Raw genomic sequence first — 72,089 nt, forward strand, 5'->3', positions numbered from 1 at the left:
ATAAATAATTATGTACATGACGAAAATAAGAAAATATAATTGAATAATCAATTAATAATTAATCTATATTGAGTGAAATTCAAGTTTATCATAAAAGTGAATAAATAAATATATTCATATACCATAATCTGAATCAGGCAAATACACTGACTGACAGAGCAAATGCAACACCAAGAAGGAGTGGTTCGAAAGGGATGAAAGTTGGGGAAAAAGCAGAGACGGCACGGACGAATAATTGATGTTTATTTCAAACCGATATGCAGGTTACACAATGCGCACGGCATCGACTCAGTAGGATGTAGGACCACCGCGAGCGGCGATGCACGCAGAAACACGTCGAGGTACAGAGTCAATAAGAGTGCGGATGGTGTCCTGAGGGATGGTTCTCCATTCTCTGTCAACCATTTGCCACAGTTGTTCGTCCGTACGAGGCTGGGGCAGAGTTAGCAAACGGCGTCCAATGAGATCCCACACGTGTTCGATTGGTGAGAGATCCGGAGAGTACGCTGGCCACGGAAGCATCTGTACACCTCGTAGAGCCTGTTGGGAGATGCGAGCAGTGTGTGGGCGGGCATTATCCTGCTGAAACAGAGCATTGAGCAGCCCCTGAAGGTACGGGAGTGCCACCGGCCGCAGCACATGCTGCACGTAGCGGTGGGCATTTAACGTGCCTTGAATACGCACTAGAGGTGACGTGGAATCATACGCAATAGCGCCCCAAACCATGATGCCGCGTTGTCTAGCGGTAGGGCGCTCCACAGTTACTGCCGGATTTGACCTTTCTCCACGCCGACGCCACACTCGTCTGCGGTGACTATCACTGACAGAACAGAAGCGTGACTCATCGGAGAACACGACGTTCCGCCATTCCCTCATCCAAGTCGCTCTAGCCCGGCACCATGCCAGGCGTGCACGTCTATGCTGTGGAGTCAATGGTAGTCTTCTGAGCGGAAGCCGGGAGTGCAGGCCTCCTTCAACCAATCGACGGGAAATTGTTCTGGTCGATATTGGAACAGCCAGGGTGTCTTGCACATGCTGAAGAATGGCGGTTGACGTGGCGTGCGGGGCTGCCACCGCTTGGCGGCGGATGCGCCGATCCTCGCGTGCTGACGTCACTCGGGCTGCGCCTGGACCCCTCGCACGTGCCACATGTCCCTGCGCCAACCATCTTCGCCACAGGCGCTGCACCGTGGACACAACCCTATGGGTATCGGCTGCGATTTGACGGAGCGACCAACCTGCCCTTCTCAGCCTGATCACCATACCCCTCGTAAAGTCGTCTGTCTGCTGGAAATGCCTCCGTTGACGGTGGCCTGGCATTCTTAGCTATACACGTGTCCTGTGGCACACGACAACACGTTCTACAATGACTGTCGGCTGAGAAATCACGGTACGAAGTGGGCCATTCGCCAACGCCGTGTCCCATTTATCGTTCGCTACGTGCGCAGCACAGCGGCGCATTTCACATCATGAGCATACCTCAGTGACGTCAGTCTACCCTGCAATTGGCGTAAAGTTCTGACCACTCCTTCTTGGTGTTGCATTTGCTCTGTCAGTCAGTGTACTTTCAAGTATGAGATATACTGACCTTCATACACTGACATAAACTTGATCGCATCAATAATTTATCTTTCTTTCAAGGTATCAACAACCATGTCAGAGAAAATATATTTTTGCCCATGTAATCTATACCAAACAATATGTTCTGGGGTCTCGCAACTTATTCATAGGATTATGAATTGACATTCTCAAACAAATTAATCTATACTATTATGGAAAAAAGATAGTGAAAATTTCTCTTCTCCAGTCAAAGTTGCATTTACTCTTTTGATATTCCTCTTTGTGCAAAAATAGATAATCGTATAAACTTAATTAAGTGAACTGAGAATAAAATAAAATATCATTCATAATTTTGAAGGAGATTCAGCATATTAGTATCAATCTTCGAAGAAACTTGTCATCGCATGGAAGAAAAAATGTAGGCAATTCGTTGATTGTCATCAGTGACAAAAAGGAGAAAGTAGAAACCAGCGTTGCACATCTACTCTTAAGAAATTATTCCAACATATTAACGTGAGAAGAGACCATTCGTAACATCTTCCCAAATAATACTCCAACACGACAAGCATAAAGTTCAAATATGGTTGAATATCAATCAAAAGTTTTTTTTTTTTTTTTTTTTTTGCTAGGGGCTTTACGTCGCACCGACACAGATAGGTCTTATGGCGACGATGGGATAGGAAAGGCCTAGGAGTTGGAAGGAAGCGGCCGTGGCCTTAATTAAGGTACAGCCCCAGCATTTGCCTGGTGTGAAAATGGGAAACCACGGAAAACCATCTTCAGGGCTGCCGATAGTGGGATTCGAACCTACTATCTCCCGGATGCAAGCTCACAGCCGCGCGCCTCTACGCGCACGGCCAACTCGCCCGGTATCAATCAAAAGAGAAAGCTAACTACCACAACTAATTTACAGACGTAATACACTACCTAACACTACATTATTGAAAATGTCATCTGTAATTCATTTCACAGGTCACTTTATTTCATTAAAAGTAATTCATGGTTCTTAAATTTATGGGAAAGAAAACACGCAAAATAATTCTGTAAACTACTCTGAAACATATTCGGTATTACACGTGAAATTCTAATGTTGAGATTTCCATTTTCTAATATAAAATCGATGTTTTCATAACACTATATGGCATATTCCACTTAATGCATTGAAAACAGACCTCGTCTTCAGCCAGCAACTCCTACTGAAATCTTTCCGATAATTATCTACATCCAAAATATATCTGTGCACAACATCAGTATTAAAATTAAAATTCACGTGTCTACACTCAAAACAATGATTCTCGTAATTATAAATGTATAATGACATCATAATTCTTGATACCATGAATACTATTTATCACCTACTGTGCATTTTTCTTTTCGAAGTGAACAGTGCTTCTGAATATTATGGATATATATATATATATATATATATATATATATATATAGATGACCCTCGCATTGTATCATACATGCTTTTCCTTTACAGATTAGTCTCCAAAAACAATTGGACTTCATCAAAATGTAAGTAAGTCAATCCTAACCAGCTGAAAGAAAGAAAGAAAGATAAGTTACTAGATTTAATTCACTATATTTCATACTGACGGTTTACATTATGGTGCATCTCCTTTAAATTTATTTAGAAATTTCGGATCAGAGGAAATATTCCAATACTACAAAAGAAAAGAAAAGAAAAGGAAATGAAATGAAATGAAATGAAATGAAATGAAAAGAAAAGAAAAGAAAAAAAAGAAAAGAAGGGGTAAGCGTAAGTACACAAGTCAGTATTCATCTGGACGGCGATAGCTTCTCACATTGGAGTAACACCGTTATTTATCCGCTATCCATTGCTGGCATATTTGGGCAGTTTTATGGGACGGAATCACTTATCTCCTTAACTGGTCATTTATGCTTTATATTGGCCAGCATTCTCAAACCCTCAGAAGCTATTTGAAACAACTTTAAACATATTAGCTTATACATCATATTATTATACAATGATTACACATAATTAACAAAATCCTTCACAGTCAAATACGTACCTTCACTTCCCTATCATCACAAAATCACGGTACAACTAATTGACTTGCATTATCCTCACAACCTCATGTATAGTTACGTCTCTGATAATTGCTGTGTATTCCCTAACCTCCTTATCATTAACCAATTACTCGATGAGTTATAACTACATTTTCTCCAACGTATATTATCCTCAATGTATACTTTCTTCAAATTTTATGTGTATTACTTATTTTTGGTTCCTCTCTTCTTTTTTGATAATATGTGTTCTTTTTGATATTTTTGTTGACCTATAACAACGAATATGTAATCTCCGTTTATCTAGTACCTATCCACAGAGAGAGATAGAAATGCATTTATTTCTGAATCTCCTATTTGGAGGATGACAAAAAGACAAAGCTCACACGAAAAGTTGATTAATAACTACAATTATCGTATAAAAGTCTATAAATGATTTGTATGCCATATTAAAGCCTTCTTATTACCTAGTAAAAATCGTATCAGACAATAATTTTGATATCCATGAGGAATTCCTTATAGGACAAAGATATAACTAAGAGTATAAATAACTTTTTACTATTGTTAACGATCCCTTCAGGGCTGCTAGCCCAATGTCCTTAATACATTGGTTATCCAACAAAAGTTGTGAAATGTGTGAGTAATTGTGCCTTTTGCTCCTATCATCAGTCCTAAAACATTTATGAAGTCCATATATTGCTCAACGTAATATGGAATTGTAAGTTCATATATATCACATTTCTCCTTGCGTACATCATGTGCTTGAGTGGATGATGCCTCGGTTCTAATTGTGGGGTCTATTATGAACCCTTTACTTGAGCCCAGTGGAATAGCTATCATGTCAATCCGCCGGCTTGACCCAGCCTGAGACAGTCCATGTACCTCCTCGTAGACTGTATAATGCTTTCGTCTTAGGGCTTCAGCAATCATAGATCTTGTACGATGATGTGAATTCCGTAGGGTGTCATCAAATGGATGACGTCACCGAGTGTTTCAGTCTCACTGCGGTGACGTGCACAAGAACAGATTTACAAAATGGCGTCACAGTGAGTCCTCTCGTCCCTACACAAGAACAGATTTACAAAATGGCGTCACAGTGAGTCCTCTCGTCCCTACACAAGAACAGATTTACAAAATGGCGTCACAGTGAGTCCTCTCGTCCCTACACAAGAACAGATTTACAAAATGGCGTCACAGTGAGTCCTCTCGTCCCTATGGCGCAGTATCAAATGTATTGTGATTATACATACATGCTCAGATATATAACATGCCACAATATTGATACTCAAAGGAGTTAATAAAAAGTCACATCACGAAATAAGTCAACCAAAATAAACTCAATGGTCAAATACACCTTAAAAATTCACCTTTCTTCATTCTGCTTACATTAATAAATCTGCATTCAGTGAAGCACAACATTTCAGACTCCATTAGAATGATATAATTCATTCGCTAATACTCATTAAACTCATTACTCATTAAACAGAACCCAAAATAGTTACACAACAGTCTAAAGTAAAATAATAATAATAATAATAATAATAATAATAATAATAATAATAATAATTACCTCAGCGACCACACGACCCTAACAGACTTCCCCTCCATAGCCGCAGTCGCTTAAGTGCAGCCACTATATAGTATTCGGGAGATAATGGGTTCGAATCCCACTGTCGGCAGCCTTGAAGATGGTTTTCCATGGTTTTCCATTTTCACACCAGGCAAATGCTGGAGCTGTTGCTTAACTAAGGCCACGACCGCTTCCTTCCACCTCCTAGCCCTTTTATCTCCCATCGTCGCCATAAGACCTATATGCGTCGGTGCGACGTAAAGCCAATAGCAAAAGACTTCCCAATTGGGAACATGCATGATCCGAGGTTTTAATTAAAAATATGCTAATCTGATTCAAAATTTCATGCAGAATTCAAAAATGTGATCAGAATGCACAAATAATAACTCCAAACGTGATAAAAATCTACGAAAATGTCACGTCACGCAAGCACGCGATCTCATTGGTCTGACGTCATCGCACTGGTTGACTGAATTAGCAGACGAAGTAACACATAGTGTGCTGTGAGAAGCAGGATACACTTCGCGTATTTCTACTTTACGTTAGTGTCTAGTATGGTTAAATTCGAGGTCTATACATTGGATAATAATCATAGTGGTATATTTTAGACTTAAAATGAATCCTCCGCAGACAGTGAGGCAGAAAACTTATAAATGGTGTAGAGTTCCGATGTGCAATAGCACATCGCATACCATACCAAACAAATTGTTTATAAATGTTCCAAAGACGCTAAAACTAGGGAGAAATGGATTTTGGCGAGCCGGAGAAATGCTGGTGATATATCGGAAAAGTCTACAGTTTATTTTTTTTGAAGATTTTAACGTAAGATGAATTTGTTTGAATTTTCAAATCACTTTTCCATGTCAGCTGTTCTAGTGGTAAAACTTTAAATTTTAATGTATGATGCTTTATTTAAATGCTTCAATTACATCTTGGAATATGAAAGTAAAAAACAGTGCATTAAATAATGCTGATTATTAAAGTATTCTCCAAACCTAACCTATGTTTTGGGTGATCCATGTCAAGATAATAAATCAAAGGGGTTATGAACCATTTTGACAGCTCTAATTCTACCAATATATCTTGGCATGGGACAGTTATGTATGTCTTTATTGAAGAGCTTAATTGGTAAAGAAATTTAGGCTATATCTAAATACTCTATAATGTAACAAAGAATAGGCGTGTACATCATGAAAGGAAACAACGTGAATTTAACAAATGTATAACTCTACACAAAACCAATGCTTGTCTGTTGGGGTCTTATAAGTTAACAATGCTCAATTATAATAATTATCATAATATTAATGAAATAAATAACATAATTGCACACAGGTGAAAATAGTGATGTAGGTGTTTAAAATATTATCCAACTTAGCCTAAGTTTTAGGTTATACAAGCCAAGTCAATAAACCGAAGGGTAAAAATACCGCGCGAGTTGGCCGTGCGGTTAGGAGCGCGCAGCTGTGAGCCCGCATCCGGGAGATAGTGGGTTTTGTACCCCACTGCCGGCAGCCCTGAAGATGGTTTCCCGTGGTTTCCCATTTTCACACCAGGCAAGTGCTGAGGCTGTACCTAAGGCCACGGCCGCTTTGTTCCCATTCCTAGGCCTTTCCTGTCCCATCGTCGCCATAAGACCTATATGTGACGGTGTGACGCAAAAAAAAAAAAGTGAAAGTCACAGCACCCAAAGACATTCCTGTATTGAGCGACTAAAATGTCACCGGGACACTTTTCTTTCCTGATATGCTCAGCTTGTTAAAAGCCAAATGTAATTAATGTTATTGGCTTCACGCCCCGCTAACTACTTCTACGATTTTCGGAGACGCCGATGTGCAGGAATTTAGTCCTGCAGGAGTTCTTTTACGTGCCAGTAAATCTACCGACACGAGGCTGACGTATTTGAGCACCTTCAACTACCACCGGACTGAACCAGGATCGAACCTGCCAAATTGGGGTCAGAAGGCCAGCACCTCAACAGTCTGAACCACTCAGCCCGACTTGTGAAAACTAGATTAAGTCATATTTATCTTTATAATGTTTAACTTTTTCCCTCCACAAAGATATTTAACTCTCTTTCATGGGCCCTGGAAGTGGGTAGGCCAGTTGTCCCAACCATAAATATATATTTTTTGGGGAATGATAGATTATAGCCCTATAGTACTATGATTTTTTTTCCTTCTTTCTTTCTTTCTTTCTTTCTTAATCAGTGTATCCTTCAGGGTTAGTTTTCTCTCGGACTCAGCGAGGGATTTCACCTCTACCACTTCAAGGGCAGTGTCCTGGAACGTGAGACTTTGAGTATGGGATGAAACTGGTGAGGAGGGCCATTGCCTCACCCAGGCGGCCTCACCTGTTATGCTCAACAGAGGCCTTGTTGGAGGATGGGAGGATCGGAAGGGATAGACAAGGAAGAGGGAAAGAAACGGCCGTGGCCTTAGGTGCCTGGAGGAGAAGTAGGAAAATACGAAAAACCACTTCGAGGATGGCTGAGGTGGTATTCGAAACCCTTCTACTCAGTTGACCTCCCGAGGCTGAGTAGACCCCGTTCCAGTCCTCGTACTATTTGTTTTCAACTTTCATGGCAGAGCCGGGAATCGAAACCGGGCCTCCGGGAGTGGCACACATTAACCACTACACCACAGAAGCGGACTAGTACTATAATGCTACCGATATGTTTATGTTAGTGCTGAAATCCGATTTCTTACTTTACTCATGCTGAAAGCCCGAAAATGTAATGTTCTTCTTTAATAGGGGAATCAGTCTAGAAGGAAATGTTGAAAGTGATGTGATGTCTATCCAGGTTCGTTGTTATCCTAATACTATGGGTTACAGTACATTGCACGTATATAAAAGACGCCACTTACAAACTTGCTTGTTATCCGCGAATTTCTGCGGCCACAAAAGTCACATTTTTCAAGAATGATGACATCTACACATGGTAGATTGTCTGACTGTGCTGTTTCGAACCTTTCTTCTGTCATTTCGAAGTTATTCGCGATCGTGAATAATAAACAATCGGCTTTTAGCAACGGCTGATGCACAACGGCTGATAGAGCTCCATGCGGTACTGGATCGTGACGTCACAGCGCGCCGCTTACGTCAGAGGCCGTTTCACTCGCCTTGCGGAAAGGCACTATTAAATACTTTTTTAATGGTAGAAAACAAGGCAACATACCACAATGTTATACGTTTACGTACTATTTCATTGGTGTACTTTTCAAAAAAAATACTTTTGAAAATGATGCATGTTCCCAATTGTTACTATATGAATTAAATCACGTATCAAGGAAGCACAACAACTCAAAAGCCATTAAAGTAATTATTTAATTCTCTGACACTCGTGAAACATCCTATAAACCATTCAAAATAATTTAATATACGATAATAATAATAATAATAATAATAATAATAATAATAATAATAATAATAATTATAATTGTTACGGATATATCCGTGGTAGGTAGAGGTGAAAGAAGGTGCGGGTGTGAATGGGTTTCAAGCTACGAAATTAACGTGCAAGGTAAAATTAATTTAAAATTTAACTAGGTTATATTTTCTTTTCAAAAACAAGAGATAACAATCATAACAGGTACAGAGTAGCAAAAATGTAGGTACAATATTACTGGGTTCGGGCTCAGTGCCCTTACTTCATAACTCTTGGGCAATCAGCCCCGCCTTACTCCCAAAGAAAATTTTAGCCAAGGGGCAGAAAACCCCATTCATTCCCAGGAGCACTGGCTCCAACCATTACACATAAAGCCTGCACGAGGCATACAGAAACAAATTTCAAAGCGCGATCCGCTCTCAAAATTGTAAGCCTATCACAAGGCCACACCAAACTCTACCTTCAAGCTGTCCTCTAAGGACGTATTTACAGGGGTAAAATACCCAAACTACGGAGGTCTATTACATGAAAAGAAGGTTGATTACATGACCTCTAAAATAACAATTTGAGAGGAGGCGAACTTGCACTCCTAATACACTTTGTTTTTTAAAACCTAACCTGGCTCTGGGCCACTAACGCAAGGGCTAATCCCATACTACAGAGGTGACTTAGAGAAGAACACTTTACATTACATAAACGAAGAATAGCTTGAGAAAATAAGTTCACCTCGAAACAAATGTGAGTGGGAGCTCGAGAGGGTTAGCACTCTCTATCCCAATATGTAGCTTTACAAGAAAAAGATGAAAAGAGTAATTACATTTTAGGAAAAGGTTACATGATGGAAATGCTTCGAACCCGCCGCGAGTGTTAAACTGCCGACCTAGCAAGAAAAGAAGTTATTAATAGGCCATTACCTGGTGTTGAACGGCTGAAGAAGAAAGAGGCGCTTCCCGCCTCCTGCTATGTACTTAATACACTGAAAGATGGAACAGAAGTGGCCCGGAGACCCCAAAATCAGCAATTTATATACTCTCGCGGAAGTTTCTAGGCGTTAGGGGAAAGAAAACACCCTCCCACAAAATCTTTATTGGCTAGGGAAAAGAAACCCCTACATAGAGGAAAAAGAAACACATTATTGGTGGAAAATTAATTAAAGAAATTCGGGATTGGCTAGATCCAAACTAAGGGGAAAAAGAGGGGTATACAGCCAACTTAAACAATGACAGAAGAAAATTTAACAAAGAACAAACTCTTGAAATAAAAATTTCTCCAACAAAATAGTTCTTTGACTCCGCACTAGGTCGCACTATTGTTGATCTTCAGTAGTGTCCTCTAGAAGAGAAAGTTCACACTTCTTACTTCAAGCGAAACAAAAACACATCAAAAGTGACACAGTTCAAAAACTCAAAATTTTCCACGTGGTGACATCTTCTGAGAAAGTAGAGAATTAATAGAATAGATAAAGTTCAACCTTCCTCCAGAAGAGGAGTTTCAACTGGCGCAACTTTTAAATAAACGGTGTAGAGGTGTACCGCCCGGTACAGACCTCCCCCCCCCCAAAAGTTCCTCCAAGGGGTAACACAGAAGAACATAAGCTTTGTTTCCAAAATAAGGTCCAAGTTTTGATGTTGATATTAAGATTAATTGCGGAAGCATTTATAAGATTTTAGTAATTTGGTTGGTTTCAATTTCAAAATTTTGTTGTTGCAGGTGCAGTAAAGTTTTTCTGTTGTAGTAGTTGAATTTCTGAAGATAAACCTTTAATGCTTAAAAGTGAAGAAAAGTTTTGCAATGTCCACCAAATATTGTTGTTGAATTCCCAAGTGTAATTATTGCTTATGGTGACTGTCCATGTAGTTGATGTAGATTGAGTCGGATGGCCAGACCGGCCGTTGCAGCTTGCGTCCAACGGAGGCCGCTCGGACCCCTCAAGTACCCTGAGATACCGCTCGCCCGCACTATGAGGGGAGCAGAGGTGTTGAAGTCCGCCGCGCCCGCGGTGAACAGATACAGGCTGCGGGCATGTAGTAGGTCGTGCGCCGCACATCAGCCTTGGCCGGGAGGAGAGCTCCGGCTCGCCGTGCACATGTCGTCCTCGCTGGAGAGGAGGGGGCCCATCCCCCTCCCCAGTCGCTGCACGGTGCTGCGCGGCTGCGGGGGCGCTGAAACATTAAAGCTAGGCGGCAGAATTGTGTTGGACTATCATCTTCTTTGAGGGTACAGGCTTGTGGAGAGGTTGAGGGGCCAGCGGCGTGTAGATATCCATGGCATTTACTATTATGAAGCCACAGTGTAAGGTGAAGCAGGAGACGGGAGCGTGGTAATGGCCGTGGCAAGAACAGGATGGCAGTTTAACGGGTCGGGGCAGGTTTTACACAAGGCTTACATCTAAAACCAAAATATTACAGAAGGGGCAGAATGCCTTAAAAGTGAAACTCAAAAAAAAAATATAACCTTCATATCCTTTCAAAATAATATGAAGCAAGTTAACACAGAAATTACACCGGTTTCACCTGGGACAGGTGAACTCTAAATATCCTCTCGGTGGCTGGATTACTTAGCAATAAGGTAACCGGCGTAAGAAAATCGAGAATGATACAAGGCCCATGAAATCTGGGGGCAAGCTTGCCCGCGGGAACAAAATTTTTGACCATAACCTGGTCACCTACCTTCAAAGTGGTGGGTCTCCGTCCACGATCATACCTTTCCCTAACCTTTTCATGAGACACTTTAAGATTGGCTTTAGCCTTCTTCCAAAGATCTTTAATGTTATCCGGATCTATTGTTTCGGGTAGAATGTCATTCAAAGACCAGAGGTTAGAGAGCGGCGAGTTGGGAACAAACTTGAACATCAAGGAAGCTGGAGTAACCTTGTGAGATTCATGAACCGCCGAATTCAAAGCAAAAGCTATCCAATGCAGGGACGTGTCCCACCTGGAAGGATCTTCATGATGATAGGCAATGAGTGCGGACCTGAGATTACGGTTAACCCGTTCAGCCAGAGATGGTTGAGGATAATAAGCAGATGTAGTTACATGAGAGATGGACAAGTCAAAACAGAATTTACGAAATAAATTAGATGTAAAAGCCTTAGCATTATCAGATACAATATATTGACACGGACCAAAAGAAGCAAAAATAGAATTTAAGCAAGTAATTGTAGACTGAGCGGTAGCCAGCTTAGTCGGGAATAACCACGAAAATCTTGTAAAACCATCTACACATACAAAGATGAATTTGTTGGCATTCCCCTTTGACTGGGGGAAGGGTCCTACATAATCAATATACAGGCGTTCCATGGGGCGCGATGCTTGATGCGAAGACAAGAGGCCTACCTTGGTGGACATGGTGGGTTTACTGAGCAAACAAGATTTACAAGCTTTTACAAGTTCACGGATTTCACCGTCCATACCTTTCCATATGAACATTTCACGAATCTTTTCACGTGTTTTAAAGATTCCAAGATGCCCCCCCAATGGGGTCTCATGATAGTATTTGAAGATCATAGGTACAAGAACCGCTGGAACAACAACTTTCATCAACTTATCATGCCTCGAAGGGCAACATAGAACACCATTCCTCAGAACATAAGGGACAGCATGTTCCCCAGAAGAAAGGGTTTCCATTATCGGAGCCAGCGTCGGATCTTCACGTTGGTATTTCTCAATATCCCTAAAAAGCATGGGAGCATCTGTTAAGATGGCATTAACACCAGATAGTATGGACTCGGAAGGTGATGAACTGTCGACCGGTTCGTGGGGCTCGACCTCGTTATGAAACATACGGCTGAGTCCATCAGCAACAACATTTTCGGTACCTCTGATATGTCGTACATCAAATTGGAAGGCAGAAATACGGATGGCCCAACGGGCTATACGACCAGTACGACGCGGCCTACCTAAGACCCAGCTTAAGGCTTGATTATCTGTCTCCAGGTCGAATTTAACATGTTCCAGATAGAGACGGAATTTTTCTAAGGCGAATAAGACTGCCAACCCTTCGAGCTCATAGATGGAATACTTGGCTTCTTGAGCCGATAGAGTCCTAGATGCATAGGCGATGGGACGCCTCCCTAGTTCAGTCTCTTGAAGAAGGACTGCAGCTACAGCTGACGACGACGCGTCCGTTTGGACGATGAATTTCTTCGAGAAATCAGGCATAGCAAGTACAGGGGCATTACAGAGAGCTAATTTAAGATCTTCGAAAGCGGCTTGTTGAGAAGGTCCCCACTCGAATTTGATGCCTTTCCTACGAAGAAGGTTTAAGGGCGCCGCTCTATTAGCGAAGTTAGGAATAAACTTCCTGAAGAAATTCACCATACCAACGAATCTAGCGATACCTTTGATGTCCTTAGGAGGTTTAAAATCACGGATGGCCTGTGTTCTAGAATGATCGACAGCTACCCCATCGGGTGACACAATATGCCCTAGGAATGACATAGAGGGCTTAGCAAAGACAACCTTGGACAACTTGACAGTTAACCCAGCCTTACGAAGGCGATTCAGAACTTCTCGCAGATGATCTAGATGTTCTTCAAAAGTCTCGGAAAATACGACGACATCATCCAAGTAGTGATATAAGTACTCAAATTTGATGTCGGAGAAGACCCTATCTAGTAGCCTAGTGAGCACAGCTGCCCCCGTGGGGAGCCCGAAAGGCACGCGGTTGTATTCGTATAAGTTCCAGTCCGTGGCAAACGCTGTAAGATGTTTAGACTCTTCGGCAAGGGGAATTTGATTATAGGCCTGATTCAAGTCCAAGATGGTGAAGAACTTGGCCTTACGAAACCATGAAAAGCAAGAATGAAGGTCGGGAAGGGGCACAGATTGCAACACCACCTTCCGATTGAGAGCCCTGTAATCAATGACAGGCCTGAAGCCTCCTTGGGGTTTCGGGACTAGAAAAATAGGCGAAGAATACGCTGACTTAGAGGGCCTAATAATACCATCCTTCAACATCTGATCGATGATTTCTTTCAGAGCCTTCATTTTAGGTGGAGATAGCCTATACGGTGGAAAACGGACAGGAATCGAATCCGTGACCTCAATTTTGTATTCAATAAGGTCAGTAACACCAAGAGTATCAGAGAACACCTCGGGAAACGACTGACACAGTTTGCGAATACTATCAGCCTGCTCCTCAGGTAGATGTCTAAGGTCTAACAACATCTCATCCTGGGTAGGCGAAATAGATGAACATGATACAGAATTACACTTTAACAAGGGAATTCTACAATTGGACGCAAATTTGAATGTGCACGACCTACTCTGGAGATCGAGCACAAGACCAGTGTGAGAAATAAAGTCAGCTCCCAATATAATGGGGCAAGACAATTGCTTGGCCACAAACAATTTAACTTTCCATGTAAACTTAAAAACACGAATTTTGACCAGTAAGGAACCTAGAATTTCTAATGGAGATGAATTAGCCGAAACGTATTGAACAGGAGAAGAGACATAGTCAGGGAGTTTACAAACAGATTTCAATTTAGAATACCAATCAGCCGAAATAATGGAACAAACACTGCCTGAATCTAAGAGAGCTGTTATAGGCTCGTTATTTAACTCAATCTTAAGAAAAGGAACAGGTGCGGGGGTATCCGCCGCAATCCTAAGACACTCTTTAGGGCATTCAAAAGATGAATTTGAAGGCTGGTCGTTCTCTGCATTTACAACCTGTTTACTAGGGGCTGAGTCTCGGGAATATGGATTAGTCGGCTCAGCCGACGCCACTAGTCACTTTTTATTATTGGCATAGCTGGAATTTGCACCAGAAGTTGAGCAGGAGGGGGTGCTATTTGAGTTTGGGCAATTCTTGGCGATATGTGAGAAGGCCCCACACTTAAAACAGCCTTGTGATGACCCTGCTCCATTCCTTGTCCCACTTGACTTGATCAGAGGACACTTATTCCGCAGATGGTCAGGCGACCCACAAGCATAACATTTACGGGGATTGACTGGTCGGCGAGGTGGAGGCCGAGTGTTACTAAAGGAAGGCGGGGGTTCTTTCGCCACACGCAAGGAATCGGCATACCTAACTCCTTCCGCAGAGACGGCTAATGCTTCCAGTTCAGAGAAGGTTTGCGGGCACGCCGCGAAACACAAATATGACCTGTAGGGTGGTGAAATCCCTTCGACAATAGCTTGCACGATCTGATCCTCAGGGAAGTGGAGAGCAAACACCCTAGTATAAAACTTAATATCTTGGATGAAGTCTGCCAGGTTTTCATCCAAGCGCTGTACCCGATAATAGTATTTCTGAATAAGGGAGGACCTGGCCCTAGCCGGGATGAAGTTAGCTAGCAAATGGGCATGGAAATCCTCAATAGAAGATTGCTCGGCAATGGCTCTAACTATTTTGTCAGATAGAACACCAATAGCATAAGGATAGATAATTTGCAAAATTTGACATGGGGAAAGAGAAAACACAAGGGCATGATCCTGAAATTCCACTAGAAATCTTAAAAATGAAATTACGTCACTGGTGGTGTTGACGGAAAACTTAGAGATACCTCTAAGCAACATTGCCAATGGATGAGGCAAGCTGCTGAACCCAGGTGACATAGTCGTTAAAGGTTTCAAGGGCAAAGAAGTTAATTCAGAGCGGATGTTACTCAATGACGCACGGCGTTCAGATTCGTTGTTCGATGGGGCAGAGATAGTTTGAGCAGCAACGGTTATCCTATTGACTTCTCCCTGAGGAGGCTCTTCCTCGTTACCTACATTCACCGTGGCGGGTTGATCAGTTTTGGAAGGAGCTTCGCCGGTTAGCAATTGAGTGACCTTATTAGACAATTCAGAAATAGTTTCAAGGAGCGTATTAGCTTGCTTCCTCTGAACGTCATTCACCTTTAGAGACAATAGATCATTAACTCTATTTGCAAAGTGATACAGCCTGCCTTGCACACGCTTAATTTGATTAGGAGATGGATCGTTTTCATCAAAAAAGCTGACTACCGATGCTAGCCCAGTAATATTCTCGACAATCGTGGAAAGAGAGTCATCAATTTCTTTCTCTCCCAAATTGGGGATGGAAATGGGCAAATCAAGGGACTCTCTAAGCTTGTTAGTGTCTATTGCAACCGTGCCTCCAGATTGAACGTTTCTGATAGTTAACTCATATATCAACTCCTCTTTGCGCAAGTAGTTAAGGAGGAGAACATCGCGAGGGCCGGGCATGATGACAGAACAATTTTGAAAAACTCAAAAATTCCAGCAACTGAGAAAATTGTTAGAGTTCGAATCAAAGCAATGTTTAGCCGTCAAAAGGGGCTAAATTGAGACCCATTCAACCACGCTCTGCTACCACTTGTTACGGATATATCCGTGGTAGGTAGAGGTGAAAGAAGGTGCGGGTGTGAATGGGTTTCAAGCTACGAAATTAACGTGCAAGGTAAAATTAATTTAAAATTTAACTAGGTTATATTTTCTTTTCAAAAACAAGAGATAACAATCATAACAGGTACAGAGTAGCAAAAATGTAGGTACAATATTACTGGGTTCGGGCTCAGTGCCCTTACTTCATAACTCTTGGGCAATCAGCCCCGCCTTACTCCCAAAGAAAATTTTAGCCAAGGGGCAGAAAACCCCATTCATTCCCAGGAGCACTGGCTCCAACCATTACACATAAAGCCTGCACGAGGCATACAGAAACAAATTTCAAAGCGCGATCCGCTCTCAAAATTGTAAGCCTATCACAAGGCCACACCAAACTCTACCTTCAAGCTGTCCTCTAAGGACGTATTTACAGGGGTAAAATACCCAAACTACGGAGGTCTATTACATGAAAAGAAGGTTGATTACATGACCTCTAAAATAACAATTTGAGAGGAGGCGAACTTGCACTCCTAATACACTTTGTTTTTTAAAACCTAACCTGGCTCTGGGCCACTAACGCAAGGGCTAATCCCATACTACAGAGGTGACTTAGAGAAGAACACTTTACATTACATAAACGAAGAATAGCTTGAGAAAATAAGTTCACCTCGAAACAAATGTGAGTGGGAGCTCGAGAGGGTTAGCACTCTCTATCCCAATATGTAGCTTTACAAGAAAAAGATGAAAAGAGTAATTACATTTTAGGAAAAGGTTACATGATGGAAATGCTTCGAACCCGCCGCGAGTGTTAAACTGCCGACCTAGCAAGAAAAGAAGTTATTAATAGGCCATTACCTGGTGTTGAACGGCTGAAGAAGAAAGAGGCGCTTCCCGCCTCCTGCTATGTACTTAATACACTGAAAGATGGAACAGAAGTGGCCCGGAGACCCCAAAATCAGCAATTTATATACTCTCGCGGAAGTTTCTAGGCGTTAGGGGAAAGAAAACACCCTCCCACAAAATCTTTATTGGCTAGGGAAAAGAAACCCCTACATAGAGGAAAAAGAAACACATTATTGGTGGAAAATTAATTAAAGAAATTCGGGATTGGCTAGATCCAAACTAAGGGGAAAAAGAGGGGTATACAGCCAACTTAAACAATGACAGAAGAAAATTTAACAAAGAACAAACTCTTGAAATAAAAATTTCTCCAACAAAATAGTTCTTTGACTCCGCACTAGGTCGCACTATTGTTGATCTTCAGTAGTGTCCTCTAGAAGAGAAAGTTCACACTTCTTACTTCAAGCGAAACAAAAACACATCAAAAGTGACACAGTTCAAAAACTCAAAATTTTCCACGTGGTGACATCTTCTGAGAAAGTAGAGAATTAATAGAATAGATAAAGTTCAACCTTCCTCCAGAAGAGGAGTTTCAACTGGCGCAACTTTTAAATAAACGGTGTAGAGGTGTACCGCCCGGTACAATAATAATAATAATAATAATAATAATCTACTATCAATAATAAAAATAGGATAAATAACAAATTAAATTTACAAATCGATCACGACCAGTTTGGCTTTAAAATACAGATGGGAACAAGAGGAGCCATCTTAACTCTCCGATCAATATTAGAAAGGAGGGTGGATATGGATAGGAACACTTTTCTATCGTGTGTAGATATTGAAAAGGCTTTCGATAACGTGAGTTGGGACAAACTGTTCAAGATTCTTAAAGCTACAGGTTTTTACTGTAAAGACAGGAGGCTTACATTGCGACTTAATGAAGGACAGGCCACGATGGTAGATATCGGAGGAAGTATCCAGACAGCAAAAATCAGGAAAGATGTAAAGCAGGGCTGCTCTCTCTCACCGTACCCTTTTAATATATTTATTGAAGAAGCCATAAATAAGTTTAAGGCAAATACCAAAGGAGTAAACCTAAATGGGCACCATATCCAATACATTCGATTTGGAAATGACTTAGCAATTGTAGCAGACTCCGAGAAAGAGTTGTCTAAAATGCTGAATGTGCTGTCATCATCATTGTCAGATTCATGCTTAAACATTAATGTCAAGAATACCAAGATATAAGTTGTGACTGAACATCCTGAACTAGTTCACACCAACATTAAGCTTAATGACAAGATAGTGGAACAAGTCAACAGTTTCCCTTATCTAGGAAGCCAATGAAAATAGGTTCAGCAAAGAGATTAACAGGCGAATAGCGCTTGCCAAACAGGTGTTTAATAATAAAATAAATCCTTTAATGTGCACGTTTAGATTTTGGAATTAAGAAGACATTTATGATTTCTTTTGTAGGGACAGTGATATTGTATGGCAGTGAATCATGGACAATCAGAGATCAGGACTGGAAACGACTGGAAGCGTTTGAGATGTGGGTCTGGAGACGAATGCTCAGGATTAAATGGACTGAAAAGAGAACAAACAAAAGTGTACTAGACGAAATTCAAGGAAAGAGAGAGAACTGGTGTTAACGATACAACGAAGAAGAGCTAAATTCACTGACCACATGATGCGACACAATACTTTTCTTACCAATCTGCTGAAAAAAAAAATCACGCGGAAGAAAGGCCGAGGACGAACGAGGAAAAAATTCCTTTAAGACTTAGCACAGAGTCTCTAGGACAGGAAAGACAAGGCATTGCCTTTGTACATTGATGAATAATAATAATAATAATAATAATAATAATAATAATAATAATAATAATAATAATAATAGAATAGGAACCAAATTCAAGGGGATCACAACAGACTGCTTGGCATTTGCAGATGATATTGCTGTTCTCTCAAACAACGTAGAAACCGCTAGAGCTCAAGTTGAAATTTTAAAGGAAATTGCCGAACAAACTGGTTTGCAGATATCGTTTGAGAAAACAGAAGTAATAACTAACATCAAAGAGGCTCCACCAAAACTCCATACAAAATACGGGGACATCACCCGAGTAGACAAATTCAAATACCTGGGTGAGATCATCATGAAAAATGGACTGGACAAAGACGCACTTCAGGAGCGAGTACGCAAACTGGAAATAGCCTACCAAACATCCCGCACAATCTACAACAAAAAATGCCTTTCCCAAAACACCAAGATACGTCACTATGAAACAGTTCTGAATCCAGTAGTTCTATATGCAGCCGAAACCCTGTCTCTAAATGCCAACAAAAGACTCCTTGAAGAATTGGAGGAAAGAGAACGCAAAATTGTGAGAGGAATCTTGGGATCAAAGTACAGAAATGGAATCTATCAAAAGAGATCCAACAAGGAAGTCTACAGCAAAATAGAGAAAATTACCGACACAATCAGGAAAAGACGGGCACGATTTTACGGTCATCTGAAAAGAACTGACGGAAGAAAGTTAACTAAAGAAATCTTTCACTTTTTTGATTCAAACCCCAAAAGCACAATTCCCTGGTTTAGAAATCCCAAAGAAGACCTGCAAATGCTATATATCTCAGCTGAAGACGCCCTTAACAGAGATCTCTTCCGCAAGAAAATATTGACGAACGGGCTAAACCGAGACGAGCAACCGAAGAGAAAACACGGTGCCCCTTGGACAGAGGAGCGTAAGCAGGCCCACTCACAAAGAATAAGGGAAATTTGGGCTCTAAAGAAGGCCAAGTTCAGTGTCAAATGCAACAAGACTTAATGTGGTCCTTGATGGCGCCAGCGAATTATATATATAATAGGCTGTTTTTACAATTCCGGGAAGTCCAATGACGTCTCTGAAACGTGCCGCAATTATTATTATTATTATTATTATTATTATTATTATTATTATTATTATTATTATTATTATTATTATTATTATTAACAATTAGCTCGCAATTGGGAAATATCCCGGTGGCAATGGCCACTTACAGAGGTGTGATAATAAGGTAAAGTTAAAACATAATTACCCAACAACACCACTACAACGACAAGAGTACAAGAAGGAATTCCTGGGAAGGAAAATATTACAAGAAATACTACTATTTCAATATTTTAAATCTAGCACAATCATATAAAATTTCACACACAACTTAAGTATTTCCAGGTCTTAACACTATAGTTTACTGTACTATAGGCTGAACTTACTACTAGCTTGATATTACAAGTGATAATAGAGTAAAGTTATAAACTTAGGTAATTACCCAACAACAACAACCACAACAACATGAGTACAACAAACAATTCCCTGGAAAGAGAATACTACAAGAAATACTACTAGTTTAACATTCTAAATTAAGCAGAAAATCACAAATTCAGTGTCCGTAATTTACAACTTTGTGTTTTCACTTTACACTAGCACTAATGATATTCTTAAATGACTTGATACCGGGAGGAAATGTAACAAATACTACTGCAGGTAATTCATTCCAATGCCTATGGTCCTGTTAACGAGGGAAAATTTGCCCACATCGGTATGCTGGATTCTGGCCCTAATTTTATGCTTGTGATAATTTCTCAGTAAGTAAGAGGAAGTTTCCAACCAATTCCTAATACTACTCCAGGCATTCCTTCCCGTGTAGCTCTTGTAAATACCATACATCCGATCTCTAGTTCTTCTAGATTCAAGAATTTCCCAATTAATGGTTTTCCTCTTATTCCCGGTTACGAAACGCATCTCTTCTCTTTAAAATTTGGCTAGGAAATTTATTAAACCTACCCTGTACGGATCCTAGCACGCTGATCCATTTCGAGAATCGTTCTTACCAAAAATGTATAAGCTTTACTTTTGGCTCCAGAATTAGCTTCCTTGAAATTCCGCATAATAAAATGTAAACATCTCCAGAATTTCGTAACTACATTTTCCACTTACTTTGACCAGTTTTAGGCTTTTAGAAGAGTAACACCTAAGTACACTGACTGACAGAGCAAATGCAACACCAAGAAGGAGTGGTTCGAAAGGGATGAAAGTTGGGGAAAAAACAGAGACGGCACGGACGAATAATTGATGTTTATTTCAAACCGATATGCAGGTTACACAATGCGCACGGCATCGACTCAGTAGGATGTAGGACCACCGCGAGCGGCGATGCACGCAGAAACACGTCGAGGTACAGAGTCAATAAGAGTGCGGATGGTGTCCTGAGCGATGGTTCTCCATTCTCTGTCAACCATTTGCCACAGTTGATCGTCCGTACGAGGCTGGGGCAGAGTTTGCAAACGGCGTCCAATGAGATCCCACACGTGTTCGATTGGTGAGAGATCCGGAGAGTACGCTGGCCACGGAAGCATCTGTACACCTCGTAGAGCCTGTTGGGAGATGCGAGCAGTGTGTGGGCGGGCACTATCCTGCTGAAACAGAGCATTGGGCAGCCCCTGAAGGTACGGGAGTGCCACCGGCCGCAACACATGCTGCACGTAGCGGTGGGCATTTAACGTGCCTTGAATACGCACTAGAGGTGACGTGGAATCATACGCAATAGCGCCCCAAACCATGATGCCGCGTTGTCTAGCGGTAGGGCGCTCCACAGTTACTGCCGGATTTGACCTTTCTCCACGCCGACGCCACACTCGTCTGCGGTGATTATCACTGACAGAACAGAAGCGTGACTCATCGGAGAACACGACGTTCCGCCATTCCCTCATCCAAGTCGCTCTAGCCCGGCACCATGCCAGGCGTGCACGTCTATGCTGTGGAGTCAATGGTAGTCTTCTGAGCGGACGCCGGGAGTGCAGGCCTCCTTCAACCAATCGACGGGAAATTGTTCTGGTCGATATTGGAACAGCCAGGGTGTCTTGCACATGCTGAAGAATGGCGGTTGACGTGGCGTGCGGGGCTGCCACCGCTTGGCGGCGGATGCACCGATCCTCGCGTGCTGACGTCACTCGAGCTGCGCCTGGACCCCTCGCACGTGCCACATGTCCCTGCGCCAACCATCTTCGCCACAGGCGCTGCACCGTGGACACATCCCTATGGGTATCGGCTGCGATTTGACGAAGCGACCAACCTGCCCTTCTCAGCCCGATCACCATACCCCTCGTAAAGTCGTCTGTCTGCTGGAAATGCCTCCGTTGACGGCGGCCTGGCATTCTTAGCTATACACGTGTCCTGTGGCACACGACAACACGTTCTACAATGACTGTCGGCTGAGAAATCACGGTACGAAGTGGGCCATTCGCCAACGCCGTGTCCCATTTATCGTTCGCTACGTGCGCAGCACAACGGCGCATTTCACATCATGAGCATACCTCAGTGACGTCAGTCTACCCTGCAATTGGCATAAAGTTCTGACCACTCCTTCTTGGTGTTGCATTTGCTCTGTCAGTCAGTGTACATACAACTATCAACTTCAACAACACTTTCCCCTCTAAGTTCGTAATCCCTATATCATGTCATTTGTTTTTAACTGAAACACAATTTCTTGCTTTTTCCTCTGTGGATTTTCATTCGATAACCCTCCTATTTTTCAATCGTATCTAAATCCTTCTGAAGCAATAGTTCGTCTTCCTCTGTCTTTATGTCCCGGTACATGGCGCATTCATCAGCAAGGAGGCGCACTTCCGATTTTTTCGAACCAGATATATCACTGATGAAAAGTATGAAAAGAACTGGCCCAGTAACGCTACCCTGAGCCACACCAGAGGTAATGCTTATTGGAGAAGGTAGCGTTTCTCCCACGCGCACCCTCTGAGTTCTTCCATTGAGGAGTTCTCGTATGGAAAGTTATAGTAAGCAAGCACTACTAGGTTGACCACTGAGATGATGATGATGATGATGATGATGATGATGATGATGATCGTTGATTAATGGGACCTAACATCGAGGTTATCGTCCCCTTATGGTACGAGATGGAACGAAATGACATGATAATTGAAATTTAAAAATATACCACAGACTAGAATTTAAAACGAATGGTGGTGAAAAATAATTATATATTTAAAAATATTAGTGGATCTAATTCTTTATGCCTTATTTTCTGATGGAATAATCTATACTAATATTATAAAGAGGAGAGATTTTTATGTTTGTTTGTAACGAATAGACTCAAAAACTACTGAACAAATATTAAAAATAACTTCACCTATAGAAAGCTACATTGCCAGTGAGTAACATGGGCTGTATTTTATTTTCAAAACAATTTGAGGCGATGCACGGGGGGAGATATAAAAATAATAGGCTAATATAGGCAAAATATCGAATTTGTCGTATAAGGACGACACAAATCTCACTTTAATCCTCTTGACGCAAAGAACAAAACTCGGTAAGCCCTACGGGCCCTAAAACCAACCGTTACGAAGATATTGGCACCACACTACCCCTGCTTTAGGAATCGGATAAAGTAATGAACTGCCGTAATCCATGGCGACGTCAGCTCCAGAATTCTACAGTAGCAAAATTATCTAAAACTAGCAGGAGTACCCGTTCTTCGTACGGGTTATCAGAAAGTGGCTTTAGTTACTCATACTATCCGTGTGACTGACTTCATGAGATATTTATATCACTGGTGTATTTACTTAAGTACGTAGAAATTGTTTGTCATGTTTGGAATTATAGTGTATCTTCTTCTTCTTTTCTTCATGGAGGCCTCTAAATATTAGTTCCTAGTTAGCGTCGACCTCTAAGACCTTTTGCTACCATGTTTCTCCTGCATTTCCACCTAGATATACCTGCTCCCTTCACAAAGCTGCAGGTTTAGTGTAAGTATACTTCAGCTAGAATATAGTACCACAAATATATATCCGTACATTAAAAAAAATATGAAAACTAAAGTAAGTCAGCCCGGCCATTCTGTCCGATCGATTTCCTTCTTTGTTTTTAACTGAAAGGCATTCATGCACAGATTTGTTATCAGGTACTATAAATCACTTAACTTCCGCCTTCCTCAAATTATTTGACTTTTCAACGTTTTTTCTCTTTGAAGCAATCATATCTTTGGTTACAATTGAGGTACGAGTTTGTTTTGGCCTAAGAACACTCAGTGGATCAAGCTCTTTCATTTCAGCTCTTAGCTATACAAGTTGGTTGATTCTGACGAAAGTTAAGAGTGCACATTCAACTTAACGTCTCATTTCTTCAACAATTTTTTCTCATTGAACAGTCATATCTTTTGTTCTAATTGAGGTACGCAGTTCTTTTTGGTCTAGAAACACTCAGTGGATCAAGTGCTTTCATTTGCGGTAATAACTACGTAAATTGTTATACTCTTAGAAAAGTTATGAGTACATTTGTCTCCATGACGAAGATCTTTGTAGGACTTTTTAACAGTTCGGCGCGTAGGGTTGTTCCAAGGAACGTTTAATTCAATTTCTTTGTGTGATGTATTTTCAAGTGTTTTGTTGACATAATATTACATTGTATTACCACAGCAGATCATGTGCTTTATTTCATTAACTCGAAACTTTGCAAATACATCCCTGAGGATAGTAACGAACAACACCATACTTTGTACATTGCGGGCGGAGCCAGCGGGAAACTGCTAGTATTATTGAATGTATTATTTGATCCAACATTTCGTAGCTATTACAATTGATCAAGGAAATACGCGATGAATAAAAGAAAATACTATAATTATTGGGACATAATTCTCAGGGCTTGTCACGTATGTCGCGCATCTGAGTAAAAACGTTGAGAATTTTTTTCAAGTCATGGGCGCACCATCTTGACAATTGTGTACAGTATATTGGTTGTTTTCATGGTTACAATGATCCTAAAAGTGGACCAAAATATCGTCACTAATAACATCAGTGATCCTACTACTCCATGATTTGATAGAAAATAGTTTAAACCATAGGTAACAGACTCCGCAAAATGCTGAAACCTAAGCCAGTACGTAAAAACGAAGGGCCCGTCGGCAACCGCTGGACGCTGTACTACGGAGATCTCCGGGGCTATTATTTTTATACTTCACTTCCTTTCCATCCCCGCCCAAAGGAGTGCTATGAGCGTCTTACACAACAGTTTATTTTTTTCCAGATAGTAAGTCATATGTGTATCAATTTTGGTTGGCAGCTATGCCCAAACGTACATGGATAATCTCGCTGCTGTAGAATCCTGGAGCTGACGTTGCCATGGTTACGGCAGTTCATTTCTTTTTTCCGATTTCTAGAGCAGGGGTAGTGTGGTGCCAATATCTCCGTAACGGTCGGTTTTAGGGCCTTAAAACATGGTTTTCGGGCCCCGGAGCTTACCGAGTTTTGTTCTTAGCGTCAAGAGGATTAAATTGAGCTTTGTCTCGTCCTTATACGACAAATTCGATATTTTGCCTATATTACCCTACTATTTTTATATCTCCCGCTGTGACCCCGCACCTCGAATTGTTTTGAAAATAAAATACAGCCCATGTTACTCAATGGCAATGTAGCCTTCTATAGGTGAATTAATTTTTAAAATCGGTTCAGTAGTTTTTGAGTCTATTCGTTACAAACAAACATACACATTTTTCCTCTTTATAATATTAGTATAGATTAATAAAAAAATCTAACATGTTACAGACATGAAAATTGATATTTGTAATCCCCTTTATAAATGAAAGAACATAAATATTCGTTTCCAGAAAATCCACTTAAGCGGCGGGGGGGGGGGGGGAGTGAAAGGAAGTGAGGAAGGAGTTGAATTATTTATATGAGGATACATATATCTCAAAAAATGAAGATGTTACAGACTTTAAAATTTGGTACTTGGAATATCCTTTAAAAATGAACACACTCTTTCTGGAAAATCCACTTAAGGGGGTGAAAAGAATAAAAAAGCGGTTGAATTTTTTAATAAGTGTCTTCTTCTATCGCGTTACTCACACCTGTGGGGTTGCAGGTGCGAACTGTGTCCCAAATGTGGATTTGATTCTGTTTTACGGCTGGATGCCCTTCCTGACGGCAACCGTATGTGTAGGGATGTAATCTATACTTCTATGCTAATATAATAAAGAGGAAACATTTGCATATTTGTTTGACTCAAAAACTACTAAACCGATTTTAAAAATTACTTCACCTATAAGAGCTACATTGCCAGTGAGTAACATGGGCTGTATTTTATTTTCAAAATAATTCGAGGTGGGGGTGACGAGGGGAGATATAAAAATATTAAAATAATAGGCTAATATAGGTGAAATCGAATTTGTCGTACAAGGACGAGACAAAGCCCATTTTAAGCCCCTTGACGCAAAGAACAAAACTCGGTAAACCCTTCGGGCCCGAAAACATGTTTTAAGGCTCTAAAACAGGGCCTCTCAGGGTGCATGCGCGTGGTGCATGCACTGTGCACAGTGCAAAAGACGACTTGGCTTGGTTGACCAGAGTGCAGACCCCCCACTCCTCGATTTGGAGCAATAGCGCTTCCTCTCTCTTTCCTCGCGCCTCTCTCGCTCGCTCCGCCTGTCTCCCTCTGCCCCACTTGCGCTCCAAATCCGGGCTGAGTTGACCCGAGTATAGCCGAGTAGAGCCGAGCTTAGCCGCGTAGCCCAGAGACGAAGCGTTGATCCGAGCCATACCGAGCGGCACCGATGCACAGTGCACGGAGCTCTTGCACCTCGTTCTGCACGCGTGAGATTTTGGGCGTTTGAGAGGCCCTGCTCTAAAACGAACCGTTATGGAGATATTGGAACCACACTATCCCTGCTGTACGAATCGGATAAGGAAACGAACGGCCGTAACCATGGCAACGTCAGCTCCAGGATTCTACAGCAGCTAGATTATCCATGTACGTTTGGGCATAGCTGCGAACCAAAATTGATACACATATGACTTACTATCTGGAAAAAATAATCTATTTTGTATGACGCTCATAGCACTTCTTTGGGTGGGGATGGAAAGGGAGTGAAGTATAAAAATAATAGCCCCGGAGATCTCCGTAGTACAGCGACCAGCGGTTGCCGACGGGCCTCCGTTTTTACGTACTGGCTTAGGTTTCAGCATTTTTCGGAGTATGTTACCTATAGTTTGAACTATTTTCTATCAAACCATGGAGTAGTAGGATCACTAATGTTATTAGTGCCGATATTTTGGTCCACTTTTAGGATCATTGTAACCATGAAAACAACCTATATACTGTATACAATTGTCAAGACTTGAAAAAATTCTCAGCATTTATACTCAGATTCATTATATGATGTGCGACATGAGTAACAAGCCCTGAGAATTATAATTCTCGATTATTATAGTAGTTTATTTTCTGCATCGCGTATTTCTTCGATCATTTGTAATAGTTACGAAATATCGGATCAAACAAATACATTCAATAATACACTGACTGACAGAGCAAATGCAACACCAAGAAGGAGTGGTTCGAAAGGCATGAAAGTTGGGGAAAAAACAGAGACGGCACGGACGAATAATTGATGTTTAGTTCAAACCGATATGCAGGTTACACAATGCGCACGGCATCGACTCAGTAGGATGTAGGACCACCGCGAGCGGCGATGCACGCAGATACACGTCGAGGTACAGAGTCAATAAGAGTGCGGATGGTGTCCTGAGAGATGGTTCTCTATTCTCTGTCAACCATTTGCCACAGTTGGTCGTCCGTACGAGGCTGGGGCAGAGTTTGCAAACGGCGTCCAATGAGATCCCACACGTGTTCGATTGGTGAGAGATCCGGAGAGTACGCTGGCCACAGAAGCATCTGTACACCTCGTAGAGCCTGTTGGGAGATGCGAGCAGTGTGTGGGCGGGCATTATCCTGCTGAAACAGAGCATTGGGCAGCCCCTGAAGGTACGGGAGTGCCACCGGCCGCAGCACATGCTGCACGTAGCGGTGGGCATTTAACGTGCCTTGAATACGCACTAGAGGTGACGTGGAATCATACGCAATAGCGCCCCAAACCATGATGCCGCGTTGTCTAGCGGTAGGGCGCTCCACAGTTACTGCCGGATTTGACCTTTCTCCACGCCGACGCCACACTCGTCTGCGGTGACTATCACTGACAGAACAGAAGCGTGATTCATCGGAGAACACGACGTTCCGCCATTCCCTCATCCAAGTCGCTCTAGCCCGGCACCATGCCAGGCGTGCACGTCTATGCTGTGGAGTCAATGGTAGTCTTCTGAGCGGGCGCCGGGAGTGCAGGCCTCCTTCAACCAATCGACGGGAAATTGTTCTGGTCGATATTGGAACAGCCAGGGTGTCTTGCACATGCTGAAGAATGGCGGTTGACGTGGCGTGCGGGGCTGCCACCGCTTGGCGGCGGATGCGCCGATCCTCCCGTGCTGACGTAACTCGGGCTGCGCCTGGACCCCTCGCACGTGCCACATGTCCCTGCGCCAACCATCTTCGCCACAGGCGCTGCACCGTGGACACATCCCTATGGGTATCAGCTGCGATTTGACGAAGCGACCAACCTGCCCTTCTCAGCCCGATCACCATACCCCTCGTAAAGTCGTGTGTCTGCTGGAAATGCCTCCGTTGACGGCGGCCTGGCATTCTTAGCTATACACGTGTCCTGTGGCACACGACAACACGTTCTACAATGACTGTCGGCTGAGAAATCACGGTACGAAGTGGGCCATTCGCCAACGCCGTGTCCCATTTATCGTTCGCTACGTGCGCAGCACAGGGCGCATTTCACATCATGAGCATACCTCAGTGACGTCAGTCTACCCTGCAATTGGCATAAAGTTCTGACCACTCCTTCTTGGTGTTGCATTTGCTCTGACAGTCAGTGTATTTATATTTGTGGTACTATCTAGCGGAAGTATACTTACACTAAACCTGCAGCTTTGTGAAGGGAGCAGGTATATCTAGGTGGGAATGAAGGAAAAACATGGTAGCAAAAGTTCTTAGAGGTCGATCCTAATTAGGAACTAATATTTAGAGGCCCTAAGATACACTATAATTCCAAACATGACAAATAATTTCTACGTACTTAAGTATATACACCAGTGATATAAATATAGAATGAAGTCAGTCACACCGAAAGCGTGAGTAACTAAATAGAGTTTCTGATAACCCGTACGAAGAACGGGTACTCCTGCTAGTAGAAAATATAGATTACGATAGCCTTGAAGTGCAGTCATATATATCATTAAAATGCACAGTCACAAACTAAAGCCGAGTCAATAAATAAAACGCAATTAACAATAAAATAGAAGCTCATATAAAATAGGACACTATCCCTCATAAAACGGACGACGATGTCTGCTGACTGCTCGTCATCTCGTAGGATGAGGGAGATTGTACTCGGAAGTTTTAGATTACAGCGGATATCGGTCAGCACTCCGTAAGGATGAGTACCGCGATGTGAGGAGAGAAGAAACACAGTGAGTAGCGCTTCTTAATATAATTAATAATATTTTAAGAATTATTATATGAGTAGATACAGGTTTTATCACAAATAGTTTTACAGGCGAACGTTCTCAAAAGAATAAATGAGACACCTACCTTAGTTGAAACCTTGAACAAAAGAAGAAATAGCCTTTCGTTTTCTATTTGCTTCAATATTCTGACTGGTGCACCACCGTGGTTGAAGGAAAAATGGGAGATAGAAGGACCAAAGGATGACCTAGATCAGGGATGGCGAACCTATGACAAGCGTGTCACTAGGTGACACACGAACACGAGTTCTGTGGCACTTGAGAGAACATACTAACATATTTTAATGTAATAAATGGGTCAAAATTGTAGCAATATATATTTTAAAATTGAGCTTCAATAAAGAAGTACGTCGCAATTAATTCTATGGCCATATATTTTACAAAAAGAGTAGTATAAATGGACAGTTCTGCATCCACCACCCCCACCAGCTCCCAGAGGCCACCTCCACCACCACCACAGCCAGAGGCCTCCTAGAAGCCTCCTCTACCACCACCACAGCCAGAGGCCTCCCAGAGGTCTCCTCCACAACCCGCGGGAAATTTGAATTTGTAAACAAAGCCACGTGCTTTTTGACAGCTATCATCGACAACAACGCATCGCTAACCTCAGTACTGCCATCTTGACGGGCCTAAACCTCAGTGGTACCAACTTAACCTAACTAGCGCGAGGTAAACAAAGCCACGTGTTTTTTGACAGCCACGTGCTTTTTGACAGACAACAACGCATCGCTAACCTCAGTACTGCCATCTTGACGGGCCTAAACCTCAGTAGTACCAACTTAACCTAACTAGCGCGTGGTAAACAAAGCCACGTGTTTTTTGACAGCCACGTGCTTTTTTGACAGCTGTCATCCACCATCTTTAATCCAGAGAGCACCGTGCTGCCCTCTTTATCGTAGTAGATGTAAATTCGTCACCTGTCATCGGCAGTGCTACCATCTTGGCGGGCCTAAACCTTAGTGCTACCAACTTAACCTCACTAGCTTGAGATAAACAAAGCCACGTGCAGCTGTCACCCGCCATCTTTAAACTACAGAGCACAGTGCTGCCCTCTTTAGCTACTTACCTTTGAAATGTGGTACGTCACAGCTGTCATCCGCCATCTTGCATCGCAAACCTCAGTGCTGCACTCTTTAGCTAGATACCTTTGAAATGTAGTGGCGGTAATTTGAGAATTTCTTTATGCTCTTGTTTGTAAACAAATCCACGTGCAGCTGCCATCCGCCATCTTTAATCCATAGAGCACCGTGCTGCCCTCTTTAGCTACTTACCTTTGAAATGTGGTACGTCACAGCTGTCATCCGCCATCTTGCATCGCAAACCTCAGTGCTGCACTCTTTAGCTAGATACCTTTGAAATGTAGTGGCGGCAATTTGAGAAATTCTTTATGCTCTTGTTTGGAAACAAAGCCACGTGCTTTTTTGACAGCTGTCATCCGCCATCTTTAATCCAGAGAGCACCGTGCTGTCCTCTTTAGCTACTTACCTTTGAAATGTGGTACGTCACAGCTGTCATCCGCCATCTTGCATCGCAAACCTCAGTGGTGCACTCTTTAGCTAGATACCTTTGAAATGTAGTGGCGGCAATTTGAAAAATTCTTTATGCTCTTGTTTGGAAACAAACCTATGCGCTTTTTTTTTGACAGCTATCATCCGCCATCTTTAATCCAGAGAGCACCGTGCTGCCCTCTATGTGGGGGTGGTAAATTCTACGCGCTCTTGTTTGGAAACAAACCCATGTGCTTTTCTGACAGCTGTCAACCGCCAGAGAGCACCGTGCTGCCCTCTTTGTGCCGGTGGCAAATTCCACGTGCTTTTTGACAGCTGTCATCCGCCATCTTGCATCACAAACCTCAGTGCTGTACTCTTTATCTAGATACCTCTGAAATGTGGTGGCGGCAAATTCTATGTGCTCTTGTTTAGTAAACAAAGCCACGTGCTTTTTTGACATCTGTCATTCACCATCTTTAATCAATAGAGCACTGTGCTGCTATCATGCGGGGAATTTCGTCAGCTGTCATCCGCCATCTTTAATCTACAGAGCACCGTGCTGCTCTCTGTAGTAGCGGGCAATTTGAAAAGTTCTGTTAGCTGTCATCCGCCATCTTTAATCAAGAGAGCACCGTGCTGCCATCTTTAGCTAGATACCTTTGAAATGTGGTGGCGGCAAATTGAAAAATTCCACGTGCTCTTGTTTAGTAAACAAACTCACGCGCTTTTTGTCAGCTGTCATCCGCCATCTTACATCGCAAACCTCAGTGCTACACTCTTTAGTTGAAAAATGGTGGCGGATAATTTAAAAAGAAAAACTCTACAGCAGCCATCTCTCGACGCTAATTGCACAAGATGGTGGCTATACATGACTCCTTAAAGGTGCTTATGCGAGATGATCGCTATACATAGTTTATTATGAGACTCCCTTGGGATGCTTGCGCAAGGTGGCGGTTATACAAGGCTCCTTATGAGACACCCTAGGGATGCTTGCGCAAGATGGTGGTTGCTCTTATGAGGCGGCTTAAGGATCCTTGCACAAGATGGCTAGAGACGCCCCCCCCCTAAGGATGCTTGCGCAAGATGGCGGATGCAAGATGGCGGCTATACATAGCTCCTTATGAGACTCCCTAAGGGTGCTTGCGCAAGATGGCTGCTGCTCTTATGAAGAAAGCTAGCTTAGAGGCTAACGTGTCGTGCTAGTTCGATTCATTAAAATTGGGGCTTAAATGCAAAATGTTAAATATCTCGAAAACGGTTCACCGTAGAGCAAAACGGACAAACTTTTTCTGCTGAATACCTCGGTTCGCAGAATGAGAAACAAGAAAAACATAGTCTATCAACGGTTCGGTTCCTACTTAGGCCCTTTGGCATTAGCTCTGTTTTAGCTTGTAATGAAGCAAGTCTTCGTAACATGATCAAATCTAGCTATGGTAGAGAGTATAACGTGCCGTGCAGGTTCGATTCATTAAATTTGGGGCTTAAATGCAAAATGTTAAATATCTCGAAAACGGTGCATCGTATTGCAAAACGGACAAAATGTTACTACCTAATACCTAGGTTTGCAGTATCAGGAACAAGAAAAAAACATAGTCTAATGATGAGATCGACGGTTCGATTCCTACTTAGGCCCTTTGGCATTGGCAGCTATCTATTTCTACAAGATGGCGGCTATACATAGCTTCTTATGAGACAGCTTAAGAGCTCTTGCACAAGATGGCTGCTGCTCTTATGAGACGCCCTAGGGGTGATTGCGGGGGGTAGCAGCGACAAGACGATGACTATACACAGCTGCTTATGATACGGCCTAGAGGTGCTTACACAAGATTGTGGCTGCTCTGATGAAGAAAGCTAGCTTTGCATCGTGCAGGTATTTTTACAGCACTAAACCTCATACCTTTGAAATGTGGTGGCGGGTAATTTCAAAAATTCGACGTGCTTTTTCATAAGCTGTTAAGGCCTCCTCTTATGTCAAGGCATAGCTCTATCGAACAAGTTTAAACCTGCATCGGAATAGCTAGGGTAAGCACGTGCTGCAGTGATGACGTCATTAAGCATGTTTAGACTTGCAAATCACAGAAGAAACGTAACAAGGCTGGAATCGAAAACTGCACTCTATGCCGTTAACTTTATCATGATCGGAACATTGATTGAAGTGTTTAGAACACTAAATAAGTAGAACCGAACACTGTACTCGATACAACATGTGTTTAGAACATGTCAGGGGATACCTTTGTTCTAAGAAGATTAGTTTACCGCACATTCCTTGTAGGGCTAATAGGCTAAGGGGCTAATGGGCAAAAGGGCTAATGGGCAAAAGGGCTAAAGGGCTAAAGGGCTAATGGGCTAAAGGGCTAAAGGGCTAAAGGAGCAACAACCTCATCGATCGCTATCAGCAAGAACGCTTGTACTTTGTTAAGTGTAGAAAATTAATCTTTATTTGTAAATGGTGTCATGTTCAGAACAAGGAATGGAACCTAGGGGTTACGTCTTACCTAATAAAATCCCCGAGGTGCGATGAGTTACGTTTTTCGAACTAGTGTTTGGAACACTGAACTTTTCAAGATGATAGCAGAGAGTTTAGCAATGTTCAGTTGTTGGATTATAAATTCCGCGCTACAACATGCATAAGGTGGCAGCCTTGAGGTTTACTGCCGTAAAGATGACAAGAGTGAGGTTAACAATGTTCCGTTGTTGGATTTTAAATTCCGCGCTATAACATGCATAAGGTGGCAGCCTTGAGGTTTACCGCCGTAAAGATGGCAACAGTGAGGTTAGCGACGATCTATCGCCCTTCAAAGTGAGGTTAGGGTTCGTCAAGAAGACAGCTGTCAAAAAAGCACGTGGCTATGTTTACCAAACAAGAGCACGTGGTCGTGACGTCACGGTCACGTAGTACGCTGCCTCAGCATGCAAAGTTCAATGTCTACACCTACGATGTAAACATTCTGCTATGTTCACAAGATTTTTTACACATAACTATTCTTTGTGCTTTAAGTTCATGCACACACAAGCGATAGTCGTACGCTCTGGCAGGAGAAGTTTAGTACGATATTCGATACATACATTATCGATAGGTGATGTGTACACGCTTTGGAACATAGCTCTTCTTTGTGCTTTAAGTTCGTGCACATGGGTTAGGGATACACAAAAGCGATTGCTACATGCTCTAGCGGAAGAAGTCTAGTACGATAGTCGATGCATGTAAAATCGATAGGTTATGCTAAGATAGCAGCACACTTACACGATTTTAGCACAATCTAGTGGAAAAAGTTTAGTATGATAGTCGTTTCATGCAAAATCTTTAGGTAATGTGTACACGCTTTGAAACAAGGCTATTCTTTGTACTTTAAGTTCATACGTACAGGTTGTGCTAAGATAGCAGCACAATCTAGCGCAAGAAGTGGACGTTAAACCTTGCGCAGACTCCTTCGAAAATGATTGCGGGTACAAGAGTGTTGAGGGTGATTCATTTGTTGGATGGAAGCGTTAAGCTGTGTGCAGGCTTCTTCGGTAGGAGTAGGCTATGTGCCGGCACTGGGATATCTAGTTATAAAACCCGCTATAACAAATTTATCGCGTATACTGCGATTTAAAATCCTAGTCAGGAAGGGTAACCGGTCGTAAAACTATGGTGTATGATCTAAGAGGCGGGGTGTGCAAAAAAGCCAGTATTAAGTAAGGGCTGTTGATAGGGGCGTTAAACCTTGTGCAGGCTTCCCCGAAACTGATTGTGAGTACAAGATGTTGAGGGTGATTCATCTGTCGGATGGAAGCGTTAAGCTGTGTGCAGGCTTCTTCGGTAGGAGTAGGCTATGTGCCGGCACTGGGATATCTAGTTATAAAACCCGCTATAACAAATTTATCGCGTATACGGCGATTTAAAATCCTAGTCAGGAAAGGTAACCGGTCGTAAAACTATGGTGTCTGATCTAAGAGGCGGGGTGTGCAAAAAGCCAGCATTAAGTAAGGGCTGTTGATGGGGGTGTTAAACCTTGTGCAGGCTTCCCCGAAACTGATTGTGAGTACAAGATGTTGAGGGTGATTCATCTGTCGGATGGAGGCGTTAAGCCTTGTGCAGGCTTCTTTGGTAGGAGTAGGCTATGTGCTGGCACCGAGTTTTACCCTCTCCCTACAGTAGTATATTACATTCTTAGGCAGTTTCGAGGGTGTGCAAAAAAAGCCAGTATTAAGTAAGCGCTGTTGATGGCGGGTGTTAAACCTTGTACAGGCTCCTTCAACAGGAGAAGCCTACATGCCGGAGCCGTGCAGGCTCTTTCGATAGGGGTAGGCTATATGCTGGTACTGTGTTTTAACCTCTCCGTACAATCATAATATTTTATGTTAGGAACTTACACGAGCTAAATGCTACACACAGCTAAGAAGACGTTCCGTGAGTTACAAGTGGCTTATCAGCATGCAGTGTCCCCGTTCAAGGTTAGTGCAGCCGGAAGATGCGTGTACAATTTCAGTCAACACATGCATTCCGCACCTCGCTCTGAATGACTGCGCCGATACAACTTCAAAGATTGTGTTCTATGCGGTAGAAAAAAATGTAACCCATAGCATGCTACTAAAGCTTAACACTGTAAATGTTTGGAGCTCCTGTTTTACAGCTAGATGTAGTTCCTAACGTAACAGGACCAGGATTAAAAATATGTTTTACAGCCGAGTACCCCCTTCCATAACGTGAGATTTTAAATCGCAAGTATCTGTTTTACGGCCGGTTGCCCTTCCTGACGCGAGATTTTAAATCACAAGAATATGTTTTACAACAGGATGCCCTTCTAGGATTTAAATAGCAGTATCTAGCCTCTTACATCATACACTATTGTTTTACGGTCAGTTGCCCTTCCTGACGTGAGATTTTAAATCACAAGAATCTATTTTACAACTGAATGCCCTTCTAGGATTTTAAATAGCAGTATCTAGCCTCTTACATCATACACTATTGTTTTGGATCGGTTGCCCTTCCTGACGTCAAAGAACTGGGATTAAGAATTTGTTTTACAACTAGTTGCTCTTTTTAACACGAGAATCGGGGTTTTACAGCTAGATTCTCAAAGCAGTATCTAGCCTCTTACATCATACACTATTGTTTCACGGTATGGCCGGTTTCCCATCCTGACGCGAGATTTTAAATCACAAGAATCTGTTTTACGACCGGTTGCCCTTCCTGACGCAAAACTGGCAGTATCTAGCCTCTTACATCATACACTATTGTTTTCGACCGGTTGCCCTTCCTAACGTCAAAGGGATTAAGAATCTGTTTTACAAATAGTTGCCCTTTCTAACACGAGAATCGGAGTTTTACAGCTAGATGCCCTTCTTAGATTTTTAAAAGCAGTATCTAGCCTCTTACATCATACACTATTGTTTCACGGTACGGCCGGTTGCTCTTCCTGATGCGAGATTTTAAATCACAATAATCTGTTTTACAACTGGTTGCCCTTCCTGACACAAAACTAGCAGTATCTAGCCTCTTACATCATACACTATTGTTTTCGAGCGGTTGCCCTTCCCAACATCAAAGAACTGGGATAAAGAATCTGTTTTACAACTAGTTGCCCTTTCTAACACGAGAATCGGGGTTTTACAGCTAGATGCTCTTCTTAGTGCAGGAACTAAGATTTTAAATCGCTGTATCACGAACTATTGTTTTACAGCCGGATACCCTTCCTGACGCAAAACTAAGATTTTAAATCGCAAGAATTTGTTTTAAGACTAGTTGCCCTTCCTGACGCAAAACTGGCAGTATCTAGCCTCTTACATCATACACTATTGTTTTCGACCGCTTGCCCTTCCTGACGTCAAAGAACTAGGATTAAGAATCTGTTTTACAACTAGTTACCCTTTCTAACACGAGAATCGGGGATTTACAGCTAGATGCTCTTCTTAGTGCAGGAACTAAGATTTTAAATCGCTGTATCACGAACTATTGTTTTACAGCCGGATGCCCTTCCTGACGCAAAACTAAGATTTTAAATCGCAAGAATTTGTTTTAAGACTAGTTGCCCTTCCTGACGCAAAACTGGCAGTATCTAGCCTCTTACATCATACATTATTGTTTTCGACCGGTCGCCCTTCCTGACGTCAAAGAACTGGGATTAAGAATCTGTTTTACAAGTAGATGCTCTTTTTAACACGAGAATCGGGGTTTTACAGCTAGATGCACTTCTTAGATTTTAAATCGCTGTATCACGAATTATTGTTTTACAGCCGGATGCCCTTCCTGACGCAAAACTAAGATTTTAAATCGCAAGAATTTGTTTTAAGACTAGTTGCCCTTCCTGACGCAAAACTGGCAGTATCTAGCCTCTTACATCATACACTATTGTTTTCGACCGGTTGCCCTTCCTGACGTCAAAGAACTCGGATTAAGAATCTGTTTTACAACTACTTGCCCTTTCTAACACGAGAATCGGGGATTTACAGCTAGATGCTCTTCTTAGTGCAGGAACTAAGATTTTAAATCGCTGTATCATGAACTATTGTTTTACAGCCGGATGCCCTTTCTGACGCAAAACTAAGATTTTAAATCAGAAGAATTTGTTTAAGAGTAGTTGCCCATCCTGACGCAAAACTGGTAGTATCTAGCCTCTTACATCATACACTATTGTTTTCGACCGGTTGCCCTTCCTGACGTCAAAGAACTGGGATTAAGAATGTTTTACAACAAGTTGCCCTTTCTAACATGAGAATTGGCTATTTACAGCTAGATGCTCGCCGGATGCCCTTCCTGACTGCATAAGTTGCCTGGATCTGAATCGCGGTATCCATCATTGTGTCTGACTTGCATGTATGCAAGCTCACGCGTATTTTTTTTTTTTTTTTTTTTTTTTTTTTTTTTTTTTTTTTTTTTTTTTTTGCTGAGATATCATGCTACTTCCGTTCGCCAGCTATAGCGGAAACTCGCAGTACTGCGTCTATTTCGTCTTACAACTTGGAGGAGACAACATGTGTAGATATAATTTATGATCATTCATCCCCCCCTATTTTTTAAAAAAACATGTAAGTATGTAGTATCTCACAACATTCTTATCCGTGTGCGTGTGTGTGTGTTTCGAGAAAAAAGAGTAACGTGTACCAGTGTTCTAGTCGTGTTGCAATTACTAAGCGAGTGACCGAGCGAGTTGGCTACGCAGTGTGCTTTCTTGATTTTCGCATGACATATATCAGTGTATTTGCAATTACTAAGCGTCTTAGCAGTGCGGTGAACGAGTTAGCTACGCGGTATAGATTTTTTATTTTCGCACTAAGCAAATCATTTGAAGTGTTGCCGAGTTAGCTATGCGATATGTGCACAGTGTGTTTTTGATTTTTGTTCTAGGCAAGTGATAGGGGAGATAGCTATGCGATATGTGCACAGTGTGTGTTTTTGATTTTTGCACTAGGTAAATCATTGAGGTTGTACTTTTGCTCTGAACACATCAAACAATGTTCTTACAGTGTTCGATACTAGTCTTGCTATGTTTCAATCTAATTTTCTTATAACAAAGGTATCCCCTAACATGTTGTATCGGATCACATGTTAAGGTTAACGACATCGTGTGTAGTGTTCGATTCTAGTCTTGTTATGTTTCAATCTAATTTTCTTAGAACAAAGGTATCCCCTAACATGTTGTACAGTGTTCTGTTCTACTTGTTTAGTGATCTGAACACATCAATCAATGTTCTGATCACATGTTAAGGTTAACGACATCGAGTGCAGTGTTGGATTCTAGTCTTGTTATGTTTCAATCTAATTTTCTTAGAACAAAGGTATCCCCTAACATGTTGTATCGAGTACAGTGTTCGGTTCTAGTCTTGTTATGTTTCAATCTAATTTTCTTAGAACAAAGTTATTCCCTGACATGTTGTACAGTGTTCGGTTCTACTTGTTTAGTGATCTGAACACATCAATCAATGTTCTGATCACATGTTAAGGTTTACGACATCGAGTGCAGTGTTCGATTCTAGTCTTGTTATGTTTCAATCTAATTTTCTTAGAACAAAGGTATCTCCTAACATGTTGTATCGAGTACAGTGTCCGGTTCTAGTCTTGTTATGTTTCAATCTAATTTTTTTAGAACAAAGGTATCCCCTGACATGTTGTACAGTGTTCGGTTCTACTTGTTTAGTGATCTGAACACATCAATCAATGTTCTGATCACATGTTAAGGTTAACGACATCGAGTGCAGTGTTCGATTCTAGTCTCGTTATGTTTCAATCTAATTTTCTTAGAATAAAGGTATCCCCTAACATGTTGTGTCGAGTACAGTGTTCGGTTCTACTTGTTTAGTGATCTGAACACATCAATCAATGTTCTGATCACATGTTAAGGTTAACGATATCGAGTGCAGTGTTCAATTCTAGTCTTGTTATGTTTCAATCTGATCTTCTTAGAACAAAGGTATCCCCTAACATGTTGTATTAAGTACAGCGTTCGATTCTACTTATGTAGTGTTCTGAACACACCAAACAATGTTTTAATCACATGTTGAAGTTAACCGCATTGAGTACAGTGTTCGATTCTAGTCTTGATCACTTATTTTGCGTTCTGAACACATCAATCAATGTTCTGATCACATGTTGTATCGAGTACAGCGTTTGATTCTACTCTTCTTATGTTTCGCAAGTCTAAACATGTACAATAATGTTATCGCTGCACACGCTTGCCTTCGCGATGCAGGTTTAAACTTGTTCGATATAAAGCTATGCCTTGACATAAGAGGCGGAGGTAGAGAAGGAGGAGGACGAGAATGATAAGGTCTTAACAGCCTATGTATAGTCGTCATTGTTTAAAGATGACACCTGTCAAAAGAATTTTTCAAATTATCCACCACCACATTTCAGCTAAAGAGGGTAGCAGGTGCTCTGTTGATTAAGCACATAGAATTTCAATTTGTTCTCTACTGCATGCATAACAGCAACCGTCATCTTGCGCAGTAGCCTCTAAGCTAGCTTTCTTCATAAGAGTAGCCGCCATCTTGTGCGAGCATCCCCTAGGCTGTCTCATAACGAGCTATGTATAGCCGCCATCTTGCGTCCGCCATCTTGCGCAAGCATCCTTAGGGGGGGCGTCTCTAGCCATCTTGTGCAAGGATCCTTAAGCCGCCTCATAAGAGCAACCACCATCTTGCGCAAGCATCCCTAGGGTGTCTCATAAGGAGCCTTGTATAACCGCCATCTTGCGCAAGCATCCCAAGGGCGTCTCATAAGGAGCTATGTATAGCGATCATCTCGCATAAGCACCTTTAAGGAGTCATGTATAGCCACCATCTTGTGCAATTAGCGTCGAGAGATGGCTGCTGTAGAATTTTTCTTTTTAAATTATCCGCCACCATTTTTCAAGTAAAGAGTGTAGCACTGAGGTTTACGATGTAAGATGGCGGATGACAGCTGACAAAAAGCGCGTGAGTTTGTTTACTAAACAAGAACACGTACAATTTTTCAATTTGCCGCCACCACATTTCAAAGGTATCTAGCTAAAGATGGCAGCACGGTGCTCTCTTGATTAAAGATGGCGGATGACAGCTAACAGAACTTTTCAAATTGCCCGCTACTACAGAGAGCAGCACGGTGCTCTGTAGATTAAAAATGGCGGATGACAGCTGACGAAATTCCCCGCATGATAGCAGCACAGTGCTCTATTGATTAAAGATGGTGGATGACAGCTGTCAAAAAAATGCACGTGTCTTTGTTTACTAAACAAGAGCACATAGAATTTGCCGCCACCACATTTCAGAGGTACCTAGATAAAGAGTACAGCACTGAGGTTTGTGATGCAAGATGGCGGATGACAGCTGTCAAAAAGCACGTGGAATTTGCCACCGGCACAAAGAGGGCAGCACGGTGCTCTCTGGCGGTTGACAGCTGTCAGAAAAGCACATGGGTTTGTTTCCAAACAAGAGCGCGTAGAATTTACCACCCCCACATAGAGGGCAGCACGGTGCTCTCTGGATTAAAGATGGCGGACGATAGCTGTCAAAAAAAAAAAGCGCATAGGTTTGTTTCCAAACAAGAGCATAAAGAATTTTTCAAATTGCCGCCACTACATTTCAAAGGTATCTAGCTAAAGAGTGCACCACTGAGGTTTGCGATGCAAGATGGCGGATGACAACTGTGACGTACCACATTTCAAAGGTAAGTAGCTAAAGAGGACAGCACGGTGCTCTCTGGATTAAAGATGGCGGATGACAGCTGTCAAAAAAGCACGTGGCTTTGTTTCCAAACAAGAGCATAAAGAATTTCTCAAATTGCCGCCACTACATTTCAAAGGTATCTAGCTAAAGAGTGCAGCACTGAGGTTTGCGATGCAAGATGGCGGATGACAGCTGTGACGTACCACATTTCAAAGGTAAGTAGCTAAAAAGGGCAGCACGGTGCTCCATGGATTAAAGATGGCGGATGGCAGCTGCACGTGGATTTGTTTACAAACAAGAGCATAAAGAATTTCTCAAATTACCGCCACTACATTTCAAAGGTATCTAGCTAAAGAGTGCAGCACTGAGGTTTGCGATGCAAGATGGCGGATGACAGCTGTGACGTACCACATTTCAAAGGTAAGTAGCTAAAGAGGGCAGCACTGTGCTCTGTAGTTTAAAGATGGCGGGTGACAGCTGCACGTGGCTTTGTTTATCTCACACTAGTGAGGTTAAGTTGGTAGCACTAAGGTTTTGGCCCGCCAAGATGGCAGCACTGCTGATGACAGGTGACGAATTTACATCTACTACGATAAAGAGGGCAGCACGGTGCTCTCTGGATTAAAGATGGTGGATGACAGCTGTCAAAAAAGCACGTGGCTGTCAAAAAGCACGTGGCTTTGTTTACCACGCGCTAGTTAGGTTAAGTTGGTACTACTGAGGTTTAGGCCAGTCAAGATGGCAGTACTGAGGTTAGCGATGCGTTGTTGTCTGTCAAAAAGCACTTGGCTGTCAAAAAACACGTGGCTTTGTTTACCTCGCGCTAGTTAGGTTAAGTTGGTACCACTGAGGTTTAGGCCCGTCAAGATGGCAGTACTGAGGTTAGCGATGCGTTGTTGTCGATGACAGCTGTCAAAAAGCACGTGGCTTTGTTTACAAATTCAAATTTCCCGCGGGTGGTGGAGGAGACCTCAGGGAGGCCTCTGGCTGTGGTGGTGGTGGTGGAGGAGGCCTCTGGGAGGCCTCTGGCTGTCGTGGTGGTGGAGGAGGCCTCTGGGAGCCGGTGGGGGTGGTGGGCGCAGAACTGTCCAATTATACTACTAAAAAGGTTAAAGCAAAAGAATACCTTTTAAAATATACCTTTTTTTAAAATATAATTTTAAAAGATGTTTGCGAAATAAAATCATGAAAATGTCAGTCGAATATAGTCTATTGCATAAAAGAATTCAAATTACGGGTTTCATGATTTTTAAGAAAATTATCCGATGGCACACTAGAAAATAAAGAGTAGTAAACAATAACTTAATTGACAAACAAGCCCGTGAAAGCTGGCCATCCCTGACCTAGAGGGCAATTTATCGATTAGACTAAAGGCTACCACACCTAATGCCACTTGAAGCTGCTGTCTAAAGAATGGAAACGCTTGGAACACTTGCATGTCACTTACCAATTTATCGTTGAAGAGAATAGGAAGAGGAAACCGTGGGTGATTTCATAGAATATGAGGGTGGTTTTTCAAGACTGATACATCCGACTCTATTTTAATAAAGTTGTTTCTTTCAGGTAATGCCTTAATTTTATTTATTCACAATTATTTTTGACAGACTGAAGAACCCTACAGTTATAAATGAAGTGAATTATTTGCTAAGAGTCAAAATACACAAAACTCGAGCCCCAGATTCTGTACACAATTTTATGAAATTATACAGATGTATTTTATTCTTTTTGGTTATCGTACTCTTCTTCCTCATTGCAGTCTGAGTTGTAGGAAATTATGTAATTAAATAGTACCGAAACCGATAGCTGCAGTCGCTTAAGTACTGTCAGTATCCATTATTCTGGAGATAGTGGGTTCGAACCCCACTGTCCGCACCCTTGAAAAAAATCCGTGGTTTCCCGTTTTCACAGCAGGCAAATGCTGGGGCTGTACCTCAATTAAGGCTACGGTCGCTTCCTCCCCATTCCCAGCCACTTCCTGTCCAATCGTCTCCGTAAGAGCTGTTTGTGTCGGTGCGACTTAAAGCAACTTGTAAAAGGAAAAGCTACAGGTAATGTTTCTAACATCCCTTATTTTCAGCCATGGCTGTTTATTTATAACTTTATTTATGACTTCGGATTTTAGGCAACAATAGGTTAGAATGCAAACTAATTTGGTTATTAGGAAGTGTAGTTTAGCCAGTTCTTCCGTTATGTAGCAAGAGTGACATAAATTCAAGGGGTTCCGATGGACCATACACCTATAGTTTATGCAAGCCTCATTACGTAACCGTTGTGCAGGATAGGCTATAACCTATTACTACCTAAAAATTCGGACTCTAGTTATAAAAGGAGAAATATATAATTTACTCTGAAAAAGAATACATAATTCACGCGTCACGAAATGATTGCAGCAATATAATAACATATGTTGAAGTTGTACCCACGAAACTGAAAAATGTGCTTAAATCAATTACGAAGAAGCCGCCAGCAGTGAATGACACTCTAGAATTCAGTAATTGTTGTGAAAATCGCCGAAGTTTCGTGCACAATTCATCAGGCAAAGGTTCCACCAGTAACTTGTTGACAACAACGGAAGTGCGGTTTGCTTCTTCACTGGCACAGTGACAACAAAGGGTGACGATGAACAGGCGTAGAGCACTCTGGGCGACCTCCAAATTATGAATCATTTTCAGGAAGAATTCAATGTTATGGTCGAAATGTCCTGGATGTGAACCTTGCTGAAGAATCTTATAAATGTGGAAAACCAGAGTTAGGAAAGTTGCAGCAAAATCCAGTAACACTTTTAGCCCATAATTTGAACTAATTCTTTCAGCACTTTCACATAATATCTGATGACATTTTTGCAATTTCTGAACAGCGGAACATAAAAGCAGAGTGTTGCACTTTTCCACCTGAAACATTTCATTTACGACGTTGGACTGAAATAATCGCCTCCTAATATTAAAATTAATTCCACAAAGACCCAATATTTCGGCCATATGTACATTGACAAAGGCTGGATGATCTTGTCTGAGGTGTTTCAGTGACGATATAAGAACATTATTGATACGTTTGAAGCGAAATTTCAGATGCAGAATGAGATCTATATACTGGATCATCAAGAAGCTATTAATAATTTCGAATATTGTCCGTATCAAATTGTCCCAGTTCAAAAGCATTATACCTGATGTTAACCAAATTTGAAGTCCCAGCAGTATTCCAGAATATGCTAAGGCGATAAGCACTTGTATAATAACAACTAGCATTGTCTTCTTATAAATGTCTTCTTCGATGTTCAGGTCTTTATCACACTCAATGAATGTCTGGAAAATCTTCATTAGATTAGACCTATTAACCGTAACTTGCAGCAATATGTATAGAACAACAGACAGTTTCAAACAGAGACCGAACAGAACCGTTGGAATAATTAAAAGTATACCACGTGGATACCTTTCGTGTCTCAAACAGAAGTCAATTACACAGTAAGAAGAGAGAAGAAGCAGCAGTAAAGTGTTGTACATAACAGCTTGCTTCGAAATCTGCAGACTTCCGTTCTTGTGGTAAAACTGAGCAAGACCCAGCAACCTACAAATGTAGTAGAGTGGTTTGATGGCTTCGTGAAGATTTGTAGGTGATAACCAGCTTTTCATCTTCATCGACGATACGAGGAGCTTCACAAAATGACGTCCACAGCGTAAGACGGAACTTTGGTAATGATACAAATGTACTTTTAATTTATTTCATACTGTGTTCGAATGATTTGATGAACGGTAGGACAGACAGGACATGACAGTTTCCTTTTAATGTCATTCGTTTTCTATTACTGCGAGAGTGGGATCGATTGAATATCTTCCAATCAACTAAATGTTTTACTGATGTTATGTAAAATTCACAGCTTTCAGACTGGACAGAATAATATTGTATTAAAGCTTCAAAGAATTCTGATTTCTTTCACTGAAAGTACTTCTCAATTAACTCATAGCGGAGCTACTGAATTAGTTGGTATCAAGGGTATTCTCTATGAGAGAATAAAGTCCTTTATATGAACCGATGATCTTCAAGTCACTTCAACAATATATCTTCATATTGGTAACTTCCAGACTTAGTTTTCTGCAAGGTAATGGAAGCTGAGAAGACTCACTATAAGTTATTCGCAAGTATTAAGTTACAAGCCTGAAAGTAGCGCGATTCGTTGGTGGCACAAACAGGTGGAAACTATTGCAGCGCGGAGGTAAATGCTAGGTTAAAATGAAATCGAGGGATGAAACTGTGCATTTGAACTCGCTTCAGGTGTGAGGTCGAGTGAGGGGAATGGAACAGGATAGATTATGTGGGACAGTAATAGAGTCTAAATATAAAGTGTAAGCAAAGTGCTGGGAGAGTAATATGACACTGGTTAGATTTAGTGTTCAGTTATTCATTACTTCCATTTGGCTACTTTTTAACGCGAGTTTAAGAGCAGGTGATACTTGATGAACGTTATTATTAATATCTTCATCGTATTAATTTTTAATTTACAAAGTCACAAAAAAGGGAATTTGTTTATTAATCTTCAATGCAGTTCTGTTTATAGTTTCCTTGTGCGCTATCCATTTTTACACCAAGACATTGAAACAACAGTCATGAGTGAGTTGATGTATATTACCAGTTAGAGAGTAATTATTGATAAATTTTAAGATGACAATCAGATTTCTGCTACTAACGGTTTAAAAGATATTGAATTTTAAGTTGAGGGTTGTTCTCACCACCAACCTATTTTTTTTACTCTAAATGTCGTTTAATGTATCTTCTAAGACATTTTTCTACTTCGAAAGGTATTTGTAGCCCAAAACATACGAAAGAAACAGTCGGGGATTAGTTTATCTATACCAACGATTAAAGGATAATGTTTGATAAATTTTAAGCTAAAAATCTATTTTCTAGGACCATCGGTTTAAGAGTTATTAAACTTCCTCGTTAAGGGTTCTTTTCACCAACCTCTCATCTACTATTTACTCTAAAAACATCATTTAAAATAACCTTCAACACTTCTTACTGTTAAAAGTATTTGTTGGCTCAAAATATTGGAAGGAAACAATCGGAAGTAAGTTGATCTATATCACAGGTTAGAGAATAATTTTTGATAAATCGTAAGTTAAAAATCAGTTTTCTCCACCTAACAGCTTAGCAGATATTTAATTTTCAAACTTAGGGTTGTTTTCACCCAAACCTATTACAGCCGTCGGTTGGGTGGTTAAATTTAGGTTCTCAGGGTGAATATGACAATTTCGTTCATGAATACGGTTTAAAGTATCCGTAGGTTCCGCTGAAGAGTGAGCATAATCGCTTGTAAGCCAATCTAACTCCCAAATGATAGCAGATAATCCAATATCTCTCATATCATCTCATAAATTATTACTATAATCATATATCCTATCGTAATACTACATATAATTACCTACTTTCAGAAAGAAAACGCAGGGATTGCCCTAATACTACTTTATTAGCATGCTAATGCGATATTAAACAAAATTATCTTGACTTGGAAATCGAAGAGAAAAGAAAAACATATTATCTTACATATTTCGTTTCAAATACAGTATTTTCTCAATTAACATGATTGAAGTTGGGATTTCTTTCATCTTTCATCCATAACTTTCCGTTAATAACTTGTTAACTCATTACAATCCATCATTATTACACAAAAGTAGTTCAAGGGGTAAATGAAGTTTGATTCTTTATTATAGGAGGATAGGGTATTCTTCATATTTATTTTTGTTGGATTTTTGTGTTAGCATTTCGGAATACGAGATAGTTAATAAGTTCCCTTTTATGTGGTATCAACTGACCTTCCACATTAAATTACTATATTCATAGTAATACCAAGTAAATATAGTCTTATTTATACATTTACGCCAGTGAAAATCAAATATTTTATCATTAAGTGCCATTCATAGAATTATCAATCAGTATAAATTATGCAATTCGTGCTGTATATTCACATATTCATGTGCTACTATCATTGAAGAACACTCATATTATTTACCGCTGTGCCATTACTATATTGTAATTCAATTCACCAATCTACCTTCTCATTGGAAAACAATCATTCAGTACGGCGATGTCACTTACTATCCCTACATCTACTCCGTTAAATATGTGAGACCCATTTAAGCTTTCGTAAACTTTCATAACATACTACCATTCGACATTAATTCATTTGGACTGTACCTACATACTCATATAAACATAACTTAACATTGCAGCTAGCGCCTTATTTACTACACAAATCCATAATTGACATATGAATCCGTAACAACTACTTTCTGCCATTACTCACACAATAAAATATAATATCTTCCCATACTATCATTATTTCACATTTCTCTTATATCTCTTCTCATAACTTCATTCGCATTCATAATTCTCAACTCATTCCTTCTAAAATAACATCTCTGTTATGGTATTTAAATCCATCGACGTCATATTCTTCTTATTTAATTGCGAATTCCCAATATGCAATCCATTTCTTCTTACAGTACAGTCATAATTGCCTTGTCTGCCGGTCTGGTCTCTTCAATCTGTAAGTTTTACTCTGCAATGCAGTTATTCCGATGCTAATCTCACCTAGTTCAACGCTAATGACCTTTCCGAGTAGATTGAAACATAGCCATGAATATACACATTCCGTTCATGCTTACAATAACCTAAATCCACATTAGGGTTATAACTATCATTCAAATTGGCACACGTTTGCGGTTAAGTTCTCAAAATCTAGCATTGTGAATCACATAATGGCACATACACTTTATCTGTAGGCAATTTCACACTCCTACAATTTTATTTCATCAACTACGAATAATTTTAGAATGAAAATCTGGGAATCTTATTACTTATCTCGACCCGATTGTGTCATATGCTTGCTTCTGCTGGTTTCACGCCATCTCTGCGCAATCAGCTCCCGTTTCCGTTTACTTCACAGCTTGGCAATGGTCTGAGCATCTCGGCTTGACCTACAGCATCCCGGGTAGCCTTCCTCCACCAGTTTAAGCGTACATCATCATATCGCCGGTTTCCATGCAATAAGAAGATAATATTAGTTGGGCGAAATGAACAGTTAGATCTTCCATGATAAGTCTTCTAACATATATGAATGGTTATTGGTATTCCTTAATGCTTCAGAAATGTTCTCTAAATATATATCCAATAAGGCTTTTTCTTATAAAATATATCTTCAGCTGAGTGTTGACTAATGTTCTTAACTAATATTTCTGTTGATCTTGTTGGTATTGCGCCGCTTATTTTCTCAGCTTTATACTGGATCGTTTCTTTTTCTGTCTCCGATATTTTTAAAATGCGATGTATGCGTATTTCCTTATTCTCGGTTTATCTTGCACTCGTGAATGACTAAATCCAGCGCTAAGATGAATATTATCTCTCGGTTTTCCTTCCGTACTTTGACCCGACTCTTCTTGATTTGTAGTAAAATTTTACTACGGTATCTTTTTCAAACTCGATCTTCACTTACAAAGTAGTTTAGCATGAATTCAACTATTTTTTGGACCATAGTTGCTTCAAGAAAGAACCTCTTTTCTCGCTGGTCTTCATAGGTCTACGCCTTATAATTACGGTCAATTCGCATCTTGGACTCATTTCATACATGTTCGCGCTGTTTGAAGCTACTCCGCGCCATTTTATCCGCTACATCTGCATGTCAACGATCATCTCGACTGTAACGTAATGGTACACTATTTACTCTCAAAGTAATTTAAAGTATCCTCCGACACCTTTTTAACGTCAAAAGTCTTATTTTACCACTAGATATTAAAACTCTCCACCGGGAGACTTCGTGTAGGGAAGGGCAGCCAGTTAGGTTATGTGTGAGGTTAATACAATACTCTTAGCTATGTTACGTTAAACCTACGAACATAGCTACAGCTCCTCCATGCCCACAAGCTGGTACACGGAAGGGTAGCCGGAGAGGTTAATCGTACACTCTTACCTGCATACACTCCTACCGAGCGTGAGGTAAAGCCTACTCTCTAGCTCAGCTCTAAAGCCCTAAGGTTGCCCAGACTTATGTAGGGAAGGGCAGTCTGCTTTAATGAAGGGCATCGGGTGAGGTTAAGCCTAGACTCCAGCTCAGCCCTGAAGTAGCCCAAACTTTTGCCAAAATGTAGGAAAGGGCAGCCTGGTGTAAAAAAAGGCAGCCGGGTATAAAGAAGCGGTAAGTTAGGCTGCGTTGTGTTAGGTTTGGTTAGGTTAGGTTAGCTTAACTTAGCTAATTTTTCAAATCGCCGGCGCTGTGGCTTCATAGCCACGTCCTACATGACGTCATAGTCACGTGACTGCCACGCCCCCTGTGACGTCTTCGTGTGGATCCGGCCCGTTACTCAGCGTGAGGATTGAGAATGCCGCAGACGCCCTGCACTTCCAGTAGGTTACTATGATGCTACTCGAGATCTCATTGTAGCTCTTGTTGATGTTTGTAGAGTGTGATGATATCAAACATAGTTGATGATAGCTGGGATAGTCATCGATATGGTAGCATAAGTTAATGATTGGATCATATCACGTGAGAAGTTTCATGTAGTAGATTTTCGGTCATAATCATCCGCTTAGCTGATGAAGGTTGCACACCCATCCTGATTAAGTGATAGGTCACTTATCTCGCACAGGAAGTTCGGTACTACTGTACATGAAGCTCTCCGAGTGGATCACCGCTAGTCCATGAGTGGTTTAGTTTTCGGTGTCAATAAGTGTAAATATTTATTGGCGTTGTAATTCAGTAGTGGTATGTTTTTTCTGAATAAATGCGATTCTGGGACTATAATTAATATTTAGTAACAATTTTGTTCGGGAAATAATTATGTGTTATTTCTGTTTTGAGTAATGCCCTAGAACGTTAGTATAATCATTTATTAGAAGGGCACAGGTTTTTCTGGCATGCTACTCATCCTACGGGGACAACTAGAATAAGTGTGAGTGTTCACACAGCTGACAAACCAACTGAAAAACCAGGTAATTAAATAAATAAAGCAATTATAGATATTCATTTTCTATTAAAACCATTGTTCGATTTTATGTTTACCTTCATTTTTTATTGTTCGTGAGTTAAAGTAACCCAGTTCATTCGGTAAACTTATTCAGTTTAGAAGTATGATTAAGTGTTCGAACAAGCTCAAGTGTCGAATGGGCATATATCTCGAAGGTATTTTTCTTTCTCCTTGTGGAAGCTCCACTTCAGTTATTTAAGGTAACTTCGTTATTCATTTGGAACTAACTTGTGTGAGAGATGCGATGTGAGCATTTATTTATTCTGATAACATAATTTTATGGCACAAGGATGCGATATCAGTTAGACGGACCTATTATGACCGAAAATCTACTCCATGAACCTTCTCACATGATATGATGCGATCACTACCTTATGCTACCATAGCGATGTAAATCCCAGCTATCGCTTAATTTTAATTTTTGAGATTTATGTTCTACCACAAACATAAGTAACTTAATTTCAGTGAATGCTCACGATCGGTCAATAACAGATCTGAAGGTCAATCCGCTTCGATTAAGGCAGGGTCTCTCAGAGTGCATGGCCCGGTGCATTGCCGGCGCATGGTACAAAGGACGACTTGGCTAGGTTGACCAGAGTGCAAACTCCTACTCCTGGATTTTAAGCAATAGTACTGTCACTCTCTTTCCCTACGCCTGTCTCCCCCTTCCGCACTAGCTCTGCAGCGCTCTACCATTCGAGCAGAGTTGAGCCGAGCTTAGCCGAGCTTAACAGAGTCGCCCCGAGACAAAAGGCTGGTCCGAACAGAGCCGATTCGGGCCGATGCACGGTGCATAGAACCTCTGTCCCCCGGTTTGCTCGCGTGAAATTTTGGGCGCTTTAAAAATAACCTAGATTAACGTGAAAGATGCGGTACCCTGCGTTTATATCACGTGAGTTGACAACCTTAACTATGATGAAAGCGTAGAGCTCGAGTCCAGAGAACATCGCTTTCTGGAATCAAGAGGAACAACCTGCGATTTCTGGTGGAATCCGAAACCAGGGTTTTTAGGTTTTCCTGTTGTTGTTGCTGTTGTCGTTGTCGTTTGAAATCACTGTTTTTGAAGATTGTTTTTCTATTTCAATGGCCCCTCAGGCAACAATGTAACTAAGGTGTGAAGTGCGACTCTGAACTGATTTGTGAATTAACGTGTGATTGGTTTTCTCAACATTGCACCTTTTGTTTCGTCATTTATAACTTTTTCTTGGCTTTTTGGTCAATAAACTTCAGTTAATATATTCTTAGCCATTAATTTCAAGTAATTAGGCCCTCATTGATAACCTCCAATCATGTCAGCAAGTGCCAATGAGCCCATAATCTACCTGAGACACAAGAATTTTCTCAGATGTGCATCCGATTAAGCTGAGGTAAAATTTGATTACTACATGACTAAATAAGTAGTCAGTGGTTAGATAGCGTGCAATGACATGAGCATCTTGAAAGGAGCTTTGAAAGTAGGAAAGGTAAAGTTATATGAAGATACATTTTTAATCAATGAGACATGTATGCAAATATTCCTTTATAGGAATTAGGGATTGGAATAACTTACCAAAAGAGACGTTCGATAAACTTCGAAATTCTCAGATAGGATATTTTTCATCTGGGTGACAATCCTAACAGCATATCAGTAGTAAATGTAATCTAAGGGAAATGTTACTAGCTTAATTTCACGAAAGTACGCCCTCATTGTTGGAAATTCTGATCTTGAAAGCTACTTGGTAGACTCTCTGGACCTGCTTCGTTACAAGTCAATTAATTTATTTTTGATAGCTTATAATTTTGAAATTATAGATAGAGGACGTGAGTACACACCTTTTTACGGTATAGACCAGATCAAAATGTTCGAGTCTCGCTGTGGTATTGACAGTGCGGGACCTGCTGAGGTGAGACGGAGCATAATTAGTACTTCTGGGTGTTGCGAAATGTGTTGCGCGCAGGGTCAGATGGAAAGGCACTGGCAAACAACCTCATTCCTCACCTTGAAACATACGCTTCATTTTAATGCCACCATCGGTTTCCCATAACCACAAATCCTCCAGTGGTGCTGATTGAGGATCCAATCAACCTCTAAACCAGAGGTTCTCAAACTATTAAGAGATTTTACCCCTCACTCATGAATAAAACTTCAATGTGCCCCCTCGAAAAATTTCCTAAATGATAGGTTTAAGAATTATGAGTACCTGGGTAATTGTTAAGGCTCTAGTACATAAGCCTGTTTTCGTCAGTCGAAATTACTATATTAAAAAACCCATGGCACTACAGCCCTTGAAGGGCCTTGGCCTACCGAGCGATCGCTGCTCATCCCGAAGGCCTGCACATTACGAGGTGTCATGTGGGAAGCACGACGAATCCTCTCGACCGTTATTCTTGGCTTTCTAGACCGGGACTATACATAAAGTTATTGGAAATTCTAAATTGACTATTAATATATTTTATTAATAAAAGTTACAATCAGACATGATACTGTATAGGCTTTTGGACTTATGCCATGCCACGTCCGGGGAGCCATCTGGTGACAAATGAACGTACCAGTTCCACTTCTATTATAACGTCTAAATTTAAAGAGCTATTGTTTAAGAAGCCTTTCTCGTGGACAGTCGAGATTTTGTTCTGATGGCGCAGAGCACAGTTCTCTGCGAAACGTAAAGCATTCCAGCTTATTTTGCATAAGCCCAAAAGCCTATACAGTATTTTGTCTATATGTACGGGCAGTGAAAGCATCAATGGCAAAAGTTACATTATCCAGGTTTTATACGGGATTCGAGTGGAATCTTCCTTACAAACCATATTGAGTGCACTTTTGCTGGGAGTTGTAATTTGACGTCTATGGATCTGCGTACTCTTGAGAACGCTGTGTACAACTGTCCAAAACGAATCACCATCAATAGTGCCATAGGCTCTCACTCCACACGAGCAGTTCGAAGAGGTTTTAAATTTAATTCAGGCTTTTGGCACGCAATTAGAAATTCTATAACACCACCTCCTCCTCCCTGCCAACCAGCATTCTGACGATAAAAGAACTTTTAACAAACGGGATTCGAACCAGATCATAAGTATTTGATGCGTTAACGACGACGGCCACCGTATGGGCCTGTATACTCTTGTTTATCGATAGTGATAAAGCCTATTCATTCATTTCACTGAAAGCTGGTACATGTCACAAATATTTCAAGTGCGATGGCCATCATTCCATCGTTCTCGTGACCTGTAAGTGGTAGCTACCAGTGTAAGCATGAAATATATCTGTGGAAGGCAAAATAATCCAGTATGTGTGCCTACGGAGTTTGACATCATGCCGATAGATGTAGCTGTGTACCTACGTCGAATATGCTACAACGACTTCGCTGATAGAAACGAATTATTCTTTAAAAAATAACATAAGTCATGGTCACGAGAGTTTCATTGCATTTTTCTTGCAAATAAGACACAATAGTCTACAAGTTTTGCCAATTTCAGTTTATTCAATATCGCTATGAATAACGGACAGATTTAGGGTTATATATCGGTGCATACATTTTTAATTGAGTATAAACCATTCTTTTAAAAAAACATGTGGTAAATAAGACGATATTTTGAAATTAAATTCATTTTATAACACATCACAAGAAATTTAAGAGTTTGTGTCTGTATCAATTATAATACCATTACAACTATAATTAAAAAAAACAGGTTACCCTGTTCGTATAAATGTTTCACGAAACGATATGTTTTACCGTCAGTATAAAATTAATAAATTAGAATGAAAAATTGTCGATCTTAATTCTGGAATTCAAACATTGCAGACCATTATAATTTCAATGGTACAGGTGTCCCTGCATGGCGTGGCACAGTGTAAACGTTCAAGTGAAGCGTGTCTCCATATAAAGATATTTAACTTTCTTATTTATTTCCAGATTTCAATTTTCTGTTGTTTTCCCCGGAAGGCTGCTCGCGTACCACAGTTTGACAACCACTGTTCTAGACTAACGCCCTACAGACAGACTCTGTTCCGGAACGAAGGGTACTTTTTTCTATGTCAAAAGGGCTTTCTGGTCGTCCTACTCTGAGAAATACTGGAAGAGATCTTTTCCTCGTAAGAATAACACAGAGTGATCGTTCTGCTCAGTTAGTGTAGCATTTATTTGTAAAGCATTTAGCAGTAAATTACTGTTTACTAACACATGGGACGCGTGTTTGTCACCTTGTCCACCGACAACTGGTGACAGACCATCACAACACAGCCAGGATTTAAAATGATGAATCGATCGGAGACAAATGACAGAATAATGTGTTTTCTATTGAGTCACGTCTCCATCCAAGAGGACGTGATTTGTGCATCATTCTATTGACCGCACCGTAAAGGTGTATTTGAAAAAGGGTTTAAACTAAGGGGATATAACGATGGCCTAGTTATAATACTACGTGTTTCACAACGCTTTTCACATCCGTTATTACCACGTGTATGCATAAGTTCTTGCCGGGTTTTTTGTGGAAAAGGAAACACGTAATTTTCAAGGGAAATTATTTTTTTATTTATTCAAAATATTGGCCATCTGCTTTTACACACATCGCCGATCTTTCAGGTAAGTTATGAGTAACATGCCAGAAAAACTGCTTGTCTTTTGGGCCAAACCATTCACCGATCCATTTTTCCAACTTCTTCGAAATTGCTGAAGTGCTTTTCTGCGAGCGCGTGCCCCGTTGATGCGAAGAGGTGATAGATTGCGCCAGGTCGAGAGTGCGGCGGGTGCGGAAGAAAGCCTCATCCAAGCGATTTCAAGGTGTATTTTATTGGTTTTGTTGTGTAAGAAAATGACTTTTCCATGTATTCAGGCCCATCCCGTCCGTCTTTCGATCAGTGCGTGATTTAAATTAGTCAGTTGTTCGGGATAGCGTTGTGCATTAACAATTTCGGCACGCTTCATGAGTTCATAATACACAATACCGCTCTGGTGGTCTACCAGAGTGCGCACTGTCTTTCACATTGAAATCACCACGTTTAATTTGTCGAAACCATGTCTCACATGATACAATCGATAGAGCGTGTTCACAATATGTTTCCACCAGCAAACGATGACTTTCCACAGCCTCTTCCTTTTGATTAAATAAGAAAAGCAATGCGTGTCGCAAATGTTCCTTTCTGGCACAAATGTCGACATGATCAGTGAACGATACAACACAGACGCTAATGTTTTGGCGGACTCACGTTATCAGATTAATCGCAGACGAATAAACTGACGTGTGTCAAATTCATATGCTGCGTACTGTTCGCTATCTCTTAGTGACACCGGAAAAGTCTTATGCATACACCTAACAGCCACATACAGATATACAGTCCATTAGAACAATTTCCTTTGTGTTCATTTTCCTATGCTAGTTTGTAAAGAAAATGAACCTTACCGTACTTTGGGAATGTATGTTTGCGTGACGTACATACGCACTCCTACGGTATGTTGTATTTCTGTATCAGTACAAGTCATGGCGTGATGTATCACTGCATTAAAATCGTCAGTAAAAACTGCTATAAATTACGAGAATAAAAAGAACGCACACACACGCACACATACATACACAAATAGATGACTTATCTTGATGATGATGATGATGATGATGATGATGATGATGATGATGATGATGATGATGCTTGTTGTTTTAAGGGGCCTAACATCGAAGATCATCGGCCCCGACTTCTCTTTAACAGTGATAAGCTGGCGGCGAATTATATCGTAACTGATTACGCGTTGCATGTACCATACAACTCAGAAGGAAAATAAAGCAAGGCAAAAAAAAAACCGGTGGCTATTCCCGTCATTGTGCTACCTCCCTGCGGATGTATTCATGAAATAACTCAGGGCAAAGATTGCCTCGTACTTTTCTGACCTTTCATAAAACATTATGAATTATAAGGGGCAATCAAATCAAAACCGAACACCCGTCATATCACTCGTTCGGCGCGAAAGGTGGAAACACTGGCGTTACGTGTCGATACTGCCATCGCTATGGTAGGAGAACTGCAAAGTGACAACTCACAGGTGCACGCAGTGGTCTAGTGTGTTGGTCCAGCTGTAGAAATGGAGGCAAGCAAAGAGGTGCAGGGAAGTGTGATTCATTTTCTGGTGGCTGGGGATGATGGAGTACGCGAAACTCATCGTCACATGGCGAACACTGCATCTCCATGACGACTTCGTACGAGTGGCATAGGAGATACTGTGAAAGGCTTACATCACAGAAAGACGATGCGCGCCCAGGACATGTGCATCGGTCTATTACTCCTCATGTGATACGGCAGACTGATGGCCTTATCCGGGCAAACCGACGAATCACGGAGAAAGAAGGACATTCGTGGACATCGGTTTTATTGCAAAAGTGGGTGCGATTGTGGATCCGTCACTGACCTACCTCTTTCTACAAAAATTGAATTGATGGTCTCGTCTCCCAGTGGGGTAAATGTATTAACGCTTTTGGTAATTATTTTTACATAAAACCATTCCATGGTCACGTTTTAGCCGCTGTTCGGTTTTCATTTGACTGTCCCATATATATTCCTTAACCACGAGGAATTATACGTGTTCATTCTTTGTAGATCCATAATAGCAATACACTTCTTTTAAAATGGAATGACTTATAGGAGCTTCCTTATCACGAGCCTCAACAATTCTCCAGCGCTATTGTTTTACTACGTCCACATTGCCATTTCCTCGAGTCAATACCGGCCACTCCGCACTCAGATATATTATCATCAGTATTCAGTCTACATGCTTCTGTCAATGAACTAAGCACTTCCAAATATTATATTTGCAACTACCTCTACTCCAGGTTCAGTTCTAAATTTATCATCTTTATTTAATTCAAAACTGACTCCAAATCTTGTCATCTTAAAGGGCGCTATGGATAACCTGATTTGTCGGCCCGACTGTCAGCCTGACCATGTCAGGTGTTGTCAACACCCTGACTAGGGACCGGATCTCATCAGTTGGCTTTGGATCCGGAACAGAACACACATATCATACCTCCCGTTTATTGGAACGCCAAAAAGTTGGTATCGCGCTTGTAGCATCGTTAAGCAACGTGAGAGAAAGAAAGAAAAACGTGGGCAAAGAAATGGGTAGTGGAATGAAACTCAATTAGGCATTTGATATTACAATAGTTGCTGGTAGTCCAACACGTTATCCAAAAGGTTGCTAAAGCTGAATGAAAAAGCTAAGGAATTTGGTATAAAAATGAATATTAAAAAATAAAAGTCATTATGTTTAGTAGGAACCAACGTCCATTGCAAGTGATGATCGGTGGTGTGCACAGTTCAAATACCTTGATCAGCCTTCAGTTTCACACTGACATAAAAGCACGAATAACAATACAAAAGGGAGCCTTCAGAGATAAACAGTCCCTTCTATGTCCCTCATCTTACGGAAAAGAATAACGAAATATTATGTTCGGTGTGTTGCGTTGACCTCTACTCATGAACTCACAAGTTCACTGATGCCGTACGCAAGAGAGTCTGAAATTTGGAATTACGTCCAAAATACTTCTTTGAAAATCACTGCATATTGATTTTTATGTACATAATTTATATAAGAAGACTAGCAAATGTACCCGTGCTTCGCTACGGTATTCTACATTGTATACGGATTTCTCCGTAAATTACTGTAAAGGCAGTGAGTAAGACTGTATTAAATTGTACCTACAAACGGACTTCACTCGTTCAGTGTTCTACATGGTTGGTCCTATGACATTTTCTCGTATCTCCAATATTTATGAGTTAGATTCAGTTATTCATTGAATGGGGTGAAATGTGGTACAGTTTTCACATACTACTTTATATTTTTGATACCCATGTGACAGATAGAATCATAAAATTTAGCTATCACATGGCCACTGGTCATGTCAATGTGCGTGCCGAATGTCATGATTCTATCTTTCCTTATAAGTGTCCCAAATAATAACTTATACGTGTAAAAGTACAAAATTAACTTGAAATCGAGAAATACAGCTCTATTTAACGTAAAGGGATAGAAATACGACAAAAAGTCATAGGACCAAAGTTGTAAATCTCTCCAAAATGAAAGGCGATTGTGCTTTCTGATTTGTGATACGACTTATCGATTATAAATTATTATTATTAATTAATGTCTTTCTGTACATGGCGGGGCTCAGGCTATGAAGCCTGCTATTATGCCAAACCATATAATTGTACACCTGTGTAAACAGAACATTATAACTACTTAAAATTAAAAATACGTTTAATATAATTTAAAATTAACGTGAAATGTAATTTAACTGAAAATGTAAAGTATCATAATATCTTTTTTACTTTTTAAAATGAATTTATAATATTTACTATTATTAAAACTATGCCTCGAAAATTGTCAATGTTACTAATCTTACATTTACATTTTATTCATTTGACTTAATATAACATTTGAGGGTACTTCTTGGAGTAAATTATTCTGATTGTAGATAAAAGTTCCAGCACATTCTTTTGAATATCTTTAGGTTGCTTATGTCTCTAATTTCAGCCGGGAGGGAATTCCAGGAACGTATGATTCCCGGTACAAATGACTTGTTATACATCCTACTGTGGTGAATGGGGATGGACAACAGGAATCGTGTTGATGACCTTGCGGGTGTTCTACATGAGGGAGAGAGGTAGCTGAAATCTATTCTCAGGTAGTCTGGTTTACCTGTTCGCAATATTTTGTGCAGAAGAGAAACAGCATGGTGTTTGCGTCTATCGCATAGTCTTAACCAGGACAGCTGATGGAGGAATGGGCTGATGTGGGAATGGAGCGGAACATTTAGAATGAGTCGAATGCAGGCATTATGCGCCCGTTGAAGTTTGGAACCAAGTGAATAACTTATGTTATTATAGACTACGTCACCATAATCAAATATTGGTAGAATTAGTCCTTGAATGAGCAGTTTCCTGGTTTTGACAGGAAGAAAGTCCCTCAGTTTGTGCAATGAGTGTAATGAGCCGAATACACGTTGACAAATTTTTGTTACGTGCTCTGACCAACTTAAATACTTATCAAAAATTATTCCAAGGTTCTTAACGGAGTCTTTCAGTGTTATAGGTGTTTCATTAATCTTGATAACCGGTATATTGACACTTTCTAACTTGACATGCGCTTTTTTAGATCCTATTATGATGGATTGCGATTTTAATGGGTTTACCTTCAGGCAGTGGCTACTAGTCCATTCGTTAATGTTAAATAGGACTTCGTTTAGTTTCATGGTTGCTTCTTGTATGTCATTCGGCTTGGTATGAAAATACAATTGGATATCGTCAGCATATAAGTGATACTTACAGTTCGTCAGTTGTTCTGATAGGTCATTCATGTATAGGGAGAACAGAAGCGGTGATAACATCCCACCCTGTGCTACCCCCATCTCAGTATTTAGCCATCTAGACATACTGTCTCCCACTGACACACATTGTTTACGTCCACTGAGATAGGAACGTACCCAGCATAATACATTATTAGAAAATTTCATCGCTTCTAATTTGGCTAATAAAATGTCTTTGTCTACACAGTCAAATGCTTTTGTAAGGTCGAGAAGAATTAGAATTGTCATTTGTCCGTTATCCATTGCTAGCTGAATGTCGTTAGTTACTTTTACCAATGCTGTGTTGGTACTGTAATTCGATCTGAACCCTGATTGATATCTGTCGAGTAAGTTATGATGTAAGAGATAGTCTGTCATTTGTTTGTGTACTAGTTTTTCCAGTACTTTTCCTAGTACAGGGAGGATACTAACAGGCCGGTAATCGTCAAAGGTTATAGGGGTACTATTTTTCGGCAAGGTTCTGATGATGGCATTTTTCCAGTTCTTAGGAAAGATTCCCGTCATAAGAGAGGTGTTAATAATGTGCGTTATTGTAGGAAGAATGATGTCTAGAATTTTTCTTAAAAGGGACAGGTTTATTCCGTCGTGTCCGGTAGACCCTGATTTTATGTCATTGAGGGCGCTCTTTACATCACCTGGAGTCACATGAGAGAAGTAGAATGTTTCTCCACCATGCTTTCTCTTTGAAGATATTTTGTCAATAGTGGCCCTCTTGGTATTTCCATTCGTCTGGACGTTTTTTGAGCTAAAATAATTATTCAGATCGTCCAAAGGTACATTACAGTTACTATCCTTTGTATTTGTTTTATTTAGACCCATATCGTGGAGAGTTTTCCATACAGCTGCAGAGTTATGTGTATTTAAAACTTCGTACGAGTAGCGTATTTTAGCGTTTCTTATCGTCTTTTATATTTCTCAAAATTGTCCTGTGTTGGATATTTCACATAGTAGCTATAGGCTACGTCTCTGTCTTTCATTTGATCACTAATATCTTGATTGAGCCAAGGGTTAGATGGTCGCTTTACTCGAGCATGTCTGTCGTATAAAGTTAAGAGAAGTTCGTTAAAATGAGATACTTTGTCGTCAATGTCCTTTATGTACTGAACTGTGTGCCATGGTGTGCTCAGAGCGTCCTCAATGAGGGCTTCTTCGTTCAAATTTTTGAAATCTCTGTATGTGATTATCTTAGGCTTGTATTTTGGACACTTCAAAGAGTATGCAGCGTAAATCATATCATGGCGGGGAAGGCCTGGCACAGGCATCTGTCCATGTGACAATATACGGTCTTTATTGTTTACAACGATTAGGTCAAGGAGTGTGTGCGAGGTTGCAACATGGTGTGTGGGTTGTAAGGGCAGCATTGTCATATTAATGGATTCAAACATGCATGTTAGTCGCCTAGTTTCAGTAGTTGCATTTGTCAGGTCAGTGTTAAAATCTCCCATAGACCATACGTTTTGGACGGTAAATTTTGCGACTGCGTCCTGAAGAAGCCGGAGTCTTGCTGGAGTAAGGTCCTCGCGGATGGTTTTATTCGAGCCCTTAAGTTTCTTTTTGTTCGTGAACATAGAGTTTCTCTTACGGTATGATACAAACTTGACAATTATAGGTCGCTGACGCCCGTTCTGGAGTTTCTCAACCCTGTGAGACCTATCAATGTCATCCACGGAAAGACTGACCCCGATTTCCTTCGCAATGTCTAGAACTAAGTTGTCAGTGTTCTCGTCCGCAGTTTCCGGTATACCGAACACACATAGGCACTGCCTTCTTTGATATTGTTCCAAACAGTCAGTTTTATCCTGCAGTTCAGTTTTTAGATCACTGATTGTTTTGTCCCGCTCCTCCAGAGCCCTCCTAAGTTCTTCAATTACACTCGTATTAAAATTAATAGTCTCCTTTAATTGATCACCAACTGACTTTGTTACCTGGTCCTGGATAAGGTTGGCAAGCGTGCCAAGTGTCTCCTTGCTGCTCAGCGCTTCTTGTACGGCCTGCTTAACTATGGCTTCCATTGGCACTTGCTTCACCTTGCGAGGCATTATTAATTTATTGAATTTTTGCCTTACGCTTTCACCAATCACTTCACTAACACTCACACGGAACTACTGCACTGGTAGAGATAGTGTAATAAACTCTGAGCTGCCACACTACGAAAATTCACCTGCTAAATTCACGTTTGCCACGAGCCTCGAATTCTGCGTCTATGCACTGTCCGCTATTTTAGGCACCAATTATCCCAAAACAAATTTCTGCACCGTTGTTAAATTGCATCCATATTTCGATATTATCCGGGATCAAAAGTTATGCTGGTGTGAGTTATGGATATAAGAAAGCGGTAACAGAGGAGAAATTTAAGGGCAGGAAATATTAGATAAACATATAAGAAGATGAGTAATGGTGTTATTACATGAGCTATTCAAGGACGGTTATAACCTCCAACGATATTCCCCAATATACCGCAGAATGGCCGATTGACGCCTCGGTTGCCTTCTACCCAAGGAACAATCACGAATTTAAAGGCATGATGAGGAAAATGGCAATACGTTACTTCCCTGTTGGCATGCAGTCAGAGACGTTGCCATGGTAACCTGAAGGTTCGTTGTCGGTCTGTCGGTCACTCAATGCAGAGCATGATACCTGCAGAAAATAGTAAATTTCTCCGTCATTTGAAGAGTAAGGTAAATTATTAACATAACAAAAGTTGTTTATAATGAAGATGCGTTTCACATTCGGTCCACGGAGTTTACAGAAAATCAATAGTATAAAAGAAAATGGAGGAAAACCGTCCTGGTTTTCTTTTCAAAGATTTGAATATAATATGCATATCGAACCTTCCTCGGGATGAGTATAATCTAAATATGAAGTTTGGTTGAGATTCATCCAGCCGTTTCACCGTGAAGGTGGAACAAACAGACAAACAGACAAACAGACAAACAGACAGACAGACACGAAAAATAAAAACCACTGATTCGGTCTTGAGTTGACCTAAAACGGATAAATATCTGAAAAATTGGCAAAACAAACGTAATTACAGACAACTTTATTTATATAGATAAGCATGGACACGTCTAGCAGTGCGCACCTTCACGTCGAGAGTTACTGCTTTGAAACTCTACGACATATCTACAAACGGACTTCACTATCAGACGCATCGTACAGCGTTCTACACGGCTGGTCCCATGACATCTTCTCGTATCCCCTATATCTATGGTTTGATTGAGTTGGAGTCATTGAATGGGGTGAAAGTGTGTACAGTTTTCACATACTACTTTATATTTTTGATACTCATGTGACAGCTAGAATCATAAAATTGGCATATCACATGGCCACTGGTCATGTTAATGTGCGAGCCGAATGTCATGATTCTAAATTTCCTATAAATGTGCCAAATGATAACATATACGTGTAAAAGTACAAAATTGACTTGAAATCGAGAAATACAGCTCTATTTAACGTATAAGGGATAGAAATACGACAAAAAATCATAGGACCAAAGTTGTAGTTCTCTACAAAATGAAAGGCGATTGTGCTTTCTGATTTATGATACGACTTACTGATTAGCCACCAATTACCCCGAAACAAAGGTCTGTACCGTCGTTAAATTGCATCTATATTTCGATATTTTCCGGGGCCAAAAGTTATACATTTGCACAACTTAGAATATTTCCTCAAAGGAAAGAGTGTCCAGCTTTCTGGATTACCACTCGCACACATACGGACTAATTAAGTAAGAAAATAATACTGCTAAGAATGCTGACATTAATAGAAAATGGCTTATAACTGAGGATAGACGGATGACGACAAATATGCAAATACCAAGTGAATGCATTGGAAAATCAAATGCCCCTCAATAAATTATGCTGGTGTGAGTTATGGATATAAGAAAGCGGTAACAGAGGAGAAATTTAGGCGCAGGGATTATTAGATAAACAGATAAGAAGATGAGTAATGGTGTTATTACATGAGGTATTTGAGGACGGTTATAACCTCCAACGATATTCCCCCCCATATCCCGCAGAATGGCCGATTGACGCCTCTGTTGCCTTCCACCCAAGGAAAAACCACGAATTTAAAGGCATGATGAGGAAAATGGCAATACGTTACTTCCCTACTGGCATGCAGTCAGAGACGTTGCCATGGTAACCTGTAGGTTCGTTGTCGGTCTGTCGGTCACTCAATGCAGAGCATGAAACCCGCAGATAATAGTAAATTTCTCCGTCATTTGAAGAGTAAGGTAAATTATTAACATAACGAAAGTTGTTTATAATGAAGATGCGTTTCACATACGGTCTACGGAGTTTACAGAAAATCAATAGTATAAGATAAAATGGAGGAAAACCGTCCTGGTTTTCTTATAAACCCCCTCTTTTCAAAGATTTCAATATAATATGCATATCGAAACCTTCCCCGGGATGAGTATAATCCAACTATGAAGTTTTGTTGAGATCCATCTAGCCGTTTCACCGTGAAGGTGGAACAAACAGACAAACAGACACGAAAAATAAAAACCACCGATTCGGTCTTGAGTTGACCTAAAACGGATATATATCTGAAAAATTGGCAAAACAAACGAAATTACAGACAGCGGACCCTGTACAACTTTATTTATACAGATATATTGTACTAAAGTTGCAATTTGTTTCCTACATTATGGATTTAAATATCCCTACTACTTGAAAAATTCTGCAATCAAAAATTCCATACACAGGTTTCCTAATGTAGCTGTGATACACATACCATACAAATTTTGTTACGTTTGGCGGAATATTATGGGAGAAAAATGTGAATAATATGTAAAACTATAATTGGCAGGAAAATGCAGTTCTTCTGTGTGCGGAATGAAAAACAAAGCACTGTTAAAGTTATTAATTTTTTAAATTCAGCAGAATAACTTCGTAATGGGAAATAAGAATTTCAATTCCTTCAGTTTCAGCCATATATTTTTTCGCCAAAAGGACCAAAATATCCAACAGAACTTTTTTACAAGTGATCAGTTTACCAATACTTTTATTTGAATTTTACATCTGGTGTTTTAAGTGTCCTCTACATTGTCTTTATTTATATTAATTTTTGTTTTATGTCTTGTGGTAACATACACGGTAAGGGATTTTAATGATTGTACATACATCGCATAACTGGCCCATGTTCAGAATTATAAGGTTGAATGATCCCTGATTGGGTTGAAACCGTTCCCTTAAATATTGAAATTGTCTAAAAGTATCTTCATCATTTTACTTGTAGGGTGTTGGAAGGTGGATAACCTCATACGTCTTCTCCTGAATACTTGTCAATACGGATAAAATATGAAGTTCTACTTATGAGACCTCCTTTTCTGTCAGCTACGGCACGCTACATCCAGGTTTATTACTTCCAAGTTACAAACAAGATATTCTGACGCTACTTAGCTTTCATTACTTTACATAAATGCAGATTTGAATGTGAACCAATGTAAAGAGATGATGTTGATGATGAATTTCATAATAACGGTTCAATCATGAAGGTTATCAGCTCATATGTAGAGCTCACTTCTTTGCTACATAACATCCTTGAACACAACAAGGAGCTATCCGCATTAGTTCTGTTCTATATTAATTGAAAACTGTTTTCAATACAAGAAACCACAAGGTTTCGTACAATTTGTCTTCTGCCCAGTTTGAAAGCTGAGAATATTACATAACTCCAGGTAAAGAATTTAGTTAATTGATGATATTGAATCGATTACCACTCTCATAGCAATAGTAAAAGTACGATAATTAAATGAAACTGTCATGTGTTGTCCGTCTTACAGCACAATAAATTATATGACTTCTGTCTGACAAAAATTATAAATGTGTATCTGTACCATTAGAAAAATTACGTCTTACGCTGTGGACGTCATTTTGTGAATCTCCCCATATTGTCTATGAAGATGGGACGCTGGTTATCACACACAGATATTCAATAAATAGTCAAGCCACTCTACTACATGTGCAGGGTGTTCGGACTTGCTCAGTTTTCCTATAAGGAAGGAAAAATTCAGATTTCGAAGCGAGCTCTGATATACAGCATAATATTTCTTCTTTTTCTCTCCACTCATTGAGATATATTTGGCAGTCGGAAAGTGTCCAGATTTTGACATAACATTAATTATGCCCAAGGTTCTGTTTGATTCATGTTTGAATCTGTCTGTTGTTCTATACGTATTCCTACAAGTTACGGTTAAATGGTCTATATTTTTGAACATTTTCCGGACATTTATGGAGTATGATGAAGACATGAAGATCGAGAAAGAAATGTATAAAAATACAATGTAAATTATTATTATTGTGGAAATGGTGATCGCCTTGGCAGTGTCTGGGATAATGCTAGCATTTCAAATTTGGATGACATCTGGTATATTTTTTAAAAGGGACACTTTAATCAAAACAATATTGCGAATTATAAATATATTCTTGGTAATCCAGTACATATATCTCATCCTGCATCTCATATTTCGCTTCAAACATATTAATAATATCCTTATGCAATCGATAAATTACCTCAAACAAGATCATTCTGCCTTTACCAATATACCAATTGCTGAAATAATGGGTCTTTCGAAAGTAAATGTTATTTATAGGCGGCCGTTATTTCACTTCAAAGTCCGAAGTGAAAAGTTCAATGTGGGAAGCGCAATACTCTACCTTTAAGTTCCGTTGTTGAGCATCTACAGAAATGTCATCAGATATTATGTGAAAGTGCTGAAAGAATTACTTCAAATTACGGGCTTTAAGTGTAACTGCATTTCGCTGCCACATTCATGTCTGTATTTATTTATTTTTTTTAGTCTTCGCCGTGGATCAGGTCCAAGAATTTTCGACGATAAAATCGAAACTTTGCTCAACATTAACCATAATTTTGGGGTTACACGAAGTGCTCTGTACCTGTTCCTCATCTCCTTTCTTGTCGCCGTGTCGCCGACGAAGCAATACCCACTTCCGTTGTTGTCAACAGGCTGCAAGTGGAAAATGTGTCTAATGATTTTTGTACGAAACTTTGGCGCCTTTCACAACAGTTACTGAATTCTAGAGTGTTATTCACAACTTTTGCCTTCTTGGTAATTGATTCAAGAATTTTCTTCTGTTTCACACTTACAGTTAAAACGTATGTTATTATATTGACGTCAGAAAAGTTGGATGGCGCAGCCACGCGGTAGAATGTTGAAGCTGCAACATAGTGACTGGTGAGGTATATTTACATGGCGAAGCATTGACGTCGTGATGGAAACAGAAAGAAAATTGTCAAATTTGAGGAGGTACTGCTCTGTATAAGGTTGCAAATCGTATAAAACGGATGCGAAATCTGGTCACTACTTTCCTGTACAAAAAGTTCAGAGAGAAAGATGGGTTTCCGCGCTGTCAATTGGAAAACGCGTTGCGCGATACATGACAGTGCGCAGTCTGCATTCTCGTGAAGACGACTTCTTTCCACAGCGTAGGTACCGGTACTGTTTATTGTACTCATTGATAGTTATTATCTCTAATTTGTATTCACAAAGATTTAGCTACATCAAAAATACTGATAAACTTGTAGCCTAATACTTCTGTGCCGCACATAGAATATTATCCGCTCTTTGTAAACTTCTTCATATGTGTAACAGCAGACAGTAAATTAACTATCTACATGTGAGTAATATCTTTAACTGATAGTAATTAAGCACTGAATTTAAATTGCCTATATAATACTTCTATCAATGAAAGAAAATATGTAGTATTTTGCCGTCATAAATTAGCTTTTTTTGCTATTTGTTTTACGTTACACCGACACAGAGAGGTCTTATGGCGACGATGTGACGGGAAAGGTCTAGGAATGGGAAGGAAGCGGCCGTGGCCTTAATTAAGGTACAGCCCCAGCATTTGCCTGGTGAGAAAATGGGATACCACGGAAAACCATCTTCAGGGCTGCCGACAGTGGGGTTCGAACCCACTATCTCCCGGATGTGAGCTCACAGCTGCACGCTCCTAACCGCACGGCCAACTCGCCCGGTCATCATAAATTAGAAGCCATAACCTAATTATTTGGTAGAATTGGACAAAGCAAGTATTCTTCAACCCCAAACATCTGTGACTGTAGAGGTTATAGTACTCTTAAATTATAATTTTCCAACTTTGCTCTGCATATTCTGTAGGTACTTATAATTTTTTTATACTTATTATTGTCGGTTCTAAGTTCTAACTTTTGTGCTGATGGTAAAAATGGAAGAACATTTAAGTTTATGTGGGCTGTTCCAACACAAGTCTGTATAAAGCCTAGATTTATTTGCTTTACAACATTTACTTAGTAGAATTATTATTTTCTTTCTTCCCCAAGATTACAGTTTACAAAATAGGTAACTCCCCCATCATCTGGCTAAGAAATTACTCCATAACCTCTAATAGTGGAAAATTACAGTAGCTTAACTGTTAAGGTGAATTAGCGTGTCAGCGGTAACATTTCTCTGACAAACCCGCTTTACATATACAGTTGCACTTCACATTTTCACCCCCTTGTTCAAGACAACATTAACTTTGTGCTGTTTTGAATCGATGTGGGATGATTGTAAACACAACCAGTTTCATCTTCTGTTTCAAACTTTTTACCTACACATATCAAGTAATTACGCTTGAATATTTCTTCCCCTTCCACTAATGGACGCATGAAATCTCCGACAACTCTCAACAGTTGCGCATACGACACCAAAGACATTTTGAACACTTAATAAATCCTACAGACGCACACCCGATCACTGTCGTGTTTACATACATACATACATATCTTTATTACCCACCCTAGAATACACCATCGGCTTTACAGGTAATAAAGACAGACAAAGCGAAACCCAGAAACAAAAAGAACAAACAAACAAACACTAGGCACTACATCTCTCCTAAAACTACTTAGCAAAATTATTTACCTCTAAATCTACTCAGTGTCCTCCCACACGCACGCGGATAGCCGGCAAACGTGCAGGAAGCACCGCACTACAAATTACCCTATTCCCCTATTCCTACCAACCACCTAGAAAAAAAAAATATATATAGTAGACCGGTCTCTGCGTCAGCCCTGGTATGGAATACATGCCCACCAACCCGTTGATCGCAGGGACCAGCCTCGCCACGTGAGAACTGATCTTATTTCTCACCTACACCTGCTGACAATGTATTCCTTACCTACCATGTGTGCCAAGCCAGCTTGGCGGAAACCGGACCCATCACATGGCTTGTCACACACTTCCGCTATATACGTCACACCTTCTCTGTTCATTGTCAGCTCACTACCTTCCCTCTTCTTTTTCTTTTCTTGCCGTGCAGACATGCTAAAGCCTAGCTTCTTTGGGTTGGGTCAAGCCCCAACCCGTCCCTCTTCCCTTGATACGCCATCTTCTCCTCTCTCGCACTATTCCCGCCCACTACATCTCACCTTCTTGAACTTAAGACTTAAACATCAACAATTTTTTTTTCACTTACACACAAACAGACAGTTTCCATTCCAAGTCCATCAGTTCACTCAGTCTTCACAATCTACAACACCACACTTGCCTCAAACCGTTGGACTTAATTTTTATACTTCCAACATTTTCTCCTTAACTACAGTCCCCCTTAATCTACCTAAATTACTATTACACATTAAACTTAATACATAAACATCAAGAATCCCTCAATTTTACACCCTTCATCAAGGCATCTACACCATTTAATTTTTATTTATTTTTTTACCTACTTTCATAATTTCCATACTGCCAACATTTTCTCCTTAACTACATTCCCACTTAATCTATCTCAGTTCTATCACATATACCTTCTTTATACTTCTTCCTCACAAACAATCCCTTTTTTTTTCACTCCTCATTTACACACCAACAGACAGTACTCCATTCCAAGTCCATTAGTTCACTCAGTCAACTCGCTTTTTTTTTTTTTTTACTAAGCTTTACACTACCCTCAAACCTACTCAACCTCCCCTTTTCTCAACGCTTACCTAATTTTCTCAGGCTTTCCCTTTGCCCCAGGCGGATCACCTTTCCACAGGGCAAGGTGCTCTCCCCCTTTCCCCTAACACTAAAGCCCCCTCTTCTGATATCATGATTACCATGATACCCTTCCCGCATTTGCTCAGGGCGGATATCCATTCCTCTAAGCAGAATGCCTTCCCCCTTTCTCCCTCAGCACAAACCACATTATCTGCACAACCCCTGTTACTCCCTCAATTTCTTTATAAATATAGCTCTGGCCACATTTAAGAATTTCGTTATATTCGTTCCTTTCTCCCACTCTCTACATAACCAAGATGTTATCTTATAGCTTTCCCCTACCATATGCAGCTCCTTCTTACTTAGTAGTTTGATCTTTGTCTCCGCCAAAGGTCGGCATTGATTAAAAATATGCAGGTCCTCCCACTTCTCTCCACATAACACACATCTATCCCTATTCTCACTACCTACCCAACCCCTATTCCTCGGAACACCCAATAACCACCAATACAAACCTCTCTTATCTCTTCTACCCTCAAACTCCGTTTTCGGGTTTATTACTTCCACCAATTTATTTAAAACTGATAAAGAGACTCTCTCTCTACATTCCCCTATTAAGCTCTGTCTTTCCATATCTAGTAGTCTTCCCTTTATCCTTTCCCATACCCATTTATTCCTACCATCCCCCCAGACCTCTCCATATACCCCCAATCCAATCTTTTGTAACCATTTTTTGCACTTATTCACCCAGTAACCTTCATTCGTCATACCTTTCTGAAAATTAAACGTTTCTTGTACTAACGCCCCACCCTTCCCTTCCTCCAATCTAATCCAGTACTTGAACACCCTCTTAGCTATTTCAACCTCTATCGATTCTTTACAGACTAATCTGGCCCCGGCATTGGCTGTACAATTCGGTAGGTCCATCATGATCTTGCTAAATTTCGCCACCACCTGGTTTAGTTCACTCCTATCTTCCTCCATTCCCCATACTTCAACCCCAAATAGCATTTTGCCCATTACCAGTGATTTAAACACCGTTTTCTGAATTTTGTATTTAACGTCTGGAAATTTCTTTTCTAATGCCCCTACTACCGCAAGCGCTCCTCTTCCTTTAAGTTTTGCCTTCTTACACTGATTTTTCCAAGAAGCATTCTTACTAATTATTACACCTAGGTACTCAATTTTTCCCCCTGGTTTAATTTCTTCCTGCTCCAGCCTCCAGACTTCCTTATTCTTTCTCCCACCCCTTTTCCTACACACCAATATCTGAGTCTTTCTTACATTTACTCTGAGAGACCATTTCCTAGTATATTCAACTACCTTGTCCAACCCTTTTTGCAAACCATTTGCCGTCAAAGCCAAAATCAATAGGTCATCCGCGAATAGCAACCCCGGAACCTCCATTTTCCCTACCCAAGGGCAATGCCATGCATCTCCACCATGACCCTCTAAAATATTATTTATAAATAATATAAATAATATCGGGGATAGCTTACATCCCTGTCTCACCCCGCTTTTCGATTCAAAACACTTACTCAACCTTCCATCCTGCAATTTAATCATCACAAACACTTCCTCATAAATAGTTTCAATTGCCACCCTCATTTTTTTCGACATTCCAACCTCCCCTAATCTCAAAAATAGCGCCTCCCTACTGACCGTATCAAAGGCTTTTTCTAAGTCAATCGCTGCTATAAATAATTTACGCCCTGCTATCCTCACATACTTTGTAATCAAAGTGTCCAGAATCCAAACATTATCAACTGTATTACATCCTTTCCTAAATCCATTTTGGAACTCAGATATCCTGCCGTACTGTTCCGCCCAATTTGTTATCCTATTCGCCAAAACCCCTGTGTACACCTTTGACAGCGAGTCTAGGAGTGTAATTCCTCTATAGTTGTTTGGATCACTACTAGCTCCTTTATTTTTATAAATAGGGCATAATACCCCCATCCTCCATTCTCTAGGAAATTTCCCCGTTTCCAGCAACCTATTAAAGAATTTCACAATCCCTCTCAACATCGGTTCATTTGCCCCTACCTCTTTCCATACACTATTGGAAATACCATTCACACCTCCTGCAGCCTTGGGTCTAGCATTTTTTAATACTGTAATTACCTCCTGCCTTGTTATCTCCCCATCCAATATTGTAATGCCTACTTCCAGTTCCCTTCCAATTTGTGACTTGTCTATTTCTCTACCCAATTTCCTCTCCCCTTCTAAAAGCCTTTTAAAATGCCTAACCCACTCGTTTTCTCCTATTTTATCTCCCTTCCCCTCCGGTTTCGTTCTTCTGATCTTGTTTATTGACTCCCAAATCCTCTCAAATTTCTTCTCTCTGCAATATATATTTATTTTTTCAGCTTCCGCCTCCTTCCATCCTCTCTTCTTCTCATTCAATACCTCTTTATATTCCCTTCTCAATTTACAATATTCCTTCCTTTTTTCTTGCGTACCCTCCTTCCTAAACTCCGCTAGGGCTCTCATTACAACCTCACGTTTTCTCCTACAGTCTTCATCAAACCATCCATTCATTTTATTCTTTTTTCCCTCTACCCTTCTCCTCACTTTCTTCCCCACCCTCCATACCGGGAGTTCAATTAATTTTAACACGTTATCCATATCATTCCCTTCTACCGCCCTTTCAATTCCTACCCTTAATATATCTCCCTCCTCTTTCAAATGCCGTCTTAATTTCTCTTTGGTATTATCATCCCATACATACTTCCATCCTCTATTCCTATACCTCTCCTTACTTTCCTCCATCTTTCCCTTCTCATCAGCAACCAAAGTTCTCAATTTTATTTTGATAGGCATATGTTCTGTCAACCCATATTCTAACACCTCAAAACTTATTATTCTCCTTAACGCTATCTCTGAGCTTATTCCTATGTCCACCACACTCCCTCCATTTGTTGTAATATACGTCAAATCACCCACACTATCCCCCTTCATCCACCCATTTAAAATAAATAAATGTTCTAGAGCACATAACTCTAATAACCTTTCTCCATAACTATTTACAACATTATCCTTGCTCTTCCTT

This window comes from Anabrus simplex, chromosome 5 (genome assembly GCF_040414725.1).
Source record: "Anabrus simplex isolate iqAnaSimp1 chromosome 5, ASM4041472v1, whole genome shotgun sequence".
Taxonomy (NCBI): Eukaryota; Metazoa; Arthropoda; class Insecta; order Orthoptera; family Tettigoniidae; genus Anabrus; species Anabrus simplex.